The sequence below is a fragment of the Vicia villosa genome, unplaced genomic scaffold, assembly GCF_029867415.1.
Source record: "Vicia villosa cultivar HV-30 ecotype Madison, WI unplaced genomic scaffold, Vvil1.0 ctg.003329F_1_1, whole genome shotgun sequence".
In the NCBI taxonomy this organism is placed as follows: Eukaryota; Viridiplantae; Streptophyta; class Magnoliopsida; order Fabales; family Fabaceae; genus Vicia; species Vicia villosa.
Genome location: NW_026706178.1, coordinates 83680 through 155768, shown reverse-complemented (window position 1 = coordinate 155768; position 72089 = coordinate 83680). Strand labels below are relative to the sequence as shown.

At 32.7% G+C, this 72089-nt stretch overlaps 2 protein-coding genes across 2 annotated transcripts; one reads left to right on the top strand and one right to left on the bottom strand.

The window, feature by feature from the left end:
• The first annotated feature begins 17725 nt into the window (after nucleotides 1-17725).
• LOC131640818 (cysteine-rich receptor-like protein kinase 25) lies at nucleotides 17726-33400 on the top strand. The gene is made up of 7 exons (XM_058911195.1): nucleotides 17726-18569; nucleotides 20968-21108; nucleotides 31743-31864; nucleotides 31938-32148; nucleotides 32474-32708; nucleotides 32794-32947; nucleotides 33068-33400. The coding sequence occupies exons 1-7, from the start codon at nucleotides 17771-17773 to the stop codon at nucleotides 33398-33400; spliced, it is 1995 nt and encodes a 664-aa protein (XP_058767178.1). The 5' UTR covers nucleotides 17726-17770.
• Nucleotides 33401-41387: 7987 nt separating this feature from the next.
• On the bottom strand, nucleotides 41388-42245 carry LOC131640817 (cysteine-rich receptor-like protein kinase 25). The gene has a single exon (XM_058911194.1). It carries the CDS (start codon nucleotides 42243-42245, stop codon nucleotides 41388-41390), a length of 858 nt encoding a protein of 285 aa, XP_058767177.1.
• Nucleotides 42246-72089: the final 29844 nt, after the last annotated feature.

Genomic DNA, 72089 nt, shown 5'->3' with positions numbered 1-72089 from the left:
AAGAAACAATGAAAATTATATTTTCTTTGAAATAAGTAAATACAAGAGATCGGAGGTAAATCTGGGTAGAGTGTAATTATTTTCGTCGAAAATATTTGGCTAAGCTCCTTAAGTATCTCAAAAACAAATAATTAAATTGTAACTTAAATATAATTTCTCACATACATGGAGAGAATGAAAACCATAGACATTACTCCATGACCCCTAAGATTTTTTATTCTCCTAATTTCCTTTCATTTCTAACACTTGATTTCCTACCTGCGAGGATGTAGAGTATGTCCAAACATTCTCATCATTTATTTGTAGTTCATTATTATTTTTTGTAAGAGCTTTGTCCTATCCATAAAACTTTAGATACAAGTTGTCTAATTCTCCATTTTATCAATTTAATATTTATTTATTATTATTAGTATTAGATTAGTAGTTTTATGACTATTGTGTTTGGTAATATTTTTATTTAATAATTTCAACTTCACATTATGTAAGGATTTTCTCCTTAATATTGACACTTAAATAATAAGTCTACTCAATATTTGTTTCTATTGAAATTATTGTTTATGAGAATCAAATGAGTTGATAATCTCCATCTCCTCAATGTTAAAAAACTGAACACAAGAAAACTTTATCGTGTATATAATATGCTTATTTTTAACACTTTGAAAACTCTATTGTAACTAATTAATGTGTAAGAGATCGTATGTACGAACTTCACAATCTTTCATATCTATAAGGATATAAAACTGACTAAGATATTAAGATATTGAAGTTACTTTCTTCATATTTGTCCTATTTATTTTATTTGACTATTTACTTAGTCTATTATAAATTTTAGTTTTTTAAATTTGATTGTAGTAGTCATTTTATTGCAATTATATATGTCACTGCTTTTTACCAAAAATAAATAAAATATATCATTATAGTTTCTTTAAATTTGAAGTATAATGTATTGAATATGACCTAAATTCTTTTGTCCAATGAATTATATCATATTAACAACTTTAATAATATATTATAATGTTGCTCTAAAATTAGACCTACAAAAATATCCATCTCAGTTCACTAATAACTCGAATTTGTTTTCTCGGTATCTTATACAATATATTATAGGTAAAATCAAATCAATAAAAAATTTAATTAATAAGTATTATATCCAACCTTTTTAATCAACAATTAAAAATATTTATTTCCATTAAAGAGGAAATTAGGTATCCATATTGGTGACAACATCTTTAATTTAAATTGTATAATTTTAAACTCGAAGAAATTCTAAATATTATATGCAAAAGATAAAATAAATAAAAAATATAGAAGAGCATGCTTTAAGATTCTTAAAATTATAAACATGGTAGTTTTAATAAATTATAATTTCAAAAAATTTAAGATAAAAAAACATTTTAAAGTCTTTCCGCGCAACGCGCGGGTCAACATCTAGTATAGAATAAAAAAAAGGAAAACTTTATTTTTCCTTAATTTAATAAAAGATGTATAATAACAACATATTAAGCTTGGAAAGCTCTGTACTGATTATAATATCATAAGGAAAAAAAGAAGAAGATAAAAGCTAACAAATAGGACCAAGACTTGAAATTCATCCCATTCAGCATAGGGATGGAGTTAATTTGAGCAACAAAGTTGGGAGCGGTAGCAGCAACAACTAAATGAGAGAACAATAAACATACAATAACATTAGTAGGCATGTCAAAAACAACCGTAGAGACATGCACAATAATCTTTAGGTGATGGCCCATTAGGGTTCCCATTATATAGGTGATGGCCCATTAGGGTTCCCATTATCCCGAAATGGGCCATCAGACATCCATCCAATTTGGCCCATATCAATTAATTAATAAATAATTAATTATATAAATAGAAAACTAATTAGCCTTATTACATAATTTTGACCACTAAATCAATTAAGGCTTCATATTGATAAATAGCTAATATAATCAATTTAAATATATATGCCCACATAATATTATTGAAATATTTTATTTAATAAAATATTCTAACAGTTTGTACTTGTGGGCAAGTACAATAGAAGAAATAGTGCTAGATCTTACTCGAAATATTTGAGGGAATGAGAGGTATTCACGAAAATATTATAATTGAAATCATAAATTTTAAATACAATTTTATCAAATTTTAAAATAGAGAAAATGGACTATGTATCAATAGTGTAAAAAAATTTTATACTGTTAATTAATGACGATCATGTAACCTGTCAAATCAGACTGAATTTTTAATTAATTATATAACATGATAGATTGATATATTTTTATTGGATGACAATGTATAAAATTTAACATTGAGAGTGCATCTCCATTAAACCCTTCAAAATAACTTCTTTAAAAATATATTATAATATAAGCTTAAATGCACTTCTGGTCTCTGTAAGTTAGCGAGTTTTTTTATTTTCGTCTCTATTAAGTTTTTTTTTTTGTTTGAGTCCCTATATCTTACTTTTTGCTTGAGGTTTAGTCCCTAACGCCAAAATTCGCAGGAAAGTCCGCAGGTTTCCTGCGGATTTTAATTTTAGGGACTAAAATGAACGCAAAAGTGAAATAGGGACTCAGACCATAAAAAAAAACTTACAGGGACGAAAATATAAAACTCGCTAATTTGCAAGGACCAAAAGTGCATTTAAGTCTATAATATATAAAATGAGATATTCAACTTTAAATTAAAATATTGTTTTTCAATTATTAAAAAACTATAAAAAAAATGGTGCAAAGATAATATCTAAGACATTCAAACTAAATTGACACCCAAAGATACATCTAAGAAGCACCCTAATGAAATATATTAATAAATATGAAATAACAAGGAAACAAATGAATCTTGGAGACATTAGACCAAAATCTAAGAATTTTTCTATCAAATTTATCGGTGTTAGTGTGTGAGACACTTTTAATGAGGAGAGAATAAAGAGAATAAGGAAATAAGGAATATATTATTAAATTGAATTGTACATATAATGATATAGACTATGACTATTTATATACAACTCTAATTGAGTTTGAGCTTACACAACTTGGATTATGTTTGATATTATATCAATAATATATCAATCCCAATAATATCTCAATATACCCCCTATAATCCAAGTTGTCGAACAACTCTAAAAAAAGTCAATCTGAACTATTCCTAATTTCTTTCTCAAATTTATGAATCTGTCGATCTTCAATCCTTTGGTGAAACTGTTGGTCAACTCTGTTTCACTCGAGCAATGCCTAATTTCAAGTTCACCTCGATTTACCTTTTCCCGCAGGAAGTGAAATCTAGCTTCGATATGCTTACTCCTTTCATGCAGAACTGTATTCTTCGCCAAATTTATGGGTGACTTGTTGTCGATTTGCAACACAAGAGGTTTCTTCACTTCGACCTCCATTTCTTCAAGTACTGGTCTGATCCAATTTGCTTGACATGCATCATAGGATCCTACTATATATTCAGCTTCACACGATGATAATGCCACCACAGGTTGTTTCTTCGAACACCATGAAATTGGGGCACCAAATACTTGAAAGAAATATCCAGTTGTGCATCTTCGATCTTCCTTATCTCCACACCAATCAGCATCTAAAAAGCAAGTAACTGTTGCTTCTTTGCCTTCAGATTCTCGTCAAAATAGAATTCCATAGTTTATTGATCCTTTTAGGTATCTTAGAATTCTTCTTTCATCCTTCATGTGTGACACTCTTGGTTCACTTATGTATCTGCTCACTAATCCGACTGCGAAACCTATATTAAGTTGACTGTTGCACACATATCTGAGAGATCCAATAATTTTCTTGAACAAAGTTACATCGACTTTGTCTTTCTGTCCATGCTTCTCCAACTTCAAGTTTGTTTCGATAGGTGAGGATGCAGGATTTGAATCACCCATTCTGAATCTCTCGAGTATCTCTTTGATATACTTCCTTTGATGCAGCACCATACCTTGCTTTGAAATTTAAAATTCCATGCCTAGGAAATAAGACAATTTTCCCAGATCCGACATTTCAAATTTCTTCATCATCAGCTCTTTGAACTTCGACAAGTTCTCTAAGTTATTTCCAGTTACCAGCAAGTCATCGATATATAAGCAGATGATTGTTATATGTTGTGCCACAACCTGAACATACACACCATACTCAGACTTGCATTTGAAAAATCATAATTCGACTAAGTATGATTCGATTTTCTTGTTCCATGTCCTAGGTGCTTGCTTGAGACCATATAGTGCTTTGTGCAACTTATATACTTTACTCGCTTCCTTCTGAATCACAAAACTATGAGGTTGTGTGACATAAACCTCTTCGTCTAAAGGACCATTCAGAAATGCTGACTTCACATCTAAGTAAAATGTCGACTAGCCTTGGTTGCATGCCAATGCTACCACTAGTCGAATAGTCTCCAATCTTGCTAATGGAGCAAATACTTCAGAGTAGTCGAGCCCTGCTTTTTGAAGAAATCCTCGAGCTACTAATCTTGCTTTATGTCTTGCTATCAACCCATCAGCATTGTGTTTCATTTTGAAAACCCACTTTATGTTGATAGCTTTTGTATGTGATGGAAATTTGATAAACCCCCATGTGTTGTTTCTCTCGATTGCCTATAACTCTTCGACCATATCTAACTTCCATCGTTGAATCTTTAAAGCCTCGATATAGTTGGTTAGTTCAATACCTGCAAGTAAAGCAAAATAAATTAATTCTCCATATGGTGTGACTTCATCATCACCAGCTACTTCGTAGTCTTGAATTCTTGCTTTCGAGTTTTTTGAGGTCTTTGGTTTGTAGCAGCCACACCTTCTTCGACTGTGTCAGGAATGTTGGCAACTGCTTCGACTTCGAATGGAGTTTCTACAATTGCATCAACTTTGACTTTAGTAGTTGCTTATTCGAAGTAAGAGCTCATTATTGGCTTGTTAATTGAATTACTCGAATTCCAATCCCAGGAAGAATTTTCATCAACCACAATATCTTGACTCAACACAATCTTTGCATTAACTAGATTGAATAGCCTATATGCACAAATTTGATGATATTATACCATAATCATAGGTTCACTATTGTCATTAAGCTTCCTTCTTGAATAATGTGGTGGTGAGTCTAAAGAAGTGCAAGATCTAATTTGGTGGTTTGAATAATGAGGATAAACAGTTGATGAAAGAGATTAACACTTTTTAGGAGGGTCGGCTGCCTGTGAGATATCTAGGAGTCCTTATCACTAGTAGAAAGCTCAACATAAGTCATTATATGCCTCTCATTGAAAATATTTTGCAGAGAATGAATCATTAGATCTCCAAGATTCTAAGTTAGGATGGAAGAGTCCAACTAGTGAAGAGTATCGTCTTGACTATCACACAATACTGGATACACTGCTTGCCTTTGCCTCAGTTTGTAATTAGGAAAATGGCACAATGTGCAGGGTCTTCATCTGATCTGGAAGCACTGAGATGACTAGGAAATGCCCTATTGCCTGGATATACTGTCTGCAAATCAAGAGATCAAGGGGGCCTGAATATTTACAACCTCACTGACTGTAACAAAATCACTATGCTTAAGTATCTGTGGAACTTATGCATCAAGGCAGATAATTTGTGGGTCAAGTGGACCCATGAGTATTTCCTGAAAGGTAGAAACATCATGGAGGCTTCTGCAGGTATGACTAGTTCGTGGATATTGAAAAGAATCATGGAGCCTAAAGATATGGTGGTGCAGTACCCGCAAGCCTGGGAGAACTTGGTCAATGCTGGCAAGTTCAAAATGCGAACCATGTATCAAGCCATGAATGAAGGCAATAAGCGTGTGAAGTAGAGGCATTTATTCAGGAATAATGCTGCAAGACCAAGGGCTTTGCATACTACTTGGATGACCTGCCATGAAAAGCTCCATACTAAGGATAGATTGAAAAGATTCCATATGATTCATGAAGATATATGTAGTATTTGCAATTTGTAGATTGAAACTTTGGAACACTTGTTTTTTAAATGCAGGATTACTCATGATATTTGGAAAGGGGTCCTGCATTGGCTGAAAGTTGATCATCAGCCAAAGGGTTGGAAAGAGGAGCTAGATTGGGTCCTGCAATACTCTTCAAAGAAAGGTTGGCGCGCCAGAACTCTGAAACTAGCATTTACTGAGACGGTCTATGGTGTATGGCATTATAGGAATGAGTTAGTTTTTGGGCATGTTACAAATAGAAATACTATCGACAATATTATAGAATGTATAGTTTATAAGGATGACAATCCAAAGGGATTAAACATCATATAGCTCATTTGATGGTATAGGTTTTTGGTTTGATTGGGGGGTTGGATCTGTTGATCACCTTTTTAATAACTTGTTTTTGAATTAAGGCTTAAATAGTGTTTTCGTCCCTGTAAGTTAGCGTGTTTTTGATTTTGGTCCCTGTATCTTTTTTTTTGTCCAACTCCCTATATGTTCATTTCGTGTTTGTTTTGGTCCCTAACGTCAAAGTTCTGTTAAAAAAACTATGACGTGGCAAACGTTGCTGACATGGCAACCCTTTTTTATTTTTTCATTTTTTAAATTTCTGACGTGGCAGCCACTTTATTTCTTTTTTTTATTTTTTTATTTACTGAAATTCCACGCAAGCAGATTTTTTTGTTGCCCCTTACCCTCACATGTTAATGTTCAACCACTAAGCCACACTTTCCATTCTATCATTGGAATGCAACATCATATATATTACATAAATGCTTCAGTATTAATAAGTAGTTAAAATATTTGAAACTTCAAATATTTGTTTATTTAATAAAAACAAATATATATTTATTTAATACTTCAAATATTTATTTAATACTAATATCAAATAAATATGAAATAGTTAAATATTAAATATAATCAATTAAAAATTAAATAGTTAAGGTATGAATTTAATAAACTAATTAAATATTAAATAATTATTTTAATTAAAAATTAATTATTTTAACTGAATATTAAATAACTATTATATAATTGATTATTTTAAATATTAAATAGTTAAGGTATATTTAGAAAAATAATTATTTTAAATGTTAAATAGTTAAGGTATATTTAACTATTGAATTTAATAAACTAATTAAATTTGAAAAATTTAATAAAATAATTATTTAATTTATATATATATTGGTTTAGGTCCCTAATTAGTTAGCGTGTGTTTTGTTTAGTTCCTGAATATATATATATATATATATATATATATATATATATATATATATATATATATATATATATATATATATATATATATATATATATATATATATAGGTCTCTAATTCTGGATTTCTGCTACTATATTTATTGGTTTAGATCCCTAATTCTGGGTTTCAACTATTAATATTTTAACTATTTAATTTATTAAATATTTTAATTATTTAATATATAAACTATTAATATTTTAACTATTGAATCTATCAACTATTAATATTTTAAATATTAATAGTTGAAATATCCAATTACATTTTAAAAATATGTTTCAATAGTTAAATATACCTTAACTAATTAATATTTAAAAATATTAGTTTATTAAATATTTTAACTATTTTATAATTATTTAATTTATTAAATAATTCATCTATTAATATTTTCATCTCATTGCTTAATCTATCTAAAACTAATGTGAGTTCTTTCATGAGTGCTTAATATAGTTGAAAAATATTAATAAAAATTAATACCAAAACTCAAAACAAAATATAATATATTTAATAAATAAATTTCTACACTATGTATTATATAGAAATGCATTGCAATTAGTATACAAAGAGTAGAAGTGGCCTAGTGGATGTGGAGTGTTTTGTTAATGTAAAGGGCATGGGTCAATACTTGGTGGAACCAAATCTTTTAAGCCCAAAATCAAAAATTACTTTAAAATTAAATAATAATTTTGAAGAGAAAAAAAAACTCAAAAATTAAATAATAATTTAAATAAAAAAAATTAAATCAACAAAATCTATAGAAAGGTAAATCAAACCTATTATGATTGACAAATAAATAATAATGTCTTCGTCAATAACTCTAAAATATCAATGAATACTAATTTCTATGATTACTAACTTGCAAGTGTCCGTCATCTAAAATTGATAATATGATTGGATAAGACTTTTGCACATTAGAATGAATTATGGAAAAAAAATCCAAGTCTCACTACTTTGATTAAAAATAAAGTCTATTAAGAATTTATATAGTATAGCAAAATATAAAAAGAAGAGAAAATGGGATATGTATTTACTTAAGTTACAGGTATGACATAGCTAAATAAATAAAAAAGAATTTATAAATAGAATAAATATATTACACTGACAGTATAAAATTATTTTACACTGTCAACCAATTACAATTATACTAAGTGTCAAATTATAATGTTACTTTTAAATAAATTATATGACATGATTAAGTGATAAATCTTGATTGAATAACCGTGTAAAATTATTTTATAGTGTCAATGCACCATCTTTTAATTCATTGAGCTTATATTTTAGCCTTCTTTTCCATTGATTTTTTTTGGTCCCTTCATTTTGTTTTTATCGTGATTTTAGTCCCTCATTTTATTTAGATGTCATTTTTTATGACGTGTCAGTTCAATTGAAGATGTGTCAAGACTTAAATGTCATAAATGAAATTCCACATCATTTATAATTAATTTTTATTATATTTATAATATAAATTATTATTTTTAAAAATTTAAAAAAAAATCAAAATTAATTCTAATAGATTATTAAATCATTTATTTATTGACAAAATAATTTTTTTTATTATATTTTCATTTTTTTCAATGTTTATCTAATTAAATATACAAATAAAAATTTGGCTTCAACGTCTGGTTCGAAACCTCAACTTCTAAGGGTCTGTTTGTTAAAAATAGCGGTTGACTGATAAACTAGCTGATAGCTTATAGCTTATGGCTAATGACTGATGACTGATAACTTATAGTTTATAGCTGATGTTTGCGACTAGGGGTGGACAACTTGGAACCATCTGAGAAAAACCGACCGACCCGTATGAATATTTCAGCCTTCAGTCAGGCTTATTCGGTTCTGCGATTTGTGCGGGTGAGAATAACGGATTTAAAGGGGCAACTGTGGTCGGGTTCGGATGAATTTATTGGACCCGTCGGACTCCGAACCCGAACGATAGTTTTATTATTCTATTGGTTTATTACTCCTTACCTTTATCCAAACAACACAGCTCAATTTCTAAGCCCATACTAATTTGATAAAACCAATTTGTAACCCTAACCTCATTCACTCATCCTTTCTGAAATCACTCTGTTGCCGCTCTCCTTCATTCCTTCATCTTCTCTGTCATTACCATCAACACCCATGAACCATCACTCTGTTCCTCTCGTCGTTTATTATCATGTCGCTCCCCTTCGTTGTTGACTTGTTGTCACTACCAAAATTATGATACTTCAAAATACAAGGTTCATTTTGAAATCTGACCAAACCCCAATCGATCTATAAACAATATCATCTCAATACTTGAAGAACGACGACCTACTGGTGTTTGTTTGAAAGGTATAATATTTGTTGTTTGTTAATCTCATAGATGTATTCTATTAGGGTTTGATTTGTTTCACTAACATGTGTTTTGTGATCTTTTTATAGCTACCAATGTCATCTTCATACTCTTGAGGAGGTTAGTTTATCCCATTTCTCTAAAGAACCACATCTTAATTTTTCAATTTTTTTTTGTTTGCTACAACATTGTATGGCTTTAATTTAAGTTTAGGTTTACATTTAAGTGATTTTCAACCTAAGGTTTCAATTAAGTGATTTTTGACTTTATATTTTTTGGAATGGCTTTGATTTATGAATCCAGTGAAGAAAGACTCAAAACACCACTTGTCCTTGGTTGAAAAAGCTTCTGGAAAGGATATTCATATTTGCACTCTCTAATGGCTCACTGCACAACTCACTATCCTGTCGTCAAAAACTGACACGATAAATTCGATATATAATCATTAGTAATGGAAACCCTAAAATAATACATCCAACTTGTGTAATTTGTTCTACAAACTTGATGCATCAAGAAAGGTTATATCTTTTAAACCTTAAATAATGCATTATATATGTTGTCTCAAGTAACACATTTTCTTTTGTTGTTAAATCTATGAGTTTTTATTTTCTCGAAAAAAAAGGAACTCAAAATTTGATTTATAAGTCGAAATTTGTATTACTTTTATCATTATCTTCTGAAATTTAAAAAATTCATATTTAATTCTTCACTTTTTAAAAAATTCTATAATTTGATAAAAAAAATATTTTATAGTATTCTAAACAGGTATACAAAAATTATTCAAAAATTTAAAAGTTTAATTGAAATCAAACAATTTTCAAAATTTTAAAAAATAGCAGAGACTAAAACTGCATGCATAAAATTTTTATAAGGACTAAAATATGTCAATTTTTTAATAGGACTAAAAATGAAATTTGAAATATTTATAGAGACCAAAAAGATACTTAATTCTAAATTATATAATCATCTTAGGGTTAAGTATGTTTTTGGTCTCTATAAATATCTCAAATTTCATTTTTAGTCCTTATTAAAAAAATGACATGTTTTAGTCCCTATAATTTTTTTTTTTTTGGAAGAATAAGAAATTATATATATTTCCAAAAACAGTTTATATACAAAGCGACCCAAAGGGTCCAGCTACTAGCTACTAAGCAACCAAATACTACTCAAAGAAGAAAATGAGCAATTTTTTCTCTAAGGCTCGGTTTTCTCCACATCCTATGCACTATGGTATCTATGACCTCACTATGTATATTTCTATTCCGATCTCTATCTTCGGATCTATATACAATAGTATTTCTATAACTCCAACAAGCATAAACAGTCTCCACAAACGCAGTCTTCAGCAGTCTTGATTTCCAGTTTTTATTTTTGCTCATGTGAATGATCCAGCTTAGTTCATGCTCCCACCTCTGTGGATTATGATCCACCTCCATCCATTGCAAGACCTCCTTCCAAATTTCTCGAGTCTTGTTGCAATCAAAGAGTAAATGATTGAGACTTTCGGGCCCTGCACACAAAACACAGTTTTCATTATCCAGAATACCAAACCGTTTCAACCGATCTTTTGTTGCTAAGCGGCCATGGCAGGCTAACCAAGTGATGAAGACAGCTCTAGGTCTGGCTTCATTATCATAAAAAACCTCCCCATAAATTTTTTATGCCAACAATTTTAGTCGCTGCTATTTTTAAAAAATTTGAAAATTATTTTATTACACATAAACTTTTAAATTTTTTAATAATTTTTTTCATTCCTGTTTAGAATATTATAAAATATTTCTTTATCAAATTATATAATTTTTTAAAATAAGAAGAATTAAATATAAATGTTTTAAATTTTAAAAGATAATGATAAAAATAATGTAAATCTCGATTTAGAAATCAAAATTTAAGTTTTTTTTAGAAAACTTTTTATAACGTTCTAAACATGTGCGTAAAATAATTATTTTGTAGAGACCAAAATATGTTATTTTTTTTAATAAGTACCAAAAACAAAATTTTAAAATTTTATAAGGATCAAAAATATATTTAACCCATCATTTTACTATATTTTGATGGATTCATTTGGATCACTAAAAAGTTTTAAGCCCAATTCATATAATATAATGCTAACTCTAGAATAGATAACATAATCACGTAGCCGCCAGCCACTCCTCCTTGTTCCATATTTTTGCTTTCCTGCGGATGCGAAATATTAATTTTCCTAAATTATTCTTTTCTAGTTCGATTACTTTCTCTTATAACTAGTAACAAATTCGTGCATACGCACGGGTTCTGTTTGGTTACGCGAATCTGGGTATATCATTTATTTTAAATAAAAATGTTAAAAAAGAAAAAAAAATTAGATAAATAATTGATTATTTCGTATGCAAAAATATTTAGATCAATAATAGATTTTTTCCCGTATACCATTTTTGAATTAAAAAAATTTAGTCATAAATACTATTTCTCGTATATAAAAATATTTAGATCAATAATAAATTATTTTTCCGTATACAAACTTCATTTTTGTTTAGGTATCATTTACAAAAGTATTTGGCTCAATAGTAAATTTTGTATATAAAAATATTTAGATCAATAATAAATATTTCCCCGTATACCATTTTTGAATAAAAAATATTTGGGTCATAAATACCATTTTTCGTAAAAAATAGACTTTTTTTCCGTATACAAATATTATTTTTGTTTAGGTATCATTTACAAAAATATTTGGATCAACTTTAAATTTTCGTATATTAAAATATTTAGATCAATAATATATTTTTCTCGTATACCATTTTTGGATAAAAAATATTTGATCATAAATACCATTTCTTGTATATAAAAATATTTAGATCAATAATAGATTTTTTCCCGTATATTGACTTCATTTTTGTTTAGGTATTATTTACAAAAATATTTGGATCAATAGTAAATTTCGTATATAAAAATATTTACATCAATAGTAGATTTTTTCACGTATACCATTTTTGAATAAAAAATATTTGGATCATAAATAACATTTTTCGTAAATAATAATACAAATATTATTTTTATTTAGGTATCATTTACAAAAAATTTGGATCAATAGTAAATTTCGTATATAAAAATATTTAGATCAATAGTAGATTATTTTCCCATATACCATTTTGGAATAAAAATATTTGGATCTTAAATACAATTTTTTGTAAATAATAGATTTTTTTCCATATACAAATATTGTTTTTGTTTAGGTGTCATTTACAAAAATATTTGGATAAATATCAAATTTTCGGATATAAAAATATTTAGATCAATAATAGATTTTTTGGCCTATTCCATTTTTGAATAAAAAATATTTAAATCATAAATAACATTTTTCGTATATAAAAATATTTAGATCAATAATAGATTTTTTTTCTCGTATACATACCTCATTTTTGTTTAGGTATCATTTACAGAAATACTTGAATCAATAGTAAATTTCGTATATAAAAATATTTAGATCAATAGTAGATTATTTTCCCGTATACCATTTTGGAATAAAAATATTTGGATCATAAATATCATTTTTCGTAAATAATAGATTTTATCCATATACAAATATTATTTTTGTTTAGGTGTCATTTACAAAAATATTTGGATCATAAATATCAAATTTTCGTATATAAAAATATTTAGATCAATAATAGATTATTAAATCAATAATAAATATCAATCTTTGACTTTTTGATTCTTGATTAATTTTCTGGATATTTTTTGGTCAAATGACTTCAATTACCATATGTTGATGATATTGATCCTTAAAAGTCATGGTTTGGTCCAAAACCCTAAAAATCAAAGGTAATCTTGTACAGTTGACTTTTTCCAGATGAAGTGAAATTTTGGACTTTTGTGATGAATCAAACTCTCCTCCTCAAATGAATGATATGAATGGAATATATTGAGGTAATAAAAGTTCTTGAGCCATGTTTTGAGTTGTGGAGCCATGTCCTGATTAAAAGTCAACTGTCTAGGTGAATTAGGTCAAAAACCCTAATTGTAGGCCAGATGGAATTGATGATTGTGGATCTTGAATTGAAGTACAATTCCCATTGTATATTGTCATAGGGATCATTTGAAGATGATTGAACACTTTGAGTGATCCCCTGGAGCTTTTTAGGGTTTCCCAGACGTGGGCCCTGATTTTAGTCCTTGATAGGCTCAAAACCCTAGCTTGGTGACCTGAGCAAACCTGAGTCTTGATGAATGGTGTCTGATCCACATAGGTGGATGAATGAATCATTTTGAGTCCTATGATTGTATTAGAGGTTATTTTCTTATTGATTGATCCTTTGCCTGAGCTTCTTTGTTCTTGAACACCCTCGACTGAGTACTAGGTAAACAAGTGACTGCTTTGGGTATTTGTCTTGAGTTGATGAAGTGTCTGGAGATGTGACATCTCAGGGGGGGGGGGTAAAAATTAGGGTATGACAGTTATCATATGGGATGCTATTCATATAAGCTCTTTTGGCCTCAGTACTAGGACACTGATTTATACTTAGCTCTAATTGAGAATTTTTTGGTGTCACAACTGGATTTGACTTCGACATATAAAACTTGTCGAGAATCTTCTTCAACTATGTCTCTTGAGATAAGCATAATCTCGACTACTTTCTATCTCTTTGGATGTTAATTGCAAGAATCCTAGGTGTAGATCCCAGATCCTTCATGTCGAACTCCTTATTGAGTTCATCCTTCACCTTCAATACATCCTTAACATTGTTCCTTTCTATGAGAATATCATCCATATAAAGCAACAAAATAACAAATGAATTTCCAGATCAAAATATGAAGTAAACATAGTGGTCAAACTTCTAGGTCAAACTTCGCCACCATAGATAACAACATCGTGATGGATCTATGTTTTACAACAGGTGAGAACACATCATTGAAGTCGACATCTTCTTTCTTATTGAACCCCCTAGCGACCAACCTTTCTTTGTATATTTTCGACGTCACTCCTTCGATTCCTTCCTTAACTTTGAAAATCCACTTACAACTGACTAACTTGGCTCCAGCAGGTTTCTTGATGAATTCATAGTTTGGTTATCATGAAGATATTTTATCTCATCATCCATGGCCTTTAACCATTCAGTCTTATTTCGACTTCTCATAACTTCTTTATAGTCTCTAGGTTCTTCATCTAGAACCTCACTTGCAGAGATTAAGGCATAAGCTATGAGATATGCATACCCAAGTCTCTGAGGTGGTTTGATGACTCTTCTCTTCCTATCTCTTACCAGCAAGTAGTCATTGAGAGTTTCCTCAACTTCCTCAATATCTCCAACATATTGTATATCTTCTTCAACTTCATCTGAGATACGCAATTCAACATCTACATGCTCCACCTCAACATGAATATCTCCTTGTTCTAGCTATTCTTCAAATATCTCTGTACTTTGACCAACATCATTAATTTTATTGAAAGCCGTCTCAGTTTCATTGAAAACTACATCTCAGCTAGTGATACACCTCATGTGACCTGACTCTAGGCACCGTAGCCTATAAGCTTTGACTCTTTCAGGGTATCCCATGAACATGCATCTCAAAGATCTAGGCTCGACCCTGTCTTTCCTAATGTGAGCATAGGCTACGCAGCCAAATAATCTAAGTTTGTCAAGATCTGGTGGATGTCCCGACCAAACTTCTTCAGGTGTCTTCAAATCTAACTCAGTCGAAGGACATCTATTTATTAGATATGTTGTTGTCAAAACAGCCTCTATCCAAAATACCTTTTTAACCTAACACTATCTAACATGCATCTAACTTTTTCCAAAATGGTTTGATTAAACCTTTCAGCAAAACCATTTTGTTGGGGAGTACCTGTAGTAGTTTTGTTCCTTACAATACCAGAGGCTGCACAAAAACTGTTGAATTCCTTATTGCAAAATTCAGGGCCATTGACGGTTCTCAACCTCTTTACCTTTCGGCCAGTCTGATTTTTGACTTGAGAATGCCTAATGGTTATGCTTTTAACTTAGCAAGGTGTGTCGATGCTAACACTGAGAAGTTGTATGGTATGAAAAGTCATGATTGCCATGTTTTGATGAAACGATTTCTTCCAGTTGCGTTTAGTTCACTACCCAAACATGTGCTTAATCCACTAACTAAAATTAGTCAATTTTTTAGAGATATTTGTATGTCAGCTTTAAGAGTGGATGTCATCATTAAGTTGAACCAAAATATTCAAATCATTCTTTGTAAGTTGGAAAAAATATTTCCACCTAGTTTCTTCGACTCTATGGAACATCTACATGTGCATCTTACTTAAGAAGCTTATCTAGCTTTCCACTTCCCATACAAGTACCCTCATCCTTCATGCAGTTTTGAGGATCTATTTTCCACTTCCTACGCAGGTATCTTCATCCTTCATGCAGTTTGCGGGATCTCACACCTCACATCCCTCACACATACCCTCACCATCCATGTATCCTGGGGGATCCCGCACCCCAAGTCCCTTTCACATATCCTCATTGTCCATGCATCTTGGGGGATCCCGCACCTCACCTATCACACACATACCCTCATCATCCATGCATCATGGGGGACCCTACACCTCTTCTACCACACATATACATGCACTTCAGGAGGATCATGAGGAGCAAGATGAGGATGATCATGAGGATCAGGAAAGGGAGGATTATGAGGAGTAGGATGAGGACGTTTTGGAGGATCGCGATGCAAATTTGAATGAGTATCAGATTATTGATGGAAGATATTATATTTGGCCCAACGAAAAATCATAAGTTTCTAATTTTTATAAAGATTTATTTAAGTTTACATGTTAACTTTTTTAAATTTAATACTTATTCAAATTGTTGTTGTTTAGTTTCGAGCCGAGTCGAATTACTGTCAAATGTATAAATTATGTTATTCAGCTAATGTATAAAAAAATTTGGAAGAGATTTAGAGAACTTACCTTGGGTGAAAAAGATGAATGATTAAAAATTTTTAAGGTATAATGTTATTTTAAGTTATTGTTATTTAAATTATTATTTTTATAATAATTATCTAACAATTTATTTGAATTTCCTACAAAATTGCAGGAAAAGTGTATGTAGGATGTAATTAACGAGCATAGGATTAAAATAAATTCGGGACAGAACAACAATATGACTTTCTGACATGTTAGTTGGAAAGAATACAATATTCGTCCTAACTGGATATGCAAGGAAGTATTGATGAACTTTTTGTCTATTGGAATACAATTGTTTTTAAGGAAAAATTTGCAAGGAAGTATTGACGACCTTGATGTAGGTTGATTTTTTTATTTATTTTACTTTTTAATTTAATTTTTGTACATTATTAACCTTTTTAATTAAAATTTCACAAAAAATATTTATTAATTAATATTTTTTTGTATGCTATTAAATTATTATTTAAAAATATTTTTATTATTTATTAATTTTTGTATTTTTCTTAATTACTAATTATTTTATTTTTTATTAAAAAATACTCTGCGAAATAGAAATCATGTGAAAAAATTGTGACAAAATTTTAATTTTGTGGCGTGAAAATCACGTGGCAAAATATGTCACCTACTATGCCTTTTCTAAATTATAGTTGTCGTAATTTGTAATTAATGTAGAATGTTGTGTCATAAAAATCACGTCGTAAAATTTTAAGTTGACACAAGCGCTTCTGCCGCGTATTTTTCACATCGATGAATATTTGTTGTGACGTGAAAATCACATAGTTACAGATTAATTTTTTTATTGTGTTTTTACATGGGATGAGTTAAGATTTTAGACCAGCAACCTTAACTATGTCTGTTCATCGCGGTCCCATTCTTTTATGAATTTTTGCAAAAGGTATATAAATAGATAGTTCACCGCAGTCTCATTCTTTTATGAATTTTTGCAAAAGGGATATAAATAGAAGCGACATGCCCATTTGGGATCATGGTAGAAGCCATATGTATATGTTTTTTTTCTTTCGCACCGGTTCCGACCTACATAGTGGATCGACTAATCCAACTCGTCTTACGGAGGCACATGCCCTAGCCAAACATTGTTTTTTTTGCATGTGTATTTGTTTTTTCTACGGTTGAAATGATTAATTTGGAACATTAATAGAGCCGAATGTGTTTGAGATTTAATAGTTTACTTTTAAAATTTTTAAATTAAAGTAAAGTTAAAAGCTATTTTAATTAAAATTTTATATTCAATCAATTAAATATAAACAACTTCACCAAAATACAAACGGCAAAGCAACTCTATGTTATTGGTAGCTAGCTAGTCTCTCAAAAACACAAACTCTTTCATCCATGGTTTCCAACACCAAATTACACATCTTCTTCTTAACCCTTTTTATCATCTTCCTTAGTTTTGCAACAAACTCTTATGCAGACGACCCTCGTTTCCTCTACCAAGTTTGCTCAAAATACAGATTCACATCCAACAGCACCTACCAAACAAATCTCCATACCCTCTTATCTTCCTTATCTTCCAAAGCAACCCAAAACACCCAATTCTTCAACAACACCGTAACCAGCAAAAACCATTCAGAGCCTGCTTACGGACTATACATGTGCAGAGGTGACGTCCCTTCCTCTCTATGCTCATCATGCGTAGAAAACGCAACCCAAAGCCTCTCCACAAACACAGAGTGTTCATTTTCAGTTGCAGCAGTTATATACTACGATGAGTGCATGGTTCGGTATTCAAACCATTCGTTTTTCTCAACCGTTACTTTAGGAGCTGGTTACGTTCTCGCAAGTCCAACGAATATGTCGAACAAAGAAAGCTTCAACCGTTTGTTGTATGAGACGTTGAACAAGACTGCAGACGAAACTTCCGTGAAGAAATTTGCAACAAGAGAAGCGAAAATAAATATATTTCAGAATCTTTATTGCTTGGCTCAGTGTACACCTGATATTGATGAAAGACAGTGTAGAAGTTGTCTTGATGGTTTGATAAATTCGGATCTTCCACGGTGCTGTGCAGGAGCGCAAGGTGGACAAGTTGTGTATCCTAATTGTGTTATCAGGTTTGAGATTTACCCTTTTTACCGTTCTCTTACTACGCCACCAACACCAGCTCCGGTTTCATCGGCAAAAACCGCAGGTAAATTTCAAAACTACGATTGTCTAAAGCTTTTGGTGACAACTGACAAGTGGTTTAATGCGTCAAATGATAGCGAAGAATCATATCAGACTATTTTATTTTTTAAGACGGAGTCATATCATACTAATTATAAACCTTTTATATTACCAAAAAAAAAAATTATAAACCTTTTAATTAGAAAAAGATGAGTTGGGTATATCATATATGGACGGTCTAATAATTATTTTTTACATTGACTATACTTTTTATTTTGTAATTTTGTGCATCATATAACAATTTAGGAGCTAACCCCTATTTTTGGAATATTTTTTTAAGTGATTAAAGTAGTAGGTTTTTTTTTTTAAATATATGTATTTAATATATTGAAAATTAAAATATTTATTTTTATAAAGAATATTTTTTTTATTTAGTTTGCTTAAAGAGTGTCCTGAAGACAATCGTTAGCCAGACCCAACTTTTTATTAAAGAATTTAATTGGAATACAACAACGGTGTAAAAAAAATTTATAAACGTAAGTAAATCACAACTATTAATTTGTTGAAAGTATTTAACCTTTATTTTAATTTTTTAAAATAATATAATTGAATGATTGTGATGCATAAATAATGTGTAAATTTTTTTGCACTATGACAATTAAGGTTTTGTTTGGTAAAATTAGCAGTTGACTGATAAGTTAGCTAATAACTTATAACTTATGATTGATGGATGATGACTGATAGCTTATAGTTGAGATTGATAGCTAATAAGCTAATTGAAGTGTTTGGTAAAATTTGCGGTTCAACTAACTTATAAATGTAAAATGACATTAAAGTTATTTAATACATAATTATTTCATTTTAAATTAAAATAAATTATAAAGAATAAAAGTGGATTTTTGTTAAAATAATAAGGATAAAAAGAAAAAGAAAAAATGATAAGCTTTAAGCTATAAGTTAAAACGTTATTTGAAATAGGGTCTGAAAAAGTTTATAAACTAACAAAATAAATTATAAGCTCCTGATGACAAAATCGTTATTATACAGGTCTAAATTCTCATTTCAACTTATAAACTATAAACTAAAAAATTTGTCAAATTCTAAATTCTTTATTAAAATATAATACTAAATGTTACAATAAGTTTATGGCACGAATTTAGACAACAATAACTACTAATATTTTTACTATCTTTCAAACTCTTATTCTCAGTTGGTGCATATCAACTCTCTCCTTTTTATTTTCTTTGAATAAGATTGCAATAAACTACAACTCGCCCCTTCAATAGCGTAGTGATTTTCTTGTGCAAAGATGATAATAAATATGAAATGATAGAAGGAAATATGATGGAAAGTTAAATATATTTCTATTCGCTCGTTCTTTATTTTTAAATAATTTAATAAGACCCATAAATATTAAAATTTGCAGGCTAAAGTGCGGTCGTATTTTTTGTGCGAAGAAAATCACTGCTGTATCAAAAATCACGTGGTTATAAAATATTAAAAAATAGAGAAAAAGGATATACTAAAATATTTTTACACTATCAACCAATCACAATCATGTATTCAATTAGAACATCATTTTAAAAAATTAATATGACATAAAAAGTATAAAATTTTACACTTTCATTACTTTTAAAATTTAAAAAATATCTAAAATGATGTTTAAGTTGAATTGTATGTATATTCAAGTACTCATTTTTAAGTATTATTTGAGGTTTTTTTTTCTCCTTCATATATACAATTTATAACAGAAATAATAATATTTTATAGTATTTTTATTAAAATGGAATTTTATATTATAATTTCTTTTATTCAATTTGTTTATTTTATTAAGATATGCAAATGAGTCATGCTTGAATTAATACCTATTTGCTTAACAATTCACCATCTTATATATTTATAAATATATTTAATAAAAATAAAAATTTAATTTAATTATAAATACACTATATTACTCTTATTATTTAAAATTAATACAAACTAGAATTATATTTAAATAATATTCGAATTATAAATATTTAATTTTTTATATAATATTTAATTTTCAAACACATTTAAAATTATACAAACTAAAATAACATTCAAATATTTATATGTTTAATTTTTACATAAGATTAAAACATTTTAAATATTTTTTATATAATATTAAAACATATTTAAAAATATCTTTAATTTTCTCTTTGTAATTTAAATTTATAATTTTTTTTCATTAAAAACAAATAACATTACAACAAGGACTTAAATGTAATATTTAAAAGTAAAAAATTACAAATTAACACTACAACTATTTATATGTTTATTAATTAAATTAAATATATTTTGTATATATTTATATAAAAATCAGGGTCTCACAAAAATGCAAGACCCTCCATCCGACCCTTTATTTTTGTGTGTGAAATAATATAAGTTAATTTCTTGTGTAGAAAGTAAAAATGGAAGATCTCGAACAGCAATCATTGTTGTAATACCCATTGTTGTTTTGGCAATAGTCTTTGCTACATGTTTCTACTGTCTAAAGAGAAAAGCTAGAAAAAGCAGGGCCAACATTCTCCTCCAAGAAAACTGTACCCTATATCTAAATATATCTCTTTATTTTTTCATTAAAAGTTGTTGATTATACTGTTTTTTTTTAATTAAAAGTTTTTTATTTATAAATATATCGTTCTCTGAAGTTGAACTTTGACCAATTGCTCCCTTAATTTTACTAACAAGTGTCAGTTAAGTTATTTCACCCATCCCTATCAAATACTCGGTTCACTTACTTTTATAAATTTTATTTTCAAAATTGTTTAAAAATGGATGTATTTCAAAATTAAAAATGGGAATAGCCTTGATCAAACCTAACTTTACATAAATAGATTAAAGCTACGCTCAGTAAGACATAATTTTGAACTTATGTTTTATAGCTTATAATTTATAAAATCATATGATTATTTAGGCATGTTTGATAACGGTATTTTCATCACTAGTTTGTAGTTATTTTATTAGATTATACCTTATTTTTCAGACGCTATTTTAAATAGCATTTTAGCTTATAGCTTATAGTTTATCATTTTTTTTTCCTTTTGTATCCTTACTATTTTAACATAAATTTATTTTTATCCTTTATAATTTATTTTAATATCAAATTAAATAATTAAGTATTAAATATCTTTTTATGTCATTTTACATTTATAAGTTACTTGAACCACTAATTTTATCAAACACTTCAATTATCTTATCCGTTATCAGTCTCAACCATCAGCCATAAGCTATAAGCTATCTATCATCAACCATCAACTATAAGTGATAAGCTATCAACTAACTTATCAGTTAATCGTTATTTATAAAATTAAATCAAATTAAAAAATTAAATCAAATTAAAAAATTAAATCTTAAGTCTGATTTATTACTTATTAAAAATTTTATTTTGAATTTGACGTGCCATTTTTAAGATTTATTTGGTATATTAGTCAATTTAAAATTTAATTTTGTAAAGTCTCTACATCCAATTTTTTTAGGTTAATAATATTTTTTAGAGCTCATACTTTTTTTCATTTATTTTTACAATACTTAATGTATAATAAACACTAATTATGTATAACATAAAATAATATAAATTAATTATAAAAATTATACATGAATAAAAGAACTAGAACAATTATTTCTAATAGCAAAAAAAATATCTCAGACTCAATCGGGTAATCGATGTTACTTAATTATGTCATATATATATATATATATATATATATATATATATATAATATAAATTAATTATAAAATTTATACATGAATAAAAGAACTAGAACAATTATTTCTAATAGCAAAAAAAATATCTCAGACTCAATCGGATAATCGATGTTACTTAATTATGTCATATATATATATATATATATATATATATATATATATATATATATATATATATATATATATATATATATATATATATATATATATATATATATAATTTTCTTCTTTCAAATATTATGATTTTTAAATTATCAAACTTGATTGTTTATCATTTTCCTATATCTTTCAAGATTTAAAAATATTAACTTTGTACATTTAGTTTATAAATTTATATAATATATAAGATTAAATATAAATTAATCAATCTGATAAGAATGATAATCTTTCTCGTAGTTATGTTTATTTAAATTAATAAGTTTTTAAAAAGTTTATAATAGGTCAGTCTAATTGATTTTATCAAACAAATTAGGGCGGTCTAATTGATTTTATCAGACAAATTAGGTCGAGTTGAACTTTAAGTAAGTTGGGCTATAAATTTATGGAATACAGTTTAGTCTATTTCCACCTCTAATTAACGTATATCAAATATTAAATAATATTTAAAAAGAGAATTTTATTTATTATGAATAAATAAAACTATTTTAAATTTAATAAATAATTTACATTTTTGATCAATATATAAATTAAATATTGTTGAAGTTATTGAACTTTTATTTTATTTTTATTTAAATGTTATTTATGTTAATAAGTCATGTTAATTAGAAGTTCACGTTGTTTGGTTAGTTACAAATGTTTAGTTAGTGTTTTTTGTTTTGATATTAGGCTATTTTTGGAAATTTGGAGGGGAAGTGAGATGAGGATTTTAAAAAAATAGAAGAATTGTGTGAAAAGAATTGAATGATTTTGGTTGGCAGGTTTTAGAGGGATTTAGATGCTCTCATGTTGTTTCTCTCATGTTTCTATCTTGCTCCAATCTCAACCATTGATTCAAGTTTCTCTTTCATTTGTACTATTGTTTTTATTTTGTGTGATATTTAACCATTAGATTAAGAAAAGGAGAGAAGGCATGACCAAAAGAACATGAGAGGATCCAAATCCGTTTTTAGAGAGTTTACTTTTATTCATAACACCAAAACTCCTTAATTTGAAAAACTCAAAATTTGTATTGAAAGAGAATTTATGAGGATTTTGGAGAGTTTACATAAATTTTCAAAATATTATTTATGTTGTTATAATATTAAGAAAATTAAAAATATAGTAATGATATACAATCTTTTATAATTCTATACAAAATCATTTTTTTTAAAAATGTCAAATATTTTTCTATATTTTTTTAAAAATTCATTTTCGAAAGTCTTCCACTCCCCTCCTCTCCTCTCCCCTCCAAATTTCCAAACATAACCTTAAACTATATTTGGTAGTTTGGAGGGGAAGGGAGGGGGACTTTGAAAAATAGGAAAGATTGGGGAAAAGAATAGAAAGATTTTAGTTTGGAGGGTTTTGGAGGATTTAATTTTTTCATAACACCGAAAATCCCCTAATTAGGGGGAATTCAAAATTTGTATTAAGAGAGGGTTTTGGAGGGTTTAGACAAAATGTTCAAATATAATTTTTGTTGTTATAGTATTTCAAAAATTAAATATACATTAATAATAAACATTATTTTATCATTCTAAACAAATTTTTTTTTCAAAAAATATTAAAAAATTCTTTATATTTAAAAAAAAATATCAATTTTCATAGCCCTTCTTTCCCCTCCAAACTTCCAAACATAAGCTGTGTGTAAGGATTTATAAACTATTATTTCCCTTTATTAAATAAAAATAAATATATTCATCACTCAAAATATTTTGTTTATTTTGTATTCAAAATTGATTACGACTATTATAATAATTTAATAACTTTTAAGCTTAAATGCAATTTTGGCCCTTTAACTTTTTTAATTGTTTAATTTTGACTCTTCAAATTTTAATTACTTGATTTTGGTCCTCAAGTTTTTCAATTGTTTGATTTTGTCCCTCCAAATTTCAATTGTTTGATTTTGACCACTGAAATTTGTCATTTGCTTGGTTTAGACTTCTCAAGTTTGTTCCCTTTTGTATTTGATAATCTCCTACGTGACATGTAGACTTAACTTCTTTATTAATTTTGTTACTTTTGCTCTTCTTTTCTTTTTTTATACTTTTTTTCATCTAATTTTCTTCTCTACTATTCTATTTTTCTTCTCGTTTTAATAGCTAAGCTTTGAACGAAATATCTTAAATATCTTAATTATTTTATTCAACATATATTTAATAACAAATTATTTTACCAACAATAAAATATATCACTAACTAATTAAAATAACATACTCCTTTTTAGCCAATAACATGTGTCAACCTTTTAACAAAGTTATTTTAAAATATACGGACAAACTTACAATATCTTTTATAATTATAAAAAGATTGAAATTTTATATGACCAATAAAATTGTTAGACTTGGAGACTTTAAACTTAAATATGAGAGAGTTATTGGCTAAGGAATTTGTTATTTTAAATAGCCAGCAGTCTATCTTTTTTGTTATCAAAACAATTTATCATTAGACATATATTGAACGAAATATTTAAGATTTTTAAGATATTACATTCAAAGCTTAACTATTAAAATGAGAAAAAAATTGTAGAGATGAATTTTATTTTTTAAACAAAGAGAAAAAGTATCAAAGAAAAGAAAGTTTAGTCTACATGTTATTAGGAGACTATCGAATGCAAAATGGGACAAACTTGAGGGAACAAAATTAAACAATTAAAATTTGAAGGGTCAAAACCAAACAATTAGAAACGTTGGAGAACCAAAATCAAACAATTGAAACTTAGGAAATCAAAATCCAACAATTGAAAAATTTAGAGTCAAAACTGCATTTAAACCTAATTTTTAATTAGAGGGAATAAGTATAAAACTAAGTCCATATAAATGTCATATTTTACTAGAGAATTCTCCTACGATAAATTGTCAACTTCATAAACGACACGTACTAAAAAAAATACTCCATCTGATTCTTATTATAAGAGAAAATTTACTTTTTAAATTCATACAATTATTAATATATTTGATCTATAAATAGACTAGATGTATTAATTATTAAATAAATTTAAAAAATAAATTTCTTCTTATAATAAAGACTAGAATGAGTAAGCAATACCGCAAATGAACTAAAACAGTTAAACCAATTTTTAATTTTTTTAAAATTAGATTTTGAGTTCTTTATTTTACCATTTCTTAAAGCCTCTCATTATTTTTAACAATGTGTCATCATTATTAATGATATGAAATGACAACACTCCAACCTAGATAACAATAAGAGATTAAAAGTTAATTTTAAGCTTTCGAAGTCGACTCAATTAGTAGGAGATATTAAATAAACTATTAGACTATTTGATCAAAACTCCATTTTTTTTTTTTTTTTTTTTTTTTTTTTTTTTTTTTTAGTAAACAAGAGATATATTGATAGGAGAACTAAGGGTTCTCAATCCTGATTACAAAAGAGCGGCACTAGACCGGAACACAAGAAGAAAGGCCGAAAGAAAAAAACGAAGAAATTAACACCCAATTAAAATTATGACAAGAACCGCAATGGTTCCTTAACAAAATCATAATAAGAATAATTGGCGTGGGTAATTTCTCCACAAAAAGACCACCTCCAAACCAAGCATTTAATGCTCCAAACCAAGTCATCTAAATTCCAATCCTCCGACCTAAAACACATCCCATTTCGGCTCAACCAAATGGACCAAGTCGTGGCCAACCAAATGACATCTAATTTCTTTACACCTACTTTTTTTGATTTACAAAAAGAGTGCCAATCCATAAAATTTGACAAGCTCTCTTCCTCCCCTAAACCATGTTTTCCTATCCAAAAAGCTATATCCCTCCAAATACGCTTTACACAAGGGCAAGCAAAAAAAGAATGATCCCGGTTTTCCGGAACAATACGACAAAAGGAGCAAAGTAAATCATCGGGAAGGATAGGAATACCTCGAATAACCAAGAGATCTTTTGTTGGAAGTCTATTAGCTAGGATCCTCCACCCAAAAGCCTTAATCTTAAAAGGAACATCCGCTTTCCACACCAAAGATTTAGCCTCATAATATCTTCCACACGGGCCAAGAGGAGTCCGGTGCATAGCATAAGCTTCATAACAAGATGCTACCGAAAAGGAATCAACCCCTATACGGTCCCACGCCACCTCATCCTTAAACGCGCCCAACCCTCCAAACGCCTCCAACAAAGTGCACAAGGATCCCCATTCGGTCAAGACACGAGGAGAGTACATCCGGTTTTCCGGAATACCACATTTCCCCCATAACCACTTATCGTCCACCCAACCTCCCATCGCCGCCACCGAAACTCCCTTCAAGCAAGAAGCCTCAAAAAGATTTGGAAATTCTTCCTTCAAAACCAATCCGCCTAACCACCTCGCTTCCCAAAAGGGAGTGTTAAACCCATTATGAACAAAGAACCTGCAAAAAGAAACAAACGGGTCAAAAAAAGAGTTTGCTCCCAACTTCATGATGTCTTTCCACCACACGGACTCCCCGCTCTTACTCCTCGGGGAGATAACTCCACCCATAACCTTCACCCCTAAATCACCATATCGCGCCTTAAGAATATTAAGACACAAAGAATCCTCCCCTTTAAGAATTTTCCACCTCCATTTACTTAAAAGAGCCAAATTAAAGTCCGCCACATTTTTTACTCCAATTCCTCCTTTCTCGAACGGTTGAGTTACCTCCCTCCAACTAATCCAATGTATGCACCTCCTACCTTCTCTTCCACCCCATAAAAAAGAGCTTTGAATCCGTGTGACCTCCTTTACTACCTTGCGAGGCATTTTATAAAAAGACATAGTGAACACGGTTAAAGAACTCAAAATAGATTTCAACAAAGTTATTCTACCACCAATGTTAAGGAACCGATTTTTCCACCCCGCCAACCGGTGCTTCAACTTGGAAATAAGCGGACCCCAAGTTTCATATTTCCTTGGATTGAAGCCAACCGGAATCCCAAGGAAAAGGAAGTTGCTCTCTTCGATCTTGCAAGAAAGAACATAGGAAGCGGCTTCCAAGAATCCTTCATTGACATTTATCCCAATCAACTTACTTTTGTGGTAATTAATTCCCAAACCCGAAACCAACTCAAAGGCTTTTAGAACCGCTCTTATGGCCCACACATGTTTCCATGTACCTTTCCCCACCAAAAGAGTGTCATCCGCAAATTGGAGAACGTCCACGTCACACTTCCGATGGATTGAAAAGCTTTCAAAATCCCCCACTTCAATAGATTTCCTAATCAACCCCTTTAAAGCTTCCGCTACTATCACATAAAGAAACGGCGATAAAGGATCTCCTTGCCGCAATCCCTTGCCCACCTCATAATCCTTCGTTGGGCTTCCATTCACAAGAACCGACATATGGCTTTTGAACACAAGTTTTTCCATCCAACCACTCCATCTATCACCGAAACCCATCCTTCTAAGCATATACCTCAAAAAGTTCCAATTTACCTTGTCATAAGCCTTTTCAAAATCGACTTTAAAAAGTAAACAATCCGACCCTTCTTTCCTAGCATAATCCACCACTTCATTTGCCACAACAACACCATCCAACATATGACGCCCCGGAACAAAACCACTTTGACATTGAGAGATAATCTTCCCAAGGGTCCTCTTTAGTCTACCCGCCAATAGCTTAGCCATGATCTTGTACATGCTTCCAACCAAACAAATCGGTCGATAATCATCTAAAGAAATGGGGTTATTAGATTTTGGGATCAAAGTAATGAAAGAAGACGTTACCGCTTTTGAAAGACAACCACCATCATAGAAACTTTTGAAGAATCCCACAATATCTTCTTTAAGAAAATGCCAACACTTCTTGAAAAAAAGAAGGGAATATCCATCCGGCCCCGGGCTCTTCGATCCGCCACAACTCCATAAAGCTTCTTTTATCTCTTCTTCTAAGAAAGGTCTTTCGAGGAAAACCAAGTCGGAATCACTCACCTTTTGGAAAACTATTCCATCCAAGAGAGGTCTCACCTCCTCCTCCTCTTTAAATTTATCATTAAAGTGTCTAAACACTTCCCCCTTGACATCCTCCACCGTCTCCATCATTCCTTCGGGAGAAAGAATTGGACCTATATGATTTGTCCTCCTTCTTTCCTTGATCACCTTATGAAAAAAACCACTATTTGAGTCTCCCTCCTTCAACCAATTCAATCTAGACTTTTGCAAGAGCATATTCTCTTTAATTTGAATATCTCTCCAAAAACTACAAGAAGCCTCCCTCCTTTTATCTACGGTTTCTATAAATGAATCCACATCGCCCCCCTCCAAAATCTCATCACAAAGATTAATGTTTTTCACATCATTCTCTATGTTCATATCAAGTCTCCCAAATATCACCTCATTCCACCACTTTAATTTAGTTTTAAGAATTTTCAACTTCTCCTTAAGCACAAAATCCCCTCTTCCCTCCACCTTTAAACAACTCCATTCCTTTTCAATAAACGGGAGAAAAGAATCCAAAGAAAACCATTCATTATTAAATCTAAATGGTTTAGGTCCCCAATTAACTTTGTCCTTCACCAACCAAATCGGACAATGATCCGAAATATCCCTCTCACCCGTTAATTGGCCCACCACTCCCCACCTATCCACCACCACGTCCGAAATAAGGAAACGATCTAATCTACTCATAGTCTTGCCATCACCACTATACCACGTGAACTTCTTGCCCTTACACGGAACATCCACAAAAGAAGACTTATGAATAAACTCCGCAAAGAGATTCATCTCACTTTGATTTGCCGTAGACGTAGAACCCTTCCTTTCTCTCCTATTTTTTACCGCGTTAAAATCCCCTCCAACAACCCACTCCCCATCTTTGTGCCTCTCCTTCAAATTCCCCAAAACCTCCCACAACCTTTTCTTTTTGTTCGGAGAACACGAAGAATAAATATTAAAAACATAGTACCAATGATTCTCCCACCTCACCTTGATGCCAAGATAACCATCTCCTCTAAAGCTACACACCACCTCCACCGTGCCTTCCTTCCAAAGAATTAAGGTACCCCCCGAAGCTCCCAAAGCATTTGAGAAAGAATAGCCAACCTCATGGTCACACCAAAAACTCTTCGCAAAATAGTCCTTAAAATCTTTAATCTTCGTTTCTTGAATCAAAAAAATGTCCGCTTTCCCTTTTTTAATAATAGAATTCACCCTCCTTCTCTTTAAAGAATTTCCTCCTCCCCTTATATTCATAGAACCAATAATCATTTCGAACTTGTATTATACTCCTTCCTCTCTTCCCTTATGACTTTACCCACCTTCTCAAGATTTTCTATCCTACTCCTTAAATTGTCCCTTCCCTCCGCATCCACCACACCCAACGAAACAATTGCCGACAACAATTTCCTTCCCACATCACCCTCTAAATAATTCCATTGTCTATTGTTGCATCTTTGAATATCCGAGGCTTCCAAGTGATTACCATAGTACACCGAATCTTCTTCACCGAACGAATGAATAGAATCCGACTTCGAATCAATCGGACACCCCGTTTTCACACCCTTCCCCTTCAGTTTATTACCGCCACTGCCCCTAACTCCCCTCACCTTTTTCTGTTTGACCTCCTTCCCCTTATCCCTGCCTACCTCAATAATTTTTCTGAACCGGACCTTCTTAGGAGCCCCCAAGCCACTGTTATTTCCCTCTATGCAAACCACCTGCCCCTTACAATTTTCCATAGTTCCCTTAACCTCCTTCAATGCTTTATCGAAGGACCCCAGTTTATGAACACCGGAATCAGAGATAGAACAAGACACCGATACAGACTCAGGTACCATCGAAGGGTTAGAGACAGAATTACATAGCCCTTTATTCGCACAACTCGAAAGTTCTGCAGGAGTTTCGTCCCCCTTACCGTCCCCACCTATACTCTCAATAGAATCTCTCCTCTCTTCCAAGGTGCTATCGACCTGGACTAACAAAGGAGATAGACCCTGGGCGGAAGTAGCAGGAACAAAGATATCGTCATCAAAGACACAATCATCAGACCATTCATTCCCAGATTCCACAGAGTCAGACACAGATGAAAAAGATTTGCGGTTACCTGGAGAATTCCGAATTGAGCCGACCACGTCCTCCTTCAAGAAAAGTGTGAAATCCTTCCCATCAATCTGAACCAACAACGAGTGAGGCAACACATAATCAATCTGAACCCTTATCATGCATCTCGCTGTATCGAAATTTGTCCTCTCCGCCGTTGATTCATCCGTGCAGATGAAGCTGCCCATTGAGTTAGCTAATCCGACAAAAAAATTAGCATTCCAAACGTGAAGTGGAACCCCGTATATACTAACCCAAATAACTCTCCCTTCATCCCGATCGAGTTCATTCCATCTCCTGATCTCAGAAAACCACTGCTTCCACCAAGTTTCGCCCTCCCCTATAAGATCCTCGATCACTCCTTCCTCCACTTCCTCTAAAAGACACAAATTTCTCCCCATCGGAGTCACTTTTACTTGAAAATACCCTTCCATTTCGAAGTGCGTTTGAATGTTGTATGTAGAACCTGGGATCACAACCACTCCCACATAAGCCCTTGCCAACCTGCTCCTCTCTTCAGGACTAGATTCGAAACTAAAAACCGGCAATCGAACATCCAGCCTTCTGTCTCCACCCCCCCCGTTGACCATACTAGCATAAGATTTATTCACAAAGTTGCGCTCACCAGACTTCAGATCATCTCCCTTCCTTGCCATTTTTTCCGTCCCCTGGAAAGTAGTCTCTTTCCCCTGCCTCACACTCGAACGGTCAAACCTGGGTAGATTAGCGAATATCTTCTTCCCCAGAATCATCACATTGTCGCAGCGAACAGCCAACAACCTTCCATCCTCTACCTCTTCAAACCTCACAAACCCGAATTTCCTCCCAAATCGGTTCTTCCTCGGTGAAATTACCACTTCCACCACCTTCCCTATGCACGCGAATAGTTCAAAGAAGTGTTTCGCATTATAATCGTCAGGAAATCGAGAGAAATATATTGATGTTAACTGCGCCTCCTTGCTTCTGGACACACCGCCACCCCAAGGGAAAACGTCCCAACGAGGAACAAAACCCCTAAAATTTCTTCTCTTAACCACCTCCCATTCGCCGCCTTGCCTGCCTCCACCTGCGCCGCCTTGCCTGCCGCTGCCCGCGGCCATCGGAATCTGAACTGATGAAGTCGAAACCCTACCCCCTTTTAGAGAGAGGGCGGAGCACACATTTTAGAGAGAGAATGGAAATCCCTAATGATCAAAACTCCATCTAATCGCAATTTCTTTTTTAATGTTTTATTATTTTCTTAGAATTTTTATGCTAAACTTGTAAGCTTTATGAAGTTTCCAAACTAATTAATTTAACAACTCAAATATATATTGGTCAAGTTGGTCAGGAGAGTACCACTTTGGAGGGATTACAATTTGATTTAGCTATCATTGCTGCGGCAACGAACAATTTCTCCCATGACAACAAGATTGGAAAAGGTGGATTTGGACAAGTTTACAAGGTAATTAAAAGATTTATGTTGTTTACATTTATGTTTTCGAAACATGTATAATGGATTTTATATATACATTTAGGGCACTCTTCGTGATGGACGAGATATAGCTGTTAAAAGGCTTTCAACAAGTTCCACACAAGGTTCAACCGAGTTCAAAAATGAGATTTTATTGATAGCTAAGCTACAACATAGAAATCTTGTGGCTTTGATAGGTTTTTGTCTAGAGGAGCAAGAGAAGATTCTCATCTATGAATATGTCCCAAATGGAAGTCTTGATTATTATCTATTCGGTAAATATACTAGACCCTGTCTTTCAATATAATCATATATTTATCATATACGAAATCAAGTGATCCATGTCTTTTGATCGGAGGAGATCCTCTCCGGTCACATTTATCTCAAGTTGAACATGGTGCCTCTATTTTATTCGTGAAAAGTTTAATTAGAGAGAACTCATGTTCTTTTTGCACACATTTCATTACTTTATTGATTTCAGCTATTCCATAGAATTCATGATTTTAAAAATAATTATAATAATAGTAAAAGCATTTATAATAATATAATAGTCGTTATAATTGACTTATAATATAGTTTTCATTTTTTAAATTTTTTCAGGTAACCAAGAACAAAAGTTAAGTTGGTCAGAGCGATATAAAATTATAGAAGGAATTGCTTTAGGAGTTCTTTATTTGCATGAATATTCTCGACTTAAAGTTATACATCGTGATCTTAAACCTAGTAATATTTTATTAGATGAACGCCTGAGTCCTAAAATTTCAGATTTTGGCATGGCTAGAATAGTTAACATTGATCAAGATCGTGGTATAACCAAGAGAATTGTGGGAACATAGTAAGTTTCGAATTCTTATACATATATTATTCAGTCACTTTTTCAAGTGGTATGTTTTTAGCTAATTTATATTTTATTTATGTAGTGGTTATATGTCTCCCGAGTATGCAATGCTTGGAGATTTTTCTGAAAAATCAGATGTTTTTAGTTTTGGAGTAATGGTTATTGAGATAATCATTGGAAAAAGGAATGCAGAGTCTTATGAATCAAATCATGATGGTAAAGGCCTCTTGAGTTATGTGAGTGTGATATCTAACTTCTTTTTCTTTTTCTTTTTTTTTAAATCAAAATCTCATGTGTATATGGTTTAAATATGAAAATATAGCCATTTTAAAGTATTATTTGATAAATTGTTGCAGGTTTGGAGACAATGGCATGAAGAAACATTGTTGACTACAATTGATCCATATATTAAAGAAAAATATTCTCAAATAGAATTCATAAAATGCATTCAAACTGGTCTATTATGCGTCCAAGAAAATCCAAATGCAAGACCTACAATGGCAAGAGTGGTTTCATATCTCACTAATCACTCAATTAAACTTCCATCTCCACAAGAACCAGCTTATTTGTCGTATGGAATGGATCAAATTAGTGTTGCACAACAGGGGTCTAGCTCGGGTCAATCTGCTAGTAGTTCTAAACCATATTCAGTTAATAACATGTCAATAAGTATATCTATTCCTCGTTAAAAAGATAATAACCTTTCACACACACATACACACATATATATTTAAAATTTCATATGAACATATGTTTTTTGGAAAGATGTTTGATTGTACTCCTGAGGTTTTGTTGTTGATGTCATAGGAAAGAGATATGAAAATAAAATAGTATGTTAAATAGGTGTTTGGAACTATGAGATGTTCATATATTATTGATGTTTGTAATATATAATAAACACTTATTCAAGATATATTCTGATTTTTTTCAATTATAGTATATTTTCATTTTTGCACAGGTACAATCTTAATGTGGCATATGCCATAGTATAACAATTACATTACCACTAACAATATTATTTTCATATAACAATTACATTACCACTAACAATATTATTTTCATAAAACTCCATGTTTTATACTATATGTAAAAGTACATAAATAACGTAATCTAGTTAGTTCGAATCTAGAGTTTACATTTTGTGACCGTATGCATTTCTAACAAACTAGGTTACTCATTTTTTCTTCAATTTAATCCAATGTTTCATTTTGTGTTTCATCATCATCATCATCATTGCCCATGACATATATCCCCTGTCACATTGAAAAACATGATGTATCTTGCTTGAAGGTGGGAGTTCAAACTGAAAAGCCATATCTCCAGTTGCCTTTATAAACTTGAAGAGAACATAAAAGTGCTTGGATAGCTTCTGAATACGCCTTTCAGCTACAAAGTTTTGTCGATATAGTCTCAGTTTGACAAACATTAAGTCTCCGACCATTAATTTGTGCGGATATCTCTTTTAATATGAAAATAATTCCATCACACTCTGAGCCTTCTTTAATTTATTCTTCAAAGTATGCAAGATGCTAGCGTAATCCAGGAGTGTGATATCCAAACCTATAATACATATTGATTGTTTACATTTTTTTCACACATTCGATTAGTATAATGATTGTTATACTTTAAATAATCAATGTTTTGCTTTGTGATTGATATTTGTATGGTGAAGTAGTGGCATTTTGATCATTCATAATGAGTGATCAATCATTATGTTCTTGATGATATGAACATCTTATATTAGGGTTTATGATGGAGAAATAGTTTTGTTGTCAAGAATAATACAATTAGGCTTTGTAATGACCCATGAATTATGCAATTAGGGTTTGTAAAAATGTCTCAAGTGTTTATACAAAACACGATGTTGAAAGATGCTTTGTCATAGTAAAAAAAAAGGAGATGTGGTTATATGTGCTTAACATGTATAGTAGATTTTGATGATGACAAAAGAAAAAAAGTTAAACTGTCTTAAGCATCATTAATTAGTGTGTAAAATATTAAAGAGTAGTTATTGAGGTGTTTAATGCAATTCATACACACACCAAAAAGAATTTTTAAATCTTTGTCTATTTCAAAATTCTTCTAAAAACCAATCATGGCCTTTGTCTAACCGTTTATGATGCGTCCAAACCAATGAGAAAAGCAAAGTCTCATTGTCTAATCGATTATAGCTTTCATCTAATCAATTAAGGAGCGAGTTCACCTCCTAATATATTTGAAACACTTTTAATTGATTAGAATTCACTTTTGGCTAAGTTGTTTCATTATTTGCTAGGTCTAATCAATTACTGTTGCAGCCTAATCAATAAGAGATAGGTCAAATCCCATTGGTTGTTTCCTTTTTATCAAAATCTTTTGTCTTATATAAAGGAGTCTTGTGCACTCTTCCAAAATATCAAAATTTGAATAACTACTTTCGTTTCTCACTCACTCTCTTACAAGAAAGAGTTTGTATTCATTGTATATTGCTTTAATGGTGAGAGAGCGAAAGACTTATATTGGAAGTTGTGTAGTTATGTTGTTAAGTTATAATTGTAATTCTAGAGCATAGTCATCTTGTACCTTTAAAATTGACTTGGAGGTTGAAATCTAAACATGGGAAAAAAACTTGGTGTGAGGATGATTATTGGGCTGATCCTAGTATAAAATCTCAAACTTTTATGGTGGAAATCTATAGAGGAACCTTCGGTGGACATGATAATGCCGCATGGTTTAAGGTCGAACCCAAATAAATTTTAGTGTGATATTTCTATCTCTATCACTTTATTTTATGTATTATATTTTTTGTTGATTAAGATATTCTTCTACCCATTTTAAAAATCAATCAACCTCAAAATTAATCATTTTGGAAAAAAAAATTAAAAAAACAAATGGCACAATTCAACCTATCCCTTCTCTTGTGTTTAAAGTCATCTGGTCAACATTATTTGTCCTCTCTTGATTGTAGGTACCTCTTCCTTTTCCACGATATGTAGATCCGAAATTTCGTCCACTTCTTCCTTGATGGGATGAATTGAAATTATTAAAATTGTTGTCTTTCCATGGGTTAAAGTTATCACACCCTCTTCCTTTAAAGGTTCCTTGACCTCCATCTCTAAATTTTCCTCTTCCATCATTATTGAAACTTTCCTCTTCTCACCGTTATTGAAATTTTCCGACCTCTACCTTCTCCTATTTGACCAGATTCAATGACCTTGTTGAGACTCACTTGACTCTTCAAATAATCTACTTTTACTTTCTTTGTTTTTTCCAATAGTTTGTTGACTTAACTTTAAAGTTGTGTTGTAGCTCTGATACAAACAAAGTGTTGGTATCTTGGGACTCAATGATCATACACACCACATGATCAAACTTCATTGGCATAATACATAAAATTTTCTTCACCACTTTACTATCTGGAATATCTTCTCCATATCTTATTGACGAGGTTTATAACATGAGTAAAATATTGTTCTATAGTTATAGAAGTAGACATGTCTTACCTTCTATATTCTCTACACCGATATTACAATATAGATTTCTAAGCCTTCTCTATTCTGTTATTGTCACACGCTTCTTTAGTTGTCTCTACATTTACTATTTTTCCAAATATTGAATAATACATTTCTTAATGAATTGGTGAAAGGGACAACTAGTGTCTTCTATGAGCGACTTCATTAGCTCTTTGTTGAAAACATAGATCAACAAATCTCCATGCGTTTTGAGCTTTTAAATTTATTGTTATGAAGATTTCCTAGTTAGTAAAATCTAATTTTGAATTTATTTTTAGACTAATTCATATAAAATTGTAATTATTTGTCACATCTTTCACAAAATAGCCACGATAACTTTTGACACAATAAAAACTTTTTTATTCCTTATACTCTCGAAATATTTTTGACACTCTCACTAGTAAAAACTTCCTCGCTCTCATACCTATTTGTTATCAAATGAGATTTATGACTAAAATAAAACTCAAACACACTGTATTGGAAATCTAAAGAAATAAAGATATAGTGAAACACTAATTCATTCAATTTGATATACATTAAGACATGCCTTTTATTCTCAAATAATAAGAATGAATGTTTTTTAGCATACCACTTTTTGTCTGTCTCCCTCTTCCTTGCGTATAATACAACGCATAAGCAACGTTCAGTCAACATGACTGCCCATCAACCTTATACTATTTGGTTTCTCATATTAAATTATGCTCCCATTTTCATCTTAAGAATTTACACAAGTATATTTCTGGATGTTTTCCGAAAATATATATCCAGATTGTTTCTTTTTTTTCATTCACCAACGAATTTATGGTGAGTCTCACTTAAAACATGTTTTATTGTGAAAATTGTGCGTCTGGAGATGTATTTTCACAATTTCAAGAATATTTTTAGATTTTCATATGGTGTTTTTCCACCCTATATGATACATTAAGAAATTCTCATTTTTTTTAGGTACGGCGATAATGACAGCTAGAGATTAGGTCCAAACCATTTACAAAGAAGTCTATTTTGATTGGAGAACTTTGTTTTATTACAATTATATTTGGGTATTTGTTTTTCTACCTCTATACCTTCTTGGGGGCCTCTAGCGTAATTCATTTTTTCCCCCCATAATTCGGAGATGCATCTCTGAACGCACCACATTTTGTTTTTTTATAGGTGTTTTCAGAGATGCATCTTCGAATTCACTTTTTTCCAAAATCAGTGATGTTTCAGATATGCATCTCTAAATAAATCTGTTGTTTAATTTTGAGTTTTTCAGAGATGCATCTCCAAATTAGGGTATATAATTTATCTCACGACAGAACCCCCTTTATTCTGTTTTTGCAAATTTCAAACTCTCCAAAACCTCAAACACATAAAAACCCTTAATCCCCACATTTCCAAACTTTCCTTTCCACAATTCATTTCCACTCATTGCAACTCATTGCAATTGATTTCAAAATTTCAACACATTTGAGTAAGTTTTTCTAAATTTCATTTTTGACTTTGCATGTGTATAATGATCTGTTTAGGATGATTTAAAGTTAGTAGGTTGAGTAGTTTATTGTGAAATGTTGTTTGTTTGATGTAAAAGTTGTGAAAAATTTTCATTTTTGGGTGATTTTCGTATGAGCTCCAAAAATGAATGTCGCAAGTAGTTTCAGAGGTGCATCTCCGAAAACACATCTGGGGGGTTTCGGAGGTGCATCTCTGAAATAATGACTGAGTTGTTTCATTTTCAAACCTGACCTATTCTTGTCATTATTCTTTTTCCAAGTAAAATGTTTGACAACCAGGACAGAGTTAGACTCGGCAGGCCAACCCAAACTGCTTCAGCGCGGTGTAAGAGAGCTTAGCAGGATGCGAGGGGTCGAGAACACCGTCGGGTACCACGGGAGGAAGTGGAGGGACCCACCGCTTCTTCTCCCAAGAGTGGTTTATCCCGTGCGTCCTCAACTAGGGATAATGAGGAGGCATCATAGGAGGTACATGTTCCTGCACACGAGGAGGTTCGTGTTCCGGTACTCGAGGAGGTTCGTGTTCCGGTACTCGAGGAGGTTCGTGTTCCGGCACACGTGATGTTACCCCGGCTTATCCAAGAGGACCCTCTGACACCTCCCCCTTGATATATTACTTCGATCATGTCGCCCTCAATTGGTAGTGAGAATGGAATGGACATTTACTTGAACCCTAGGGTACATGGTTCGATTCCCATGAAAGGCAAAAACTCTACTAGTGGGGGGTAGAGAAGATCGGGAGGTGACAGTACTAGGAACACCGAAGGCTCAGACTATTACATAAAAGGCGCCTTTTTATGTAACAGCCTGAGCCTTCGACACTCCCGGTACTGTCACCTCGTGATCTTCTCTAACCCTTTCTCTAGTAAAGTTTTTGCCTTTCGTGGGAATCGAACCATGTACCCTAGGGTTCAAGTACATGTACCTTGGGCGAGTAGCTCCATTGGTAGTGGGAATGGAATGAACATGTACTTGAACCCCATGGTACAGGGTTCGATTCCCACGAAAGCCAAAAACTTTACTAGTGAGGGGGTAGAGAAGATCATGAGGTGACAGTGCCGGGAACACCGAAGGCTCGGGCAGTTACACCTGACATGTTTCCAGTGGAAAGGTATTTTTTTATTACAGTTTTACTTATTTTATTACACTTTTTATTAACACCTCAAAATTTTACAAGAACGGATGGTGCTAAAGTCCGTGAACGACGCTCGTAAAATATTCACTCTGTATCATCCTACTGCGAATTGGTTCAGGGATGCCATTATTGCCTCCTGTCTTTTAGGACTTTGTTGTTCCGATTACAACACTATTAGCCACAGAATACAGGGGGCATTCGTAGAGAGATGGCACAAGGAGACCTCATATTTCCACTTTCCGGTCAGAGAGATAACAATCACTCTGGATGACGTCGCTTGCCTACTACACCTTCCTATATGAGGGAGGCTCCTTAACCACTCCCATATCACTTGTGATGTTTCCATTGAGTGGATGGTCGAGTATTTGGGTGATCAACCACGGAAATGGCAGTTGAGCATTGTTCCCCGACTAATGGGGCATATATGAAGTTCTCGTTCTTGAAGGACCTTTATGATGACCACCTTATTGTGGAAGCCGATTCCGAGAATGAGGGTGATGACTTATTTGTTTAGTATCACCGTCGGTGTGCTTTGAGGCATTACTTCATGTACTTGGTTGGCACGTCCCTTTTTGTGGACAAAAGTGCTAACTATGTGGATGTAATATACCTCTGGTACTTCATGGATTTGGATGCGGTGGGTGAGTGGAACTGAGGGGCGGCTGTTTGGTATACCTATACTAAAAGTTGAATGAAGCCTCTAATTGAAGGAAAAGGCAACTTACAAGCTCTTGCACGCTGCTGACTGTACCTTTCATTCCTACTGTTAAATTTATTTTACTATTAATAATTTTTGCTTACATGTCTCTTATTTGTTACTTCAGGGATGAATCATTTCTCACTTCCACCGTATTCATTGATATGCTCTTGATCTTGACTATACGGAGGTTATGCCGAGGGATGTCATGTATCTCCCCAATAGAGGGAATCAGGACGTGTTGTCGTTCTGGGTGTATCTTGATCGGACTGTTCAAAATGACATCCTATGGACGCCGTTTGAGGATCACAAAAAGATTATCCCATTCGACTTCATCTCCTTGTACTCTGGGTGGTTGGCATGTGGGACCGGCACAATGGTCAGGTATCTGCTAGAGCGATGCATGCAGTAGTTTGGCTATGTCCAAATCATACCCAGATCTCCATCTCAGTCTGTTCTGGACACCATTGTCTGTCGGGATCTTGATGAGATCTTTGATGATTAGGAGCATCATTTGATGCCACAAGACTATTGGATGATGCCGACATCCAACAATTGGAATCATGTAGAGGGATATGTGACATGGTTCTACACAGTATCACACTCTATCATGACACCAGATGCTCCTGGACGTCCACCTAGACCAGTTGATAAGGAGATTTTAGAGAACCAGCAGACCGAGGATGACCATGCCACTGATGTCTTGCCGATTTGTCAATAGATACACACGATTGGGTGGGAGGCTTTGGACATAGGGATCGCTGAGAAGGGCGGTCCTGAGGCGGTGACCATCATTGGGGGGTGGTTAGCGAGACAGCGACTGTTGTGCGATACAAGAGGCAGAGGAGAGGCTCGGGTGAGGACTAGGCATACGCAGTAGGCTTTGCATTTTTTTATTCCAGAATATTTTCATAATTTTTTGAACAACATTTTGTGCTTATCGTTTATTATCGTTTGATATTGCTTATTATCGTTTATGGTTATTATCGTTTAACATTTTTATTCCGTTTGCGTTTTTATTACCGTTTTAATCAATCTAAATTCGTATCAAAACTTAACTTTGATGAATTTCTATAATAAAAAACATTGTCAGGGGTTATTTCGGAGATGGATCTCTGAAACACCTTTCAAATGTATAAAGGGTGCTTTTGGAGATGCATCTCCGAAAACACCTATTTGATGGTACGTTCGGAGAAACATCTCCGAAAGACATTTTAGGAGTTTCAGGAGTGTTTTTCATCCCTAGAAAATGGAAAAGAAATTCCCATTATATTCTTTTTACTGTTTTCATTTATGTGAATTTCTTTAAAAGGCTTAGCCCATTAATTTATTTGAATTCTTTTAAGAGACCTTAGGTTCATCAAACTTAGATTAATTTTTTTATTGCTATTTCTCTAATCTTATGGTTAAACTCTAATTATTGGTAATTGTTAAAACCTTTCATCAATATCTTATATAATATATAATCATTACAAAATATGTTTTATGTTTTAAGAGCTCCACATCACAGATAATATATGATATGAATATGTGTTTATAAGTCGAGGCAATCCCCACTTTACAAACCGGTTTTGTAGAATTGAGTTATGCTCAACCACATTTCTTGACATGATATCAGAACCCGATTTTCTGCTATCAGGTTACTCACGATATGAGCGTGAGGTGTGTTAAGAGTTCAACATCAAACAATATATGAGATGATCATATTTTTATAAGTAGGAACAATTCTCACCTTACAAACAAATTTTATAAGATTGAGTTACACTCAATCACATTTCTTGGCAAAATAAAAAATTTAACAATAATAGTTGACTTTTATTTATGATATAATAGGACTACAGACAGGTTCCCAGTAATAGTTTACTTCTTAATAGAATTTGAATTTGTTGTATTGGAAGCCGGATCAAGTTCTAATATTGTGGGAGCATTAATAGAGCGATAGAAAGGGTACACATCATATCTGATGTAACATCCGGAAGTTTTAGAATCCCCTGTCATTACATAGTTACTATCCCTATTACAATTCCGAAGTACCTGTGTTATGGATTCATTCAGACATTTCCTGCAATCTTGTGGTGACAGATCAGGTGTGCACTGAGCTTGAAAATAAAGATTCTGTAATCCAGATACGATAACTTCCTTTGTAGCATACTTCTTGATGCCAATTGAAAAATTGGCTGCTTTATCTGCCACTTCATTCAAAGTTTCAGAAACTAAACGCTTAGATATAGTCTGGTTAGACACATCGACAGCGGAGCAGGAGCTAGAAGATGAACTAAATAAGTCAAGAGTGGAGAAGAAATATTTGTCGGAATATCGCACCATGCACATGTCGTACCAAATCACCATATCTTTGTATAGGGAGCAACCACTTTCCGAATCACAGTAACTGGTCGCGTTTGTGACACACTGGCTACAAAGATGAGCAGGGACATCACCCTTGCACATAAACAAACCATAGACTGTGTTGGAGGAGTTGTTTATGTCTGTTACGGTTGCGTTGTGGAATTCTTTGTTGGCAGTAGCGTTGGATGATAAATATGACAAAAGGGTCTTGAGATTTATTTGAAAGATACTGGTTGGAGTGGTTTCATGGATGTTTGAGTAAGAAGACCATCGAAAATTGTTGTTGTTGTTGTTGTTGTTTGCTTGAATGGTTATGAAAGTGATGAAGCAAACAAGGATAAAGAGAAAGATGGTCTTTGATGGCATTACCATGATGGATGTATCAATGCTATGTTTTGTTGTTCTCTATTTATTTAAATTTGAAGGAAAATTTCTTGGCCTAATATTGAATAGTAGAGCAGCACAAGTCAATCAATCCCCACGTCATTAAATGTACAAAGAAATTCATGTAGTAATTACTAGTAGTACTTTTCAAAATTTGAAATTGTCAGAGATGTTAAAAAAATAAAGATAGATAGATAGCATTAACTTATATTGGAATCATATAGCTCTCATAGATAAGATACATACTAGTATATGAGTAATGGTTGAAGACTTTAGAGTCATTAACTGGGCCAACACTACCCGCAAAAAGGATTTGTGATTCTAAATATTGATATTAAATCAAATTGTTTTTTATTTCAACGGGGACGGATGTTTCCTTGAATTTGCGTATAAAATACGCATATGAATGAACTTTCTTGTAGAACTATCGTTGATTAGTATCTAAATTAACTTCGACACTCTATCTATCGACTAGATATAATGATATTAATATCTAAATGTTTATAAGAAGTGTACCAAAAAGCAAATTTATAAGGAAGAAATGTATAACAACAAAAAAAAGACAATTTTTAATGAAGTCCGTGTTAAAAAAATAAAGTCATTCAAGTTGGTGTAACCTGTTACCATCCTTTCAGCGGCGCTCAAAATCAAATAAAGATATAGCGTAACCCATTATATCAAATGTGTAATCGTTTATCACTCCGTTTAATTTTTAGCTTTTTGAAAAAGAGATTTAGTGTAACTGATTACACAAGATTACATGTATAGGAAGTTTGGTGTTCTCATTAGTTGATTAACTATATTGTTTTATACGATTATTTAAGTAGCCACGTTGTGTCATTAACGAAGTAACAACATATCTTTCGCCCTAATTCTTTTTAATTTTCTCATTTTCTCTATCTCTATTCATCATTATCTCGTGGTTGGGTTTCCCCCCAATATTTGGCATCAAGAGCCAGATTCTTTGATTGAACACTTAGTGTGCGAAAATAGTTTTGATCTCCAATGAACGTATCCCTGCAAATATTTAAATTCTCGATGCGAAGAATTATGACAAGTGGTGCAAACAGATGAAAATGTTGTTTGGTTATCAAGATGTTTTTGAAGTGATCAAGAATGGTGTTAATCTCCTTGTAGAAGGTGCAACAGTTGCACAAAAAACTACGCACAAGGATGAGAAGACGAAAGATATTTCAAAGATTTATATCTTATTCATCAATGTGTTGACGCTGATAATTTTGAGAAGGTTGGCGGTTGTATATCCTCAAAGGAAGTTTGAGAAATCTTAGAGAAAAGTTTTGCAGGAGCTGTTAAGGCATAGGTGGCATGGTTACAAACTTACAAAGGGCAGTTGGAGTTAATTCAAATTGAGGATAAGGAAACCATTAGTGAATTTACTACAAAAATCACAACATTGGAGAATCAAGTAAAAACGTGTGGAAAGACAATCACCGAGCAATATATGGTTTGGTAACATCTTGAGATCATTGACATCAAGATTCAATAACATAGTGGTTGCTATTTAAGAGTCGAAGAATCTTTCAACCATAAACATACAAGAGTTACAAAGTTCTCTTAAGGCTCATGAGTAGAGAATTGAGGAGAGGAATGTTGACAAAGCAAAGTCTGAAGTTTCTTTGCAAGCTCGTTTTGTTGGAATGGACAAGAAGGTGAAAGGAAAGTGGTCCATGAATAGAGGTAGATGAAACTATCACAATAATGGTGGCAGAGACTCCCACAATTCCAACAATTCAACATTCCAAAAGGGTGAAAGCAGCTGCAATAAAGGTTGTGGATCAAGTAATTAAAAAAGTGTCAACAATAGATGAAAAGGGGAGACGGAGAAATGACTAGAGCAACGTCCAATGTTGTAATTGTCAAAATCTTTGAAAATAAAATTGTAAAATGCAACCAAAACAGAGTACGATTTCTTGAAAATGTGATGGTGACTACGCGAGAAGATACATAATGCAACGATCAATAGTATCTTGACTCCTCATGTTCAACACACATGACGCGAATGAAGGATTGGTTTGTAAAAATAAATCAAGTATTGAAGAACAAAGTGAAATTCACAGATGATAGCACACTTGTAAAAGATGGTATTGGTGATGTATCAATCAAGGGGAAGAATGGTGAGAATTCCTTTATCAAATATGTTTTGTATATTCTAGTAATCAAATGTAATATTTTAAGCATTGGCCAATTGATAGAAAGGAATTACAAGATTCAAATGGAAAACAAAGTGCTGAAAATTATGGATGTAAGTGGATGTTTGATGCTAAAGGCCTTGGTGGCTAAAAAATAGAACTTTCAAGGTTGAATTGAAAGTAATGGAGCATAAGTGTCTTGTAACGGTTGCTAGTATGGAATAATGGATATGGAACTATAGGCTTGGGTATTTGAATTTCAAGGACCTGAATGTTATGTAGAATAATAACACGGTTACGAGACAACCATTGATCAACATTCTAACTGAAGTATGTGAAGAGTGTGTGCAGGCCAAGAAACACCGAGCCAATTGTAACAAAGATGCAAGATGTAGAACCAAGTTTCATCTTGAGGTGGTGTATTTGGACATTTATGGACCGCTGCAAGTTGACTCAATTGGAGGAAGAAGGTACATTGTTACTTTCGTCGATGGTTATAGAATAAAGTAATAGACTTAGTTTATCAAAAGAAAAGATGAGGTGCAGGAAGTATTCAAGAAGTTCAAATCCATGGTAGAAAGACCAAGTGATCATAAAATAAAAACTCTAAAAATAGATGGTGGGGGTGAATATGTCTCAAATGGTTTTGGGAAATTTTGTGATCCAGAGGGCATTGTACATGAGGTAGTGCCACTTTTTACGCCTCAATAAAATGGAGTCACCGAGAGGAAGAATTGATCGATTATGAACATGGTGAGAAGCATATCAAAAGGAAATAACTTTTCAAAAGAATTATGGGGAGAAGCGGTGTCCTCAATTGCATATTTGTTGAATAAGTGTCCAATAAAGAACCTGATTCAAGCCAAATATGAGTCACTTGAAGGTATTTGGTTCAGTTACTTATAGACATGTTCCTAATCATCTTAGAAAGAAGCTATATGACAAGGCAAAGAAAATTATACTTGTTGAGTATCACTCTACGGGTGGCTAAAAACTCTATGACGCAATTAGCAAAAGAATCGTAATCAGTATTGACATGATTTTTGATGAATTGAGGGACTGACAACATGGAGAATTTAATTCAAATAGTGTCGGAACTCTTCCTGTAGTTTTTAAAAATGTAGAAAATACAGCTGGTGAAATCCAAACTAAAGTAAATGTTAGAAGATCAATAAGGCAAAGAGGCATGGCCGCAAGACTACAAGATTGTGAGTTGTTCTTGGATAATGAAGTAACAATGGTGGTCTCGTCCATTTTGCGCTCATGGTTGAATCCAAACCAGTGAAAACAGAGGAGACCTTGAGTGATCCAAAGTGGATATGTGCTATGAAGGAGAAACTAGATTCAAATGAGAAAAATAGGACATGGGAACTAGTTGATCTACCGGAAATAAATAAGTCAATTAGTGTAAGATGGGTGTACAAAGTGAAGGCAAATTACAAGGGTTAAATAATCAAACATAGGGATCAATTAGTTGCAAAGGGGTTTTTTCAAAAAGAAGGCATATACTTTGAAGGAATATTTGCACCGATGGATATAATTAAAACCATTAGGCTAGTTGTTGGTATTGAAAATAACAACAATTGGCCATTCTACCAAATGGATGTCAAATCTACATTTTTGGATGGTCCTTTAGAAGAAGAGGTGTATGTAGAACAACCATTCGATTTTCTTGGAAAAATCAGGAATCTAAGTTCTATTGATTGAATAAAGCATTGTATGGGTTGAAGCAAGCACCAAGGACTTGGAACAAAATAATTTGATAAGTTTATAAAGGATATAGGATTTGAAAAATGTGTATCCTAACATGGTGTGTATAACATGGCGTGTATGTGAAGAATAATACTAGCAAATTAGTGATCATCCTTTATCTCAACGTTGATGATTTACTAATTTTGGTCAGCAAAGAAGGTTACATTACTGAGTTTTTTTATGACATTAATCGGTGCATCAAATGAAAGATCACGCATATGTTTGTTCTCTACTCACAGCTAGAAGTTTATGAAATTGTTTTCTTAACTAAAAGATCATGAATATGTATGATGATGTGATAACTAGTATTAAAGAATCAGAAGTTTCTCCAATCCCATACATTATGTGTGTTTCTAAAAGAAAGTAAAAATCTGAAAAATTAAGGTTTTCATAACATTAATTTTTGCATCCACTAAAATATCATGTAAATGTTTGTTGTCTATGCACAACTAGAAGTTTGTGAAATTGTTTTCTCAGACTAAGATCTCATTTTCTGAATTTTTCAGAACTTTCTTGATAAGTATGACATATATTATTTAAATTGATATTGAACATCCTGTAGCACATGTTCATAAAAAAATGGACTTGAGGATCAATTCTCTAGACGTCTAAAGTTAATTGTATGTTTGATACTTGTAAGATCATAAATTCTAAATAAGATATTGGAAACACATAAAACATGCGTATTAAAGATAATTATTCGCATTAAGCCAACACATCACTATATGTAGCTCCTCCCTTGATACATAATTTATTTCAGGTTAATAACCTGATGTTTCTCATCTAAGTGAACTTTTAAATGTGTTATGTATTTTTAAATGGCTCCAATATGATACACTAAGACGAGTTCTGAAAGAATATTGGAAAAGTATTTGATATGAATCTCATTTTTCGAGATATAATTTGAGCAAATGTTGGATTCTTAAATGCATTCCGGTAGGCTGATAGTGAATTGAGAAATTAATTTTCCCAATATTAAGGGGAGAGATTAAGCGGCTGAAGAGTGAATCAGAAGTTCAAATGAACAATTTGAAATAAAATATTATTATATCATTTTGATCCTTGAAGTTTAAAATACAATTCCTTTGCAAATTTTATGAAAAAAAAATATCAACAGTTAATACTCCACTTAAAGTGGATCCTTCTATTGGACAACCTAATATTGTAAATGATTTGTAATCGCGCCTGAAGCGTGGTAGGAAAGTCAATTCAATGTTAAAAATCCTCTACATAGAAAAGAAACTAAAGTTAAATATTACTCAAGTGAGAATATGAAAATTCTAAGAGCATTTTGACTGAATTTATTTTTCAATTCTAGAAGAACTAATCAAGTACTTGAAATATGAAGTAAAGAGATCTCAATAAATCATGTCATGAATGAAATGCGATGGAACCGAAATTAAGATAACCAAAATAAAGTCAATATTGACAATGTCTTTGTATATAATATAACGCTAAAAGTGATAAATGATAACGAGGATCATGAGGCAAAGTCTATAAAAAATTGTTGACAAAGTGAGAATTGACCAAAATGAATATATTCAATTGAAGAAGCATTAAACCCACTTTACAAGTGACTCGATTTTGGATCTATAATTCAAACACATCAAGGTGTGAAACCAATGGGATATAAATGATTTTTTTGTGAAAAAGTAAAATAGGAATGATGTAAAGCTTGATTTGTTGCTCAATGATTTTCTTAAAGACTTAAGATTGATTTTGATGAAACATATCCAACTGTAGTGAATTCAATTAATTTTCAATATTTAATATGCCTTGTAGCACATGAAGGGCTTAATTTGAATATGATGGATATTATGACATCTTATTTATACGGTTCACTTGATAGTGACATTTACTAAGACTTCCTAAAGGATTTAATATATCAGAGATACATAATTTTAAATCTCGAGAAAGCTACTCCATCAAATTGATCAAATCTCTCCATGAGTTAAAACAACATGGACACATGTGGTATAATGGTTTCAATAAATATTTGCTAAGGGGAAGATATACAAATAAATTCATATGTCCTTCTATTTTTATGAAAAGATCTAGAAAATAATTTTCTATAATATTTGTCTATTTGGATGACATAAAATTAATGGAACTCTTGAAGAGATTCCAAAATCTATAAATCTCTTAAATAAACAGTTTGAGATGTAGAACATAAAAAAGACAAAGCTATGTCTAGGTTTACAAATTAAGCATTTGGATAATAGAATATTTCCACATTAAAAACGTTATATAAAAAGGGTGTTAAAACGTTCATATATGGACAAATATCGTAGGTCGTGTACCCCAATGATGTTAGATTATTGGATGTGTAAAAGATTCTTTTAGACCTTGAGAAGAGGATGAAAAATTAAATGGTCCTGAAGTACCATATTTTAGTGTAAATCAAGCACCGATCTATCTTGATAATTATACAGGCCACTATACATCAATTTCTATTACTCTATTAGCAAGATATAGTTCTTCACTTACACGAAGACTTTGATACAAAGTCAAATATATACTTCGTTATCTTAGGGGTAAATGGACATGAATTTGTTTTATTCTAAAGTATCCAAATTAGAACTAAATGGTTATGTAGATGCATGTTACTTGTTAGACCCTCATAATGCTAGATTACAAACAAATAATTTGTTTACTTGTGGTGGTACATCTACTTCATGGAGACCTGTGAAACAAACCATAGCAGTAACTTCATCTAATCATGAAGAAATTTTTAGCACTACATGAGGCAAGTCGAGAATGTGTTTGGTTGAGATCCCTAATTTAACACACACAAAAGAATTATAATTTGACTTCTGGAAAAATAAATACAATAACCATATATGAAGATAATATGTGTGCATCGTTCAATTGAAAGATGGTTACATTAAAAAAGACTGGACAAAACATGTTTCTCCAAAGTTCATTTTCACTCATGATCTTCATAAAAATGGTAATATAAGCATCCAACAAATTCGCTAATGTGATAACCTTCTAGACCTTTTCTTAAAGGCACTACTCCCAAATAGAACTCTTAACCAAGTAGCACGGAAGATTGATCTTAATCATCAAAGAAATGATCGTCGAGCTGAGGGGGAGAAATGAATTTATCTTAAAAGGGTATTGTACTCTTTTTCTTCACTAGACTTTTTTCCAATGGATTTTTTCTAGTAAGATTTTAACGAGGCATATTCTATAGGAACATCCAAAGAGAGTGTTGTGAATAATGGATGATTGCCTCTTTATAATTTCTTTTCTTATTTGTAATAATTTGTCTCTTCCAAAGTGATAAATTGTACTCTTCTTTTTTCTCTCTTCTATTATATTATTACTTTCATAACATTGTTGATAATTTAGTGTTGTTTTTTTTTAAACTCTTTTTGTGTTTTATGTAAGAATATTCTTAGGTCTAATCATATATTTATGTTAAGTGCAATAAATAAAACTTCAAAAATATCCTAAAATTTTATCACTTCACCAGTTTATTTCTCACCTAATAATGTAGGTATAACATTATTGACAAATAAATAGTCTAATTGATAATAGAATACGTAATGAAAATGGAAACAATAAGACTTATTTGAGACTTTTTGTTAATAGGCTTCCCACTAAAGATCTCTTGGTGTATAGAGGTATTAACATTCCTTTATCTAATTTAAAATGTGTTTTTTGTGGTCTCCATTTGGAAAATAGGGACCATATCTTTTTTAAGTGCAATGTGATTAAGTTAGTATCGAGGGAGATAGCTTCTTGGGTGGATTTTTCGGTTTTGGAGGAGGAAGAGTGTCTTCCTAATTTTATGGATTGGTACTCTATATGCCGTGTAAAAAAGGATTAAAGAAGGAAAATTTGGAGTGTTTTTGGCTCGCCACTTCTTGGATTATTTGATTGACAAGAAACGGAATTTGTTTTAGGAATGATATTTGGAAGTAGCCAGAGCAGATCTTTGCAGATGTTTTACAAAACAAGATGCCTTCCAGGGTTTCTAAAGTGGTGTCTAAATCTTTAGTTTTTTCTCCTAAAGATGAAGTCTTCAATCAGTATTTAAGGGCGTATTCAGAGGTTATTAAAAACCCGGGTGCAGATGTTGATCTTAAAAAGCTTTTTCTGGAAGAAGGTTTCTTTTTCATTAGAGTTACTTACATGGGTCCTAATCTCTGTCTGCTGGAGGACTTGATAGAGGGTGAGATTGAAGAGTTCATTAAGGAGAGAAAAGAATGGTGGCAGCTTTGGTTCCGTTCTATCAAACCTTGGAATCCTTCTGACGTTGATAAAGAGAGGTTGATCTGGATCAAGATCATAGGTGTACCATGTTATGCATGGGAGGAGAACTTTTTCAAGATGATAGCTGACTTGTTTGGTTGTTATGTAAAATGTGATGAAGGTACAGTTCTTAAATCCAGGATGGATGTTGCCCGTATTTGTCTAAGAACCAGTCGCTTTGGTATAGTGGAAGAATGTGTTAATATGGAGATTGAAGGTTTGGTTTTCACCATCTCCATATTGGAAGACCATGATTGGGTGAACCCCAAGTTGTTTGTGTCGAGAGATAGGGATGATGAAGGTTCAGAGCCGTCTCAGTCGGAGGAGGAGGAGTTTGTAGCAGGGGATGTAGGGGAGGAGCGTGCGGTGGAGTTTGACCTTTCGAAGTCTGGAAGCAGTGATGGGATGGGTGATGCTAGCTCCTCTATTGCAGAAAGAAACCTAGGTGTCAGTAGTATCTTTTCACCTAAAAGGTCTTAGAATCAGTCTAGTGAGAAAAAGGTGGTTTTTGACTCTTTTGATAGGGTTTATAGTGATTCTTCCGAGGCTGATTTGTCCAAAGCATTAAATGATGATGTGTTTTGTGAGGATTTTAGTAGAGTGGGGGATTCGTTAGATAAAGATTTCTCCAATGTGGGGCCATCTAAAGTCTGTGGACCAAACTTAGAGTTAAATGGGCCAGTTACAGTATTAGAGGAGTTGGGCCAAAAGGAGCATGGTGGGCCTATTTCCTTTCATAAGGCTTGCAGAGACTTATTGACCAACTCAAAAAAATCTTCTCCGCGGAAGATTAAGAAAAAGTCTTTGAAATTAAAGAAGGTAGCTGATTTGGGGCATGAAGTAGCTGCGGCCCCCTCTTACTTTGCGTCCATCGCTCCCAGAAAGGTGTCTTCAAAGGAGGCGAACGTCGGAGCCTCTCTTGTGAGTTCGGCTGAGGATTCGATCTCGACTGGTGAGTTCTCTTCTTCTAATAATCTTGGTGATTCTGATATCGGCCGTTGTAACGATAGATTACGAGGGAATTCTCAGATTGGTATCAGGGTGTGGAACTCTATTTTTGGGTTGGGAGTTGTCAGTTCTAAGAAGAATTCTGAAGTTGTAAACTTAATTAATGCTTTAGAATTAAGAGATAAGGAGGGAGTCACGGGTGAGAAGGAGAAGTTACCCGCGGTTCCATGAATCTGATATCCTATAACATAAGGGGAGGAGGATTGTCTTCCAAAAGGAAGAGAGTCAGTTTTCTTATTCACTCTAATAAGATTGATATTTGTTTTCTCCAAGAGACTAAGATTTCTGCTTTTGATGAGTCCTTTGCACGTGATTTCTGGGGCTCTAAGGATGTTAAGTGGACTGCTTGTAATTCTTCTAGAGCGGCGGGGGGCATGGTGATTTTATGGAGGAGAGGTTCTCTTTCTCTAAACTATAGTTTTGTGGGCAAAGGATTTGTGGGGATTAACATTGATTGGAAGGATGTAGGGTACAACTTGGTGAATGTCTATGCGGCGTGTAATAGGGCGGAGAGGCTCATAACATGGAATTCTATTATCTCCTTAAAAGGATCCAGAGGGGGGAGGAATGGTGTGTGGTGGGCAATTTCAACGAAGTTTTGAGGAAGGAAGAAAGAATTGGTGAGGGAGTCCCTAGGTTTACTAAAAGTATGGAGGAGTTTAGCTGTTTCGTGAATAAAATGGAGTTGATTGACTTAAATTGTGTTGGAGGTAAATTCACGTGGTTTAAAGACAATGGTAAAGCTCTTAGTAGAATAGATAGATTTCTTCTTACTAAAAAGTTCATTGAGGAGTGGGAGGTTTGTGATCAAAGGATTGATAAAAGAGAATTTTCGGATCATTCTCCTATTCGGTTAGGTGTGGGAAATCTTAATTGGGGTCCGAAACCGTTTAGGTTTAATAATGCTTGGTTTAAACATGAAGGTTTCAAGGCTTTTGTGGAGGTGGAGTGGAAGAAGTTGTTTGTAACGGGAAGGGGTGATTTTGTGCTTTATGAGAAATTGAAGATCTTTAAAGAGAAACTTAAAGGGTGGAACAAGGAGGTTTTTGGGTGGGTTGACCTTAAGATGGAGGAGGCAAGGGATAGTATTAACATGTTGGATATGGTGATAGAGGATAATATGGGAGGTAACAATGAAGTAGTGGTTCAAGCTATAAGAAATGCGTCGGTCGATCTTTGGAACGGTATGCATTTAAAAGAATGTATGCTTAGACTTAAGTCGCGTAATCTTTGGTTGAAGGAGGGGGATAGGAACACTAACTTTTTTCATAATTCTATTAAAGAGAGACAAAGACATAATTCTATTACTTCTTTGGAAGGAGAGGAGGGTAGGGCCAAAGGAGTTGCTAATATCAAAGAGGAGATTCATGGTTATTCTCTAAAATTCTTTAAAGAAGAAGACTTTGATAGATCGGTTCCGGAAGGCCTTTGTTTTAAGAGGTTGAAGGAAAGTGATGTGGTTTGGTTGGAGAGAGAATTCTTCGAAGTTGAGATTAAGGAGGCGGTTTGGTCTTGTGATGGGGATAAAAGTCCCGGTCCGGATAGATATTCGTTGGATTTCTTTAAGTTAAATTGGGAGGTAGTGAAGGGGGACGTGTTTATGTGTTTTAGGGATTTTCATGAAAATGGGAAACTAACTAAAGCTTGCACGTCTTCTTTTATTACTCTTGTCCCTAAAATCAAGAACCCGCAATCATTGAAGGAATATCGTCCGATTGGTTTGGTGGGAAGTTTGTATAAGATTTTGGCTAAATTGTTGGCAAATAGGCTTAGAAGAGTGGTGGGCAATGAAGGATAGAAAAACACTTAGAAAGGGGGGGTTGAATAAGTGTAGCTTTAAAACTTGTAAGATAAAAACTATTTGCACAATGATTTTTATCCTGGTTCGTTGTTAACTAAACTACTCCAGTCCACCCCCTTGGAGTGATTTACCTCACTTGAGGATTTAATCCATTAATCACACTTGATTACAATGGTTTTCCACTTAGACAACTGCTAAGTCTTCTAGAGTATCCTGATCACAACCTGATCACTCTAGGAACAAACTGCTTAGACAACTTATAAGACTTGCTAGAGTATACTGATCAACAACCTGATCACTCTGGTTCTTAAAACTTAATGTAAACAAATTCTTTTAAGAGTTACAATGCTTCTTATAAAGCTATTATCACAACTGTGATTTTCTCTTAAGTTTAAGCTTAAATCTCACTAAGATATTACAACAGCAATGTAGTGAGCTTGATGATGAAGTTTGAGAGCTTTTGAATTTGACAGCGTTTCTGTATAATGCACAAGTGTTGTATCAAGATTCGTAACATAGCTTCTCATCAGAACTTCATATTTATAGGCACCTGAGAAGATGACCGTTGGGAGCATTTAATGCTTTGCGTAATCCGTACAACATTGCATTTAATGTTTCACTCTTTTGTCAACTACCTCGAGCCTTGTTTCCGCTGTGACTACTGACGTTTCCCTTAATAGCTTCTAACGTTCCTTTTGTCAGTCAGCGTAGCCTGCCATCTTGTACTTGCTTCTGATCTGATGTTTGTATAAACAACGTTTGAATATCATCAGAGTCAAACAGCTTGGTGCAGAGCATCTTCTTGACTTCTGACCTTGAAGTGCTTCTGAGCGTGATACCATGAGAACTTCAGTGCTTCTGCTTCTGATCTCAAGTTCTTCTGATGCTTCCATAGACCCATGTTCTGATTCTGCTTGACCATCTTCTGATGTCTTGCCAGACCATGTTCTGATGTTGCATGCTGAACCTTCTGAGTCAGTGCTTCTTGCGCTGATTTTGTGCATACTCATTATATAATTCCTGAAACAGAAATTGCATAGTATTAGAGTACCACATTATCTCATACAAAATTCATATACTTGTTATCATCAAAACTAAGAATATTGATCAGAACAAATCTTGTTCTAACATGCAAGTTGGTCTCGATCAATCAAACAGATTTTATACCGGGTAGAAACATCTCAGACGGCGTGCTTATTGCTAATGAGGTGTTAGACATGGCTAAAAGAGATAGGCGGAGTTGTATGGTTTTGAAAGTAGACTTTGAGAAGGCATACGATAGGGTGAGTTGGAATTTTGTTAGATATGTTTTTAAGAGAATGGGGTTTGGGTTGAGATGGAGGAGATGGATGGATGGTAGTATCTTCACCAATATGACGTCTATTCTTGTTAATGGGAGCGTCACTAAAGACTTCGTTGTGGAGAAAGGCCTCCGTCAAGGAGATCCTTTGTCTCCCTTTGTGTTCGTAATTGTGATGGAAGTTCTTACGGTCCTTATGAAAAAAGCTAAAGATTTGGAAGAATTCCGTGGCTTCAAGATTAATGGCTATAAGGAGGTGGACTTGCTCCAATTCACAGACGATACATTGATTTTTGCCGAGTGTGATTTGGCTAATCTATGGAGTCTAAAAGCTATTTTTAGAGGGTTTGAGATGATGTCGGGTATGCGGATTAACTTCCATAAAAGTAATTTGTATGGGGTTAATTCCGGAGATTGGTTTATGGGAGCCGTGGCTAGTTTTCTATCTTGTAAGGTAGGGATGCTACCTTTCAAATTTCTTGGTGTTAAGGTGGGAGATAATCCGAGGAAATTGTCTATGTGGAGAGAGTTTACTTTGTCGTTCAAGAAGAAATTATCGGTGTGGAAAGGTACCAATCTTAGTATGGCGGGGAGGGTTGTTCTCATTAACTCGGTAATTAATGCTTTACCAATTTATACGCTATCCTTTTATAAGGCGCCTAAGAAGGTGTTGAATGAGGTGTGTTCAATTCAACGCAAATTCCTTTGGGGAGGTGGAGATTTTAAATGTTCTATTAATTGGATAAATTGGGATACGGTGTGTAAGTCCCAGGAAGAAGGCGGTTTGGGTGTTAAAAATATGGAGATCATGAATGTGGCCTTGCTTAGTAAATGGAAATGGAGAATTCTCAAGGATAAAGAGGCGGTATGGCGTGATCTTTTGGAAGTGCGGTATGGTAACATTAAGCTTAAGGTTTTGGTTGGAGATTCTTCGGTGGTGCATAAAAATGATTCTATTTGGTGGAGGGACTTAATTACTTCGGACAATTATGATAATCTTCTCTTGGATAATTTTACTAATGACGTCCGTGTTAGTGTGGGTAATGGGGAATCAACTCCTTTATGGTATGCGAACTGGATCGGGCAGCGTTCTTTGATGGAGAGGTTCCCGGTACTGTTTTCTATGGCTCATAATCATATCCTTAATATTGCATCTGCAGGTTTTTTTGATAATAGCTGTTGGAAGTGGGCTTTGCAAAATTTGTTTCTGGATGGCAGTTCTATATTTTTGCTGGCTGAGAACAGAAACGATGGGGCTGTAAATGCTGGTGGTGATGCCGGATATGGGTCATGAAGGGTGTCTGTGCAGGGAGGCAGAATTGACGTTTTGGCGGCGGCTGGTACTGGTTCTGTTGCTGGCAGCGCTGCTGTGCAGCAGTCTTTCTACGAATTTAAGGAGCTCTTGCGCCCTCTTGCTATGTTGAAGGAAGAAACCGATTCATTCTTTTGGAGATTGGCTTCGGACGGTATTTTCTCGGTAAAGTCATGCTACGATTTCTTCAAAGCTAATATGTTGGGACCGGGGTTGAACGTGGAAAAAGTTCGGGCTCTCTCTCATCTTAGGAAAGTCAAGGTTCCTTCTAATGTCCTTTTCTTTTGTTGGAGATTTATTCATAATCGTCTTGCTACTAGAGATCTCTTAGTGAGACGAGGTATTTTGATTGAGAGCAGTGATTCTATTTGTGTCATTTGTTCGATGGCAGAAGAATCTCGGGATCATCTATTTTCGAATTGTGTTGTATCGATTAGAGTTTGGCGTCGTGTTTATATGTGGCTTGGAGTTGGGGACCTATTGTCTTTAGAGGAATTTCTAGATTTCTTCCATAATTGTGCGAAGATTAATTGTCTTTCTAAGAGAGCAATCTTGTCGGTAGTTTGGCTTGCGACGATTTGAACTTTGTGGATTAAGTGTAACGCTATTATCTTCAAAGATGAGTTTTTTAGCTTTATAGAGTGCATGTCGGAGATTGTTATCATTTCGTGAAATTGGTTAGGTTCTTTTTATAAGAAGGTGCCGTTAAGTAATTATTTCGGTTGGAACACCCAACCTCTATTGTGTTTTACCTTGTAATCTCTTTGTATTGGGGTAGCGCATCCCTTTTGCTCCCTTAATTCCATTGCTTATTAAAAAAAAAATTGGAATATTAACAACATGGTGTGGAATATTAAATTTTTGGTGTGGAGATGGTCTTCTTTTGATGAAATTACTCACTCCAATTGTAGTTTTTATGATTTTAGTAAAGACTCTTTGGTTTTTATGTCGTAAGCCTAATTGATTTTTAATTTCGCTTTTTGTCGATTTTTTACCGTTCGTTTGTGTACCATGATTGGAGAACCCTTAATTCTCCCATATATAAATTCTTGCTTAAAAAAAGATAAGACTTGTTTGAAGGAGTTTTAATTTTTAGTTATTAAAAGCTATTTTGTAAATTAATTTTAGTAAATAATTTTAAAAAGAAAAATTAAAAGATAGTTTATTTGATAATTTTACATTTAGAAGCTATTTTAAAATGTATAATATTGCAAATTCTCTATTAAAAGTGTACTATGTTTCTTTATTTTTTTACTCTTTAATTTTCAAAATTAAAAATCAAAACATTTCAAATTTATTTTTTAATTTTTAAAACTCTAAATAGAGAATAGTTTTCAAAAATAATTTTATAAAATTAAGTTACCAAAAAAGTTTTATTATTTTCAAATTTTAAAAACTTAAAAACTATTTTACAAAATTAAATCAACGACACCCTAAATTTTTAGAAAGTATTTGCTTTTTTTTAAATTGTGTTACTAAAGAAGTGGATGATAAATGAAACATGTAAGGTTTTACTATGGCTGAGAATGAATCAAATCAATTCAGAAATAGTTTGGAATTTGGTTTGACAATTAGATTGTTGAACTAGGTTCATGAACTAAATGAGTTGAATATGAGCGAAGAACTAAGTTCATTAACTAAATGAGCTGAACTTGAACTAAATTCGTTAGAGATTCACGAGTCAACTAAATTATATATGAGAAGAATTATATTGTCTTTAAGCGTATGTTTAAAGGTTTACTCCAAATCTTAGCCCTATATTTTATTTTAATCTAACAGTGAAAAATATAGAGTGGTATTCCGTATGGCAGCAGATGTTCTTGCCATTCCAATATCTACTGTAGCTTCTGAGTCAATCTTTAGCGTCGGAGGGAGACCAGTTATTGGCTCATTTCGAGCTTTTTTACATCCATCTCTATTGTCGAAGTTGTAATATGTGGTGGTGATTTGCTTTGAATTTTGCATGGAATTAGAAACAAACATAAGGTAACATGCTCTCTCTTGATTATTCTCTTGATTATTAAGTATAATATAAGCTTTTAAAAATAACATTGATAATTTATTAAAAATTCATTTCTTCTTTTTGTTAATAGGTGGAGCATGCACAAACTAGAATCACATTACTTCCTTAGTGATAGATAAGTACGTTCTTTATTTTCTTTATTATTTATAAAATAAATATTTTTCATTATTTTATTCATGTAATTTTTTTGCGCTATAATTTGTTCTGTGATATATTGTTCATGGAAACCATGGTGGAGTAACATAGTGTATCATGATCATTTTGTGTTGGTGTTGATATATATAAATTTAGGCAATATTTCAATCCACCCCTTAATACTCTTAGGCACCTAATGTAATTACATTAACGCTCTTGTTTTCGGAGATACACATTAGGAAGCACATTTTTTGTCAAAATATGTTTTTTCGGAGCTATATCTACGGAAGTACTTTAAAATGGTAAACGTTGAAAAAATTCAAATAAATTCAGTTCACGGAATGTTTTGTAGATATAGCTCCTGAAAGTCTTAATAAGAGAATGTTTCATAGATGTACCTACGGGACATTCTGTTATATTTGAAACCAACTATGTTTCACTCTAAAACTCTAATTTTCTTGTTCAATGACAGAATAATACAGCAAAAAAATACATCATCCAACGGGTGATATATCATATACATAATCAAAATAAAGTACATCAGTGTAATAAAAATACAGACATCATAATAATCAGCACGATCACTAGTTTGTGTGCCGGACAACGTGTCCATCATATCCTCTGCCTCCCGCCCCTCTTCTACGTTCACCACCTCCTCTGTCGGCTCCTCTGCCTCTACCGTGTACTACCCCACCTGTCCTGGCGCGATGTCTATGGTACACCAGTGCCCCCTTGTGCTACCTACACGGTATCATCCAGTATACGCCTGGCACCAGACCCCTCAGAAAAGAAATCATCCTCAATGTTTGCCCGCGCTATACCAACTATCTGACGATAGCAAGGAAGCACATTCTAAGTGTGGTCCATCTGAAACTGTTGCTCCTGTAATGGCGTCTGTATTGTTCAATACCTTGCAAATCCAAATTTTGAGTCCTTGATCGTCCATTTTACACAACAAATAATCCTACATTGTCTCTAAACTATGTTTCTAACACTATCTAATGATTTCTACACCTAAAAGTGTATTCTAACTCTATTACGGGAAATACTATAAAATAACTCAGAAACTCAAAAATTTACCGACTAAATTGAACTTCGAGTAAGTTGAAGTGTGTTGATGTTGATATTCTCTGTCGAACTTGAAAGAAAAATAACAACTTTGGTGGAAGAAAGAGTTTTTAAGGTTGAGCGATTTTTGTGAAAATGAAAAGTTTTATGAATGAGGGAAGAGAAGAGTCTGGCGCGATTTTAACATCAAATGTTTACATAGATACATGACAGGAAAACTTACATAGGTGCATCTACGGAACAAACCAATATTAAATAAAAAATGTGCGTCCAGAGATACATCTACGAAAGCAGTAGGTATTTTTAGAAACGCACATGGTGCGTAAGAACCCCAAGGGGTGGGATAAGAGATTCTCTAAATTTAACTGGTTTGAAAAATATCATCTTGCATTTTGTAAGTTGTCCCTTCCATGCTAGTAAAGGCAGTAAAGCTTACGATTATATTTAGAGTTATCCTTGTTGGAGGCATAATGATATTTGCTAAAACAATATGTGTAATGAAGGCTGCAAATGTTGTAATCATTTTATGATGAGAATGTATCAAATTCTAGTAGTTTTTGGTGTACTATTTCATTAAATTTTTATGGTTCCTAAATATTTAGATGAAGTTGTAGATTTTTAAGACAAATTTATACTCTAATTGAGTAGTTTTTGAACTAGACTTTCAAATATATTTCTTGAAAATTGTGTAGTTTTTGAATTAGTAGATTTTTGAGACAAAGTTAAATTTTAATATTATAACTTTTATTTTATTTCGATACTCTCTTTTTAGAAAATACTAATTATATATATATATATATATATATATATATATATATATATATATATATATATATATATATATATATATATATATATATATATATATATATATATATATAAACAAAATAGATTTTAAGTTCCTGAACACTAAAAAAAATACGACATGATTTTCAGGCCACAACAAGAAAAATCACGTCGCAAATTGATTTTTGCGACGTGACAGATTATGTCGCAGAAGAGCGGGTAACAACTAAGTTGTGACGTGATTTTCATGTCACTAATTAGTGAAGTGAAAATCACGTCGCAAATTTTTGCTCAAAAATCTCCACCATTGTAGTCAGAGCAAGTGTAGCAGACATGGGTTCAGAAAAGCAGCTTTATTTGCGAAATAAAATTCACGTCGCAACCAACCAACAATATGGAATCCCCACTCTGCTACTTGGCAGTCAACTTTATCTGAAAAGATTTTTGGTTTTTGGAATTTTATGTTACGACTTGATTTTCATGTCACAACTTGAATTTTGAAAAATTCAAACTTCCCCCCATGTGCAAATAAATTATTCATTTTTTTATTTTTTTTAGTTGCGACGTGTTTTACATGTCACAACATTTTTTTTAAACTTTTCTGACTCTCCTCCTTTTTAACATTACTTTTTATTTTTTTTACTATTATAAACACGTTGCGACGTGATATTCACGTCACAACGTATTTATTTTACTCACGTGAAAATTATGTCACAACTTCACGTAGCTAGAGAGCACATTTCTTGTAGTGGAAGCAAGCGAGCTGAACCTAACGGGTAAAACCGAGTTGTTCGTGAACTTATAAAAAGTCGAGTTTAAGCTTAAAAAAAGTTCATTCGAACTCAAATCAAGATTTGAGTTAAATCAATTCTTAACGAGTCGAGCCGAGGCGAGTTCGACTTGACTCATTTCTAGCCCTAGGTGTTACTAAAGAAGTAGATGATAAATGAAACATATAGTTAACTAGTACTCCCTCTATTTCACACTTGATCTTGGCTCCCATTCTATAATAGTTAACTAGTACTCCCTCTGTCTCACAATTGATGTCCGCTTTTCTATTTTTATGTGTTTAAATTAGTTCTCTTTTTAAAATACCAATGTGATATTTATTATTTTTTTCACTAATTTACTTTTATTTATTATATTTTAATTCATGTAACTATTCTACTACTTATTATTAATATAGATATTTCAATAAATAATTTTTTATTTGTTATTAAAATTAATATGATTAAACATTATCTTACAAAATATGAAAATCTCAAAAAGAACCCCAAATATAAACCAGTGGGAGTACACTTTTTTAAATGATTTTCTAACACATAAAACATAAAGTAGTTGTTAGTTATTACTTCTTAATGAGAGATCAAAACATAGGGAAATAACTCAGTCAAATGTAAGTTGACACATTCGAGAGGCCCTTGGGACATTAGATAATCTTTTGAGATTGTCAAACTTCTCCTTTAAGTTCATCGAAATATCAACGATATCCATTGTTTTCAAGACTCGTCCTTTTTGCAAAATATATTCTACAAAAAACAATTCATCTGTAAATCCTCGATATCCTTTGAATTTAATAAAACTTAGGTGTGATTCAAGACAACTAGGAATACTGGTTTGTGCTACCCATTTTAATAAGGATGATTGTTCCTGTAGACAACAAAAAAATACAACATCAAAACTTACCTCATAAATTATACTCCCTCCTTCTCATATTCTCATATTATAAGAGAAATTCATTTTTTTTAATTTATTGAATAATTAGACCAAATACATTAATTATTCAATAAATCTAAAAGTAAATTTCTTTTATAATATAGAACATAGAAAGTATTATAATTAATATTAGACATCCTCGGATATGTAAATATCAAGGCTATATATAATCTATTTCATAAAATCATTTAATTGTTAAATTTAATGTTAGAAGATTATTAGTGGTGTAAATGAGTTTTAAATTTAACAAAACTTAATTTATTTATTTTTCTATCCCTTTTACATAACAGTGTCAGTGGTATGTGAATTTTGTGAGTTTATTTTGGTCACATAACTTAAAATATTAAAATATTAGTTTCATAAAACTACATTAGTCATTGATCTATTCATTAATGAAAAATTTAGTGATTAATTATTATGTTTTTATTATGTTTTTCTGTAGCTAATTAGATTTTAAAAAAAGGACTAACATGATGTGTGATAGAAGAATAATTACAATTAAATAAATTATTTAATAATTGTATAATTTGTTATTAGCTGCACTTTTATTTAATTGTCATGTGTTATTGGGTTTTTGTTTGCACTTTTTATTTAATTGTCATATATATATTTGAAGAAAAAAAGAGTAATGAAAATGTTAATTTAATTTTCTTGGATAGTTTCTTGCAACATGTGCTGTTACAAGCAAGGTGGGAAACGGTGTTGGAACGGCATTCTGGTATTCAAAATGGATATGTAATCAGCTCCTGAGGGAAGCTTTTCCTGAATTGTTCGAGATGGCTTGTAACAAAGGCAGCAGTGTGGCAGAAGCGGGATCGTGGGATGGTTCGGTGTGGAGCTGAAAGTGGGAAAAAATTCTGCAGCAAGGGGCAGCCCCAGTTCCGGGTCTGTTAGCAGAATTTTTCTGCTGTTTGCAGCAGTACCAGTTGGAACAGAATGTAGAGGATTCATATGGCTGGCAGCATGATGCAGAAAATTTTTTTTACTGTTAAATCCTGTGTGAAAATGCTGAAAGATAGCAAAGAGTCTTATGTTCCAGCAGCGTTATTAAAGCCTATAAATAAGCTATGGGAAATTAAAGTTCCTCCTAGTTTGCTTATGTTTGGGTGGAGATTTTTGTTGAATAGAATTGCAATCAAAGACCAATTATTCAAACGGGGAATTCTAACAGATCATAGAGATATATGTTGTGTTTTTTGCGTTACGGAGATTGAATCTTTAACGCACTTGTTTCGGTCTTGCACCTATTTGATGAATATTTGGAAGAAAGTTTATGAGTGGATGGGAATAGAGGATGGTTTTACATTGGATGACTTTGTGGATTTCCTATTAAACTGTGAGAAAGTGAAATGTCACTCCAAAAGGAATATTATGGCGGTCATTTGGATAGCTACGGTTTGGTCAATTTGGCTTACTCCTAATGCTATCGTCTTCAAAAATGAGGTCTTTAATTTTGAGGAGTGTATGTCGGCTATCGTTTGGAGGTTGTGGGAGTGGTGGCTTAGCTCTAATTGTAAAAAAGCCGACCTTTTGTAATTTTTATTATTGGAATACTCTACCCCTCCTCTGTTTCAGGAAGTAGAGGTTTTCCGCCCTGTTTGTTGTTGTGGTTTGGAGTATCCCTTATACTCCCTTTATTAATGTCAACTTTTGCCTATTAAAAAAAAAATTCTTGCAACATGACGGCGTGCTTTCAAGAGTTGAGAAATTAACATAGTACTTTTAAGTTAAGCGACCAGAACGGGTCATGAAGTTAACAGATCAAAAAAGTTAATAAGCCACGAAATTTCAATTAAACAAACTTAAGAGCTACACATACCTCCTTTTTGTTATTACAAACCTCTTTGTCAATTTGAATTATGAGAGCTTCAAGCGAATGACATATCTGAAGTAGGCTGATAAGAGAATTCGAGTTGAACCGGAAAAGATTGAGATGTAGATGAAGCAAATGACCAAATGTTGGAAAACCTAGAAGAGTGACGTCGCCGAGTAACCGCTATATTCACAAGTATAATGATGCAATATCACCAAGTAGAAAACTAACTGATAAAGATCTTAATCTTATATTATAATTTCATATTTTTGTGTAATATTGGGAGAATTTTATGAAGTGAGTTGTGTGAATTGAAAGACTTGTCAAACACATGTAGTACCTTGGGTAGTTTGTTAAAGACGATTTTCAACCTCTTCAAAGAAGATGGCAAGGAAAGAGGTGGAACACAAATTCTACCGTAATCCCCAACATATAAGTAAAGATCCAGAGTTTCTAGGCAAGGACAGCCATGGAGGAAGTCATTCAGGGAAGCCACGTCAATATCACATATGTCAAGTGCCAACTTCTTTAGTGATGGTAAACTAGTAGACTTACCTGGTGGCAAATCCAATGCACCTTTGAGACTAATGAGTTAAAAACAGTGTTAGGATAATCATATTGTTATGAACAACTGAAAAACAACTACAATAAATAAAATATATATATATATATATATATATATATATATATATATATATATATATATATATATATATATATATATATATATATATATATATATATATATATATATATATATATATACAAAAGAATAAATGGTAAGCTTCTGGTGATGAATTGATATTCCATTATTTAGATCATTTAAATTCGGTTGGAGCGGAATGAATAAGGATTTCATTCATTCCGTCATTTACCATCATATTTCTTGCGGAATAAGAAGCCAAAATAAAAGTATAAAAGAATTGAATATGCATGCCTGAGTGAGACCAGATTAGGACATTTAGAGATGTTCGGGAGCTGAAAGAAATAATAGTCTATAGTGTAGAGCGTGAGGTCCAGTTCTTTGATGAGGGGTCCCATTGCGGAGCGGATCCAAGCGTTAATTATGGAGGCTGTGCACATCACGTTCTTAGTAAAAGATTTAGTACATGAGAGGCGCATCTTCTGAACTTGGTAGGGCTTGAGGACATAGATAAGGCTGTTCACAAAATAGAAAAATCTTCTGTAGTGCTTGAACCGTTCGGAATTGATTTGGATAACGTATTCAAAAGAGTCGTCGGATAAATCGAGAACGGAGAGATGTTTCCAGAGGTGGCGCCACCGGGGAGAAAGAATGCTGGTTTGAACTGATGTTTTGGATGACAGGAATGATAGGATGTTGATCAATAAAGGATCTGGTAGATTGCTGATCCTGTCTTCGTCTGGATTTTGATGTTTAGAGTTCAACTCTGACATGGAAGCTTCTTCTGGTTTTGTGGTTTGGATTCTGTAAAGGAATCAAGCCCTAATATGAAGCTTCTTCTGGTTTTGTGGTTTGGAAGATGAAGATGTAAATAAATATCAAGCCCTAATATATTGGCTGCGAGAGTTTGAAAGGGCCAATCACAAATCACAAGTGGCTATTTGTAGTTTTTATTTAGATTGATTCAAATAATTGATTTGTTAAGATTTGATTTGATTTGATTTGATTTGATTTAAAAGTTTAATTGAAATTAAATTTGATTTGATTTAAGTTTAAATTTAAATTTTGGCATATCAATTAATTACAATTTTTGACTTATAGTTGTATCTTTTTCAATATTTCATTCTTTAAGTATATTTTTTATTTTAATTAGAATAAAATAAAATTTCATTTAATTATAAATTAAATTTTTGATTTAAGTAAAAAATGATAAAACTATAATACAAAAATTTAATTTATAAATCAACAATTTAAAAAAAAAAATAGAAAACTTAATAAATGTTAAAATTAGATGAAAAAAACATTAATTAAAAGTGTGTATTTTTTTCTCATAATCTACTTAATCTAAATGCAAGGTTGTCATGATGACAACTTTTGCAACAAACCTAAACCTAAAAATGATGTGTCATTCTAATATAACACCAATGCTGAGTTCAGTAGTAACATGTCTGTATTAATCAATGGAAGTCTGACGGGAGAATTCAAAGTCCAAAGGGGTCTGAGACAGGGTGACCCCCTATCACCATTTCTCTTTACCATTGTGGCTGAAGGCCTCGCAGGACTGGTTAGAAGAGCATCGGAGATAGCAATGTTCAAAGACTTCAAGGTTAATTCGGAGTGCTCCTACGATATTCTGCAGTTTGCTGACGATACGGTTCTGGTTGGTGAGGCCTCGTGGAGTAATCTATGGGCTATAAAGACAATTCTGCGAGGATTTGAATTAGTATCAGGGCTAAGAGTTAATATGTGGAAAAGCACCATCTATGGAGTAGCTACTAAGAATCACTTCCTTCTAGCCGCAAGCCGATTTCTATGTTGTAATTGGGGAAATATTCCCTTCAAATTTCTTGGTACTACTGTAGGTGGAAACCCAAGAAGTTTAAGATTTTGGACCCCAATTGTTGATACTGTGAGGGCCAAACTATCTCCCTGGATTGGGAGCCTCCTCTCAATTGGTGGAAGAGTGACATTGATAAACTCGGTGCTTACAAACCTCCCTGTTTACCAAATGTCCATGTTCAAATTGCCAAGGCAGGTAACTGATGACTTTGTGAGGTTACAACGGAACTTTCTATGGCACAATTCGGTGGAGAAGAAGGGAGTTGCATGGATTGGTTGGGATACGATATGTAGGAAGAAGGAGGATGGTGGTCTTGGAATCAAAGACGTCGTCAGATTCAATACGGCTCTACAAACCAAATGGCTTTGGAGAATGCTTAATGAAGATGAGGCAATATGGCAAGGGATTCTAAAGGAGAGGTATGGTTTCCTTCATCATAGACTGTTTTTTAAAAGGACAACTGGTAGGCTGCCTTGTGCTTCGACGTGGTGGAGAGACCTAATGATCTTAGGGGAAAATGCAACAGAATCGGGGTTTATAAAACAGGTGGCGTTTAGACATGGCAATGGAAACAATATTCCTTTCTGGTTGAGCAGGTGGCATGGACAATATGCTTTGCAAGATGTGTACCCGGTATTGTTCCATGAAATCGAGAATAAAGATTACAGTGTGTTGGATATGGGGTGGTGGGAACAACTAAGATGGCATTGGCACATTGTGGAAGACGAAATATCTCTAAGTCAGGCTGCGAGGGCGGAACTCCAGGAATTGAAACAGCTCCTTGTGGGTGTTGAACCAAAACCTACTGGTGCAGACAGTTTTGTTTGGTCTTTGAATGGCACAGGAAGATTTAATGTCAAAGACTATTACAATTTGCTTATTATGAATCCGGTTGGTGGTATTATGGAGCCTAGGACTCATGCGGCTTTGGATATTGTGTGGAATTCATGGCTGCCATCGAAGGTGCGAATTTTTGGTTGGAGACTAGTTAAGGATCGCTTGCCAACAAGAGCACAATTGGTAAAAAGGGGAATTATTACTGATAATGCTGATAGCTTTTGTGTCTTTGGGTGCCAATGTCAAGAGAATACCAATCACCTGTTCCTATCATGTCATGTGACAGTGGCGGTTTGGGAGAAGATTCACCTATGGCTTGAGCTGGACATTCATCCACTAGTTGAATGTTGTGAAGACCTCTTGCAAATGGTTGACATGCTACATAGACTAGGGTCGTCGAGAAGGGTGGGAGCGATTTGGTTAACGGTTTGCTGGAGTATTTGGAGACATCGAAACGATATGGTGTTTAACAATGGTGTTTGCGACATAGCGGAGATTATACACAATGTCAAGATGTATACTTGGTGGTGGCTTGCGATAGGTAACAAATGTAAGGTTACTTGTAACTTCTATGAATGGAACCAATGTCCTTTAATGTATTTGTAGGACTGTAGGATTGTTTATGTAATTTTGTTGGGTAGACTGTATTTGTAACTTGCTGGGCTGGTCCTGCATTTGATGTATTTGGTTGGTTGTTGCACTTGATTGGGTGCAGATTATTATATATATACACGTTCCATTGATTAGCAAAAAAAAAAAAACACCAATGTTGAGGTGTCAATCTCTTAAAATTTCTAATATTAATTAGCCTTAATATTATTATAGTTAAAATTTTATAATCATTTTAAGTTTCAATTTTATTTATTATATAAATATTATTAAAGATAATAACACTAATATAATTAAAAAATAATTTTAATAATTAAGTTTCAATTAATATCTTTTAATTATCAATTATTTGTATAACTTCTTTATTAATTCTCCCTTAAAGGGTCATTGAATTGGCTGTTTTTAAAACTATTCATTTTTTAAAATATAATTCACACATAACTATATATTAATTTTAATAATTTCTTTATCATTATATATTTAAAAAATTGGCATTACAGTATAAAATCTTTATTTATATATGTTTTGTCAAAAAATATCTTTCCATACATTTTCTTACTTTTTGTTTAATAATTTTATAAATAGAAAAAAATATTTATAAAAACTATCTATAGAAAATCATATGTTCTTAAATAATTTTTTAATTATTAATTATTAATTGATTATGAGTCACTCCATTGTAACTCTTTTAGTTGTAATGAATAATTTAATTGCAAGACTCTATAAATTCTAATTACTTTTTATTTATTATTTGATTATGAGTCACTCTATTGTAACTCTTTTAGTGGTAATGAGTAATTTAATTGCAACATTATATGAATTTTAATACTCTGAATTCTAACGCATAGAACTCATACCGGCAAAAGGCAAAAGATAAAGGAAAATTATTTAGATATAATTTAGGCAAAAGAAATAGTAATTTGTATTAAAATAAATTTTAAAATATAATTTAGGTAATCAATTTCAATAAAGTAGATAATCTATTTTATACCGATAATAATTTTTATTCTTTATTGCACCAACTTTTAAATATATTTTTTTTCATATTTAATAACTACTTCAGCACTCAACTTACAATAATAATAATTAATAACAAACATTATTGTATATATAAATAGGTACTTGACGAAGAATCATGGGCCAATATGGCCGAAGAAGATAAAGACGATGACAATGGTGTAGATCTCCTGCCGGATAGAGATTTCAAATTGGTGACCTCTAAAAGGAGGAAGCAAAAAAAAAGACTTTGTCCTTTGGTCATACTAGGCGTGTGCCTGGTCCAAAACCTCTTACTCAATGATAAGTCTCTTTTGGAATATTCGTGGTATAGCTAATAAAGCTTCCCGATGTGCCCTCAAAAAGCTGATTTTAAAGAATTCTCCTGACTTGGTTTTCATAGCCGAGCCTTGGATGGATTTTGCTCTTTTTCCCAAAACTTGGTTGTCCAGGTTGAATCTTAAACTCCTTGCTCTTAATAATAGGTTAAATCAGTTATCTAATCTCTGGTGCCTTTGCAATATTAGCTTAGATCCTATTATTCTCGACTGTGATGATCAACAGGTTTCTTTTAAAGTTAATCTTAATGGTGTCAATTTTGGTTACACTGCTGTCTATGCTTCTACTAGTTACATCACTAGAAGAGGCCTTTGGAACAAGTTAAATAGCCTTATGTCTACTATGCCTTGGTCCTATATTGGTGATTTTAATGCTATCATTGGTGCTGATGAGTACAAAGGTCACCACTCTCCTTCCAAAATTCCTATAAAGGATTTTTTTAGCTGGTCTGATTCCAATGACCTTATCCATATCCCCACCCTTGGTAACCCTTTAACTTGGTGCAATGGCAGGAATGGTAGGCTTAGAACTGAAAAAAGGCTAGATAGAGTTATATGTAACATGAGTCTTTTGGATTGTTGCAATTCTGTTAGTTATCACACTCTGCCTAAAATTAGATCTGACCATTACCTTTTGCTGTACTCTATTAATCTCAACCTGAGCACTGTGAAATCCCAGTTTAAGTTCCTTAGGATGTGGACTCACAATGCTGATTGCCAGAATATCATTGAGGAGGTTTGGCAATCTAGAATTTATGGTTTCCCTATGTATGTGTTGGATAGGAAGCTTAAGCTTCTTAATGCTAGGCTGAGAGAGTGGAACAAGATAACTTTTGGAGATGTTAACATTAAGGTGAAAGATTCTGAAAAGGCTCTTAAGGATATTTAAGATGACATTGCTAACAATGGCTATTCTGACAGTAGACAGGAGGAGGAGAGGAAAGCTCAGTATAATCTTGAGGTTGCTCTCAATATGGAGGAAGATTTTTGGAGGGATAAGTCTAGAATCAAATGGCATTCTCAGGGAGATAGAAACACTAAATTTTTTCACACCTATGCTAGAATTAGGAGGAAAACTAATCTTATTAATTCTTTAATCATTGATGATAGTGTAGTCACTAACCAAAGCTTGCTTGAAAACCACATTGTGGATCATTTCACTAATCTGTTTAATAAGAACCATTTGCTGCAGGAAAATGATATCATTAGAAGAGTCATTCCCAAATTGGTCAATGAGTCTATTAATGATAAATTGACCATGACTCCTAGTGAAGAGGAGATTTACACTGCTGTTCACAATCTTAATGCTGATGCTGCCCCTGGCCCTGATGGCTTTGGGGGCATTTTCTTTCACAATTATTGGACTATCATTAAAAAAGATGTCATAGCTGCTGTGTTGCAATTCTGTTCCCAGGGATGGCTGCCTCCTAATTGCAATGCTAACACTCTTGTTCTCATCCCTAAGAACAAAGAGGCCAGTAACATAAATCACTTTAGGCCTATAGCCTTAGCTAATTTCAAATTTAAACTAATCTCTAAAATTCTTGCAGATAGGTTAGCTGTTATCCTTCCTATCTTGATTTCTAAGGAGCAAAAGGGCTTTGTGGTTGGTAGGAACATCAAGGATGGGATCTGTTTAACATCTGAGGCCATCAATGTTCTTAATAACAAAAGTTTCAGTGGGAATGTGGCAATGAAAATAGACATAGCCAAAGCTTTTGACACCCTTAATTGGGACTTTATTATTGCTACTCTGGACTGTTTTGGTTTCAATGAAAAATTATGTGCTTGGATTAGAACCATCTTAAATTCCGCCAACATTTCTATAGGTTTCAATGGCAACCAAATTGGTTATTTTAAATGCTCTAATGGTGTGAGACAGGGTGATCCCCTCTCCCCTCTTTTATTTTGTTTAGCTGAAGATGTTTTGAGTAGGGGACTCTCCAATCTTGCTAGCACAAATCAAATTAACCTTATTCAAGCCAATAGGAATTGTGTTTTTCCTTCTCATACCCTTTTTGTTGATGACATTATGGTGTTTTGCAGGGGTGATAACAAGTCTGTTCAGGCTATTGCTAATCTCTTACAAGAGTATGGTAGCTTTTCTGGTCAATATTGAAACTTCTCAAAGTCTTTACTCTTTGCTGGTGGGATGAGTATGGAGAGGCATAAACATCTGGCTGACACTATTGGATTCCAAAGAGTTGTTCCTCCTTTCATTTATCATGGAGTTCCCATATTTATTGGCAGACCTAAGGCATGCTACCTTCAACACATTGCAGACAACATAAAGATCAAACTTGCTAGATGGAAGGCCAAACTTCTCTCTATGGCAGGCAGAGTGCAGTTAGTTAAAGCAACCATTCTGAATATGCTCATGCATTGTCTAGCTATTTATAGCTGGCATGGAAGTATTTTGAAATTGATTGAAAAGTGGATTAGAAACATCATTTGGTCTGGTAACATTGATAAGAAATCTATTGTCACTTTGAAGTGGAAAACTTGCTGTAAGCAGTACAATGAAGGAGGCTTAGGTGTTCTTTCTTTAAAAAAGTATAATAATGCTACAAACATTCATCTTTGCTGGAATTTCATGAATGCTAAGCAAAACTGGTCAAAGGTGTTAAAGGCTCGAGTCTTAAGGCATGGTAGAACAATCAGGTATGCTATAAAGTCCTCTATCTGGCATGGAATTAGAGAGGCTCTTCAGGTTGTCTTGGATAATTGCATGTGGAGTGTGGGAAATGGAAAAAAGGTTAACTTCTGGATTGACAACTGGCTTGGGGAGCCCTTAATCAGTATCTATCATATATGTCATACCCTAAAATTTGCCCGATCAAATCTACGTCTGTTAATCCATCAAGGTTCAAAAATAAGAGTCATGGGGTTCGACATTTCTATTGTCAAACCCGCTCTCTTATGAATCAGGTTGAGTTAAGACAAAGGCATAATTAACAGATGTTTAGGACCCAAATGTTAGGCCTGATTATCACAAGGATTTATCACTCGTGGGGGTATTTTGGGGTTTTGCTAACATTTGTCTAGATTAGTATTTTATCATGACTAACTATTAACATTTAACATCATTAATTTTTAATATTAATAGGATTAGTATTAGGATTAATTAAGTTTATTATTTTTATTTAGGTTTCAGTAATTATATATATTCTTATTAAAATTATTATTATGTTATTTCTAGTTACTATTATTCTCATCAATTATTATTATTAGGTTATTTACTACTATTATTATTTATCATTATTATTAGATTGTTAAAATAATAATAAAAAAAAAGGGAAAAGGAAAAGAGTCTGTTTTTGGAGGAAAAAGAAACAGCCGTGTGTAAGATTTGATTGAGGACTAAAAGAGAAAGTTCCAATATCATCTCCAAAGATTTGGTATGGTTTTGTTAACCTAATTGGTTCACTATAAATAAAAAGAGAGA

Bases quoted from the DNA above. Each gene is read 5' to 3' on its own strand.
- LOC131640817 (XM_058911194.1), bottom strand. From the start codon at position 42,245: ATGGTAATGCCATCAAAGACCATCTTTCTCTTTATCCTTGTTTGCTTC.
- LOC131640818 (XM_058911195.1), top strand. From the start codon at position 17,771: ATGGTTTCCAACACCAAATTACACATCTTCTTCTTAACCCTTTTTATC. The intron at 21,109-31,742 runs GTACCCTATATC...ATATTGGTCAAG, and splicing joins CATTCTCCTCCAAGAAAACT to TTGGTCAGGAGAGTACCACT. The intron at 32,149-32,473 runs GTAAATATACTA...AAATTTTTTCAG, and splicing joins TCTTGATTATTATCTATTCG to GTAACCAAGAACAAAAGTTA.